Below are 71,148 nucleotides of genomic sequence, written 5' to 3'. Positions count from 1 at the left end.
TGATTCGTCCCATAGATTTAAAAAGTATGAGTTGGAAACGGATAGAAGGAACGCACAAAGAAAACAGAGGTAATGTATAAAACACTCAAAACCAATATGCGATTTTTGTAAAATCAACGGTCCATGTGTGCAAGCATTCAATTTGTCATACTTCTTGAAATAGCGTGGTGTATTATTTATTGCATGGTGTATTATTTATTGCAGGTGAGGCAGATGACTTTACTATTCAAATGCACCATGGTGGCAAGTTTGTAGAGCTTGGCAGTCGTGTTTATGTTGGTGGGCAAATTGACTTTCTCGTCTAACAAAATGAAAAGAAGGTCGAAATTCAAACACCCATAAATCATAGCTCCAAGAGCTGAATATTACACACAAAGAATGAAACCCACAAAAAATCTTACCTTTGTTAAAAAGCTTTTGCCTTTGAAGAGAAAATGAAGCCCTAATTTTGGAGCTCAATCACGTAATCGTGAGTATAAAGAATCAGCATATTGGGGAGTTGGGTGCAAAATTATGTATATACCCTGAAAAGACAAAAATGCCCTTTTATGTATATAATACTCGTCGTCTTTTTTTACTAGAACTAGAAATTTAGTATGGTGGGATTTTGTTTGATAAGCACGTTTATTCTCCTTCAAGTTTTCGTGTTTTTCTTGTCGAGATGGTGATCCGCATAAAAAGCAAAGTTCATCTACCCTTTATTTTTAGTTGCCATCAATCGAAACCGAAAACCAAAAACCGAAATCGAAAACCGAAACTAATTACATAAACCACACACGAGACAGGATCCTAGCCAGTTGCAAGCAAGACTAGTTAGTTATACCCAAATTAGAAGTGCTGAAACTAACAAGAGTAGCAACATAATAATATATTCAAAATTGATGGCTACCGATATCGATATATGGCAGCCAGTTTCAAGGAGCAGCCCCGATAAAATCGATCCCCTTGAGAATCGGGAGTTGGAAAAGGTTAGTTGCTTTAATTTATTTTTCCTTTGTCAAAAACTTGTACTGGGAGTTATGTGAATTAGATAATTGGCGTAATTTGATTAAAAGTTGTTTTTGGTATTGGTTAGTTTCTTACAAACAAGGGAGTATTTGAAAGTCGAGAAGAATCTTCTAAAAGAGAGGAAGTTCTTGGTAGATTGGATCAGGTTATTATTTGTACTTTCAGAAATATATATATACATTTCTTTTAATTTATTTATTTAAAAGTGGTTGAAACATGAATTACTTATCTACAATTACCTTGCAGATTGTGAAGATGTGGGTGAAGAAACTTTGTCGTGCGAAAGGTTAGAGAGAATCAATAGTTGATGAGGCGAACGCAAAGCTTTTCACCTTTGGCTCTTACCGACTCGGTGTAAGAATTTTGTCCTCTTCTTCCTTTTGAGTGAAATTGTTTTCTTGATTTTTCTTCTGATTGATGAGGATTGACTTTGTATCTCTTCTTGAATGTAAATATATAGGTGCATGGGCCTGGTGCTGATATTGATACATTGTGTGTCGGACCAATATACGCGAGCCGTAGTGTAAGGCTTACTTTCTCAGTTAATATCTGAAGTCTTTTTCAACAGTTGATTCTCGATGGTTGATGATTTTTTTTTAACTTTGTAATAACTGCAGGAAGATTTCTTCGGCGGACTTCAGAAGATACTGTCAGAGATGCCTGAGGTAGAAGAGCTGCATCCTATAACCGAGGGTTATGTTCCGGTGTTGTAATTCAAGTTTAACGGCGTTTCCATCGATCTACTATACGCAAGCGTGTCCCTCTCCTCTATTCCTGAAGTACGAACCCTCTTTTGTTTCCGACTTTCATTATCTTTGTCCGTTTTATTGTACTTCAAATTCGATTTGAAATATTATATAATTGGTAATTATTATTTGGTTTGGGAATTGCTTTTTGCGGTTTGAAAATTGCTATTTGCGGTTTATAACAAAACCCCCAAAAAATACTTTATTTCACTAAAACTCCTAAACTTCCCAAAAAAATCCAAAAACCCCCCAGAAACGCGTAAAACCCCATCTTGGGCGCCCATTCATGCAGTGCACGCCCAAGTTGGGCGTGCAAGCTGCATTTGGGCGCCTGAGTTGGGCGTCCAGTGCAAAATTTTTTTTTTTTTTTTTTTTAAATGTTTGAACGCGGGCGTTCGTACACGCCTTGGGTGCCCATCTTGGGCGTTCGAACATTTTTTTGCGAAAAGAAAAGCCCTACAAATCGATTTGTAGGGCTTTTTAACATGAAATTGGTTTCTTAATCGACCTACCCAATGCATATTATACATAAAAGAGTCGAAATTACATCAAAAAATAGAAGCCCAACCCTTCTTCAAGCTTAATTTCGAATTTTCGAACTTTTTTTTTTTTGCTAATTGCAGTTTTGGGGGGTTTTTTGATATTTTTAAAAGTTTTGGGGGGTTTTGTTATAAACCGCGAATAGCAATTTTGTGACCGCAAATAGCATTTCATTTTGGTTTTTAGGACTTGGATATTTCACAAGATTCTATACTGCAAAACTTGGATCCGAAGACTGTTCGTAGTCTTAATGGTTGTAGAGTCACTGATCTAATATTGCGCCTCGTGCCAAATGTTAAGGTCCGAATACCGCAATTCCAAGCTGAATATAATATAATATTTTTTTCTTAAATGTTTTCTAAATTATTTTGTTTTGTTTTCTTTTTGTGTTTCAGACATTTCGTACTACCCTAAAATGCAGAACGTAGGAAAAAAATTATTGTTATTTTATTTTTAGATAAAAAAATCTTTATGTTATTCTAAACGCTCGTTTCCACTTGCCAGGTGTCCGGATTCCTAGGTGGTATTAATTTAGCATTGCTCGTCGCCCGGGTTTGCCGGATGTATCCAAATGCTATAACTAGCATGTTGGTCACTCGTTTCTTCAGAGTCTACGATCAATGGCGGCGGTGGCCACCTCCTGTTACGTTGTGCCCAATTGAAGAAGGATGTTTATTAGGATTTCAGATTTGGAACTCTCGAACGAATTGCAAGGATAAATTACATCGCATGACGATAATAACTCCCGCATATCCGTGCATGAACTCTAGCTACAACGTTTCAGCTAGTACATTGCAAATCATGGTACAAGAAATCCACATGGGGAATGGAAAATGGAAAATATGTCGGGTACTTATTCTTCGAAAAAAAAAAAATATTACATCCGGGCTGAAAACCGGCTCATGGAAAATAGGGATATTTTGTTTCAAACTTGTTGTGTTTTAGGTACCGATCGTAAGAAATTTATTATTACCTTAAGTGTTAAATAGTATGTTTAATAAATTTAGAAATGACATATCGTTCGTGTTTAAATACTACTCAATCCCCTAAGGCGTATTGATAAATGATTTAATCACAAGGTTGAGAGTGGTTCAATAAATATTTTAGAAATGTTCTAGAAGGCCAATGGCACTATAATGGAAAGATTTCTAGTGAGTTTTTAGAAATATTTGTAATTTTGTGACAACTTTCAAAATATTTCTACATCATTCTAATTTACAAAAGTGGTATACTTTGAGCTTTATCTTTCAGTTTAGTTTTTTGATCTAGTGACTAGTGAATGTTAGGGATTAGGCACGTGTACGCAATAAAAATTAATTATTTTTTTTCATATAAACGGTTTTATACAAACATGCACACGTGCATATTAAATCAATTAATTGCAAATGTACCTTGTTTCTTCAAATAACCAACAAATATGCTCACTTATATTTAATTAAATTTAAATACAATAAACTAGCATCCTCAATGAGACGAAATAATAATTCCTAATCATATATCGACTATACAATCAAGGGCATGCTCCCAACCAGTCTAGTGATCATACAAATTCATCATATGTTAACATCCATTTAATCATATTAACGAATGCAAAAACATATGAAAAACAAGGGTTGTTGCTTCGACAAATGGATCCGGTCAACAATGACGGCGCGTGGCAGAGACGCCCAGAAGCGGTGGAGGCGGGTGTAGTGCATGCGCTGGCAGGGGGCGACGCCTGGGTGGTGACAACGACTGTTCAACTCCACATCCTTTCGGATTTTACCTCTTATACAATAGATCACAACCCACGTAGCACTAGATACGCGGTTGTTAAAATAACATGAAAGAATAACGAGGGAATAGAATCAACCGACGATAAGCGGCGGCTTGCGGTGGGACCGGCAGCACAGTGGTGGTGGCTTGGAAGTTGGTCGGCCGAGACAGAGAGTGGAGATGCTAGGGTTTTTCTTGTATCTTCATAAGCCCATTATGATTATGGTCTTATATGGATTTAAGTTGAATTGGACCCAACAACTTAAGTCTATTAGTCTTTTTTTGTTCGTTTTTCATAAACGAAAGCTCGGAAAAATATAAAAATTACATTTATGTGACGATTATAAAGTCCTCATCAATACGAGTACCACTTTGTAATTTTTCAATTTCCACAATTTGGAAACCCTAATTCAATGGTCTTGCTAAATCAAGAAACTTCCCAATTTGGAAAGTTCACTAAATTTTTACCTAATTATTTTCCTTCATTTATTCTCACTCGTAATCAACAATTACAAATGTTGGATTCAATCATATTGAATTCCAATTACGCAAAGACTAACGACTTAATCTTAGCTCGTTGTCTTTAACGATCTCATATACACGAGAAGTCTTACCCTCGATGGTTCAAGTGTAAGCTAGCCGTAGGTTGACAACTCATTGTGATTCAAACACGTCCCAAAATTATACTCAAGATGAAACATATTTCAACTTAACTGCCCCACGAATCAAGATTGACGCCTAACAACTACGCATCATGATTCCCTAGATACAAATGAAGTGCTTGCAAGAACCGTATGATATATTTAACGTGTAGTACGATCCCTTCGATTCATATGCCCCGATTGTATTAGAGACATTGGTCCACCGAGACCTTTATTAGAGTTCAATATCTGCGTGAATGTTGTTAGTAATATAATCTATTTGTGTGTGAGTTAGAAAAATATATTTATTTGATCACCATACAATCAATTCGAATACCCTACTACAATGCACAAACTTTACACTAGATTTTGGACTGCACGAACATTGGCCGTTGGAGCGGTCTTCGGTGAGACTAAGAGACAAGTCACGCTACTGCTGGTCTTTAGTGAAATGACAGTGATGTCTAGGTCTGAAGGAGTGTAGGAGTAATGGTGTACAACTATACCATAGAAACTCATTCTCGATAATGCAAAGAAGTTAGAGATTTCTAGGATCAGGGAGTTCAGTGAACTTATCTATTTGAGAACCCACTTATGTATGTCGATATCACAATACCGATTACCGATGTGACGCAATACACACACACACACACACACACACACACACACACACACACACACACACACACACACACACACACACACACACACACACACACACACTAAGTGCTAGTCTCAAATGGAAAATGCCAGTATCTTTATTAATGACGTAACCCATTGATCATGAACAGATTTAACAACTATATTACTTTTATGAAATTATCTCATAATTCAATTAGATCAATTTATAGCAATAGAGTAACTGCAAGAACTCTTATCTATATACATATAAGAAACAATAACTATAGAATGCTAAAAAAGTTTTTATCATTAATATGAAATATAATATTTTTAGAAGAATACAGAAAGACCACAAGCACAAATTGGCTTGTTGGTCTAATACTGTAATAATGAAAACATATTTGTCCCAAATATTATAAAATTTGATAAAAAAACTAGGCGAATCATGACACCCATTTCAAATGTAGTTAAGGAAAAAATCTCCTCAAAAAATAATTAGAGAAAACCCCTTTTATTGTTGGTATGGATAATTAATAAAGGAAACCTAGCAATTATTTTCTTACTCCTAACCCTAAATTTTGGCATCCACTGCCAAAAATAATTATAGAAAACTCCTTTTGTTGTTAATTTGGATAATTAATAAAGAAAACTACCAATTACATCCTTAATTCTAACCCTAAATTTTGGAACCTCTTCTTGCGTCGTTATTTCATTCTTTTCCTTTTCTCGATATGCATTCACTATGCTCTCGTCTCTCCTCCGCCGTTCTTTTTTTTTTCTCGATCTGCTTCTTTTCTCACTCTCATCTTCTTCTCTGTCTTCTCTCTCCCTCTTTACAAGATTAGATCGAAGGTTGAGATGTATAATGAGTTGACGGCTAGGGTTACCCACATTTTCTCGATTTTGCAAAAAATTCTTCTTCATCGCCGCAGGTTATGGATTTTTAATTTGATTTTGACGCCTCTTTTTGGATATGGCGGTGGTCATGAAGAAAATTGGGTTTGGGTGGCTTTTTTTTTTGTGGTTTTGATAGTTGTGGTTTTGGTTGGGCTGGTGGTGCGGGTTGTAATTTACTTTATTTGTCACTATAAATCGTCAAAATATGGAAGTGTGGTGGTGATGGTGTGGTGTGGCGGCGGTGTGGTGACGACGATGAGCAGATCTAGGATTTTTTGGTAGATCAGACAGATGATGGTACAACTAGAGAAATTCGCGCAGGAAGGGCACTTAATCGACAATGTGTTTTTTCGGTAGTCGATTAAGTTAATCGAGTGTTTTGTTAGTCGATTAAGGTTACTTGATTTCATTTTTTTTAATTCATTTTTTGATTTTTGTATATTGATTCCGACTTGTATAAATCAAATTACAATTTATTTATATTATTTGTTATGTAAAAATAGTGTCGATTTTCGTTTTTACATAGTAATTTTTTTTAGTAGTCAGTTTCTTAACCGGTTATGTTTATATCTCATAGTCAATTAATAAACCTGATAGAGAAAAAAAAATGTTAAAAAATGAAGAAAAAAAATTAAAAGTAAAAAAATTTAAAATAAAAAAAAATTAAAAAAATAAAAATAATAATAATAAAAGTACAAAAATTAAAAAAATGAAAACATCTCCAATCTGCGATGTTGCTACTCAGGTTCATCTCTCTCTTAGTCTTCGATAGTTTAACTACCGTTAGATTCCTCTCTTCGAGCTCTTTCTTTTAGTGTTGATTTCATACAGTTTCAAGGTCTGAATCTGCTCCTGCAATCTTTTTACAACCAACGCATATTTCCACGACTGAGGATCTTGTCGGGAGGTGTAATTTGTGTTCCGCTAGTCGGAGTTTGATGGGCTACTCACTGTTGATTTCCTCTTGTCGAGATCCATATTTTGATGCCAATTTAGTTCATTTTTTTATTGTCAGATTTATTTCTATGAATCTTTTCGTTGATTTTTGAGTGCTTTGATGTTTCTTCATTTTTTGTTGATTTGCACTAAAATAATTTTTTTTTTGTTTCGATTTTTGCAGCTTAATGGAAGCCATTAATCCTCTCTCTAAAGGTGTCAAAAAATTTGGTTGAAGTTACATCTGCTTCAAGTTACTGTGTTCCACATACTGTATACATTATTGTACATTATCATACATTACTAGTTACATATAGTAATGCAGTAACATATGAATATATTTGTGTATTTTCGTTTTGTATTTGTTGGTTATGATGTGATTTATAATATAAATATTGAAATTGTGAATTTTTGTTGAGGTTTATGAATTTCTTTCGAAAAAAACCAATATCCGTGTGTCCATAATTGGTCAACTAAAGATTTGGGATAAAAAAAACATACCTACGAATGACTTTAGTTTACTACAGTTACATGTCGTTATTTTCAGTACAGTAAACATATCGATTTAAAAATAATAAAAATAAAAATATATTTTTTATAAATATTAATAAAAAAAAAATAAACAAATAGGTTTTTTTTTTAAATAAATAAATCAGCGAAAATGGTAAATGTAGGATCAGAAATACTGAACCAGTTTGGGCAAAATTTCATGTAAGAGCAATATAGTAATTTGCCCTCTTTAGGGGGTATGCCTAAGGATGATTTTCGCTTGGTCCCTAATTTATTAGGCACCTAGGGGTGTATATAAAATAATTCCATATTTAAATTTACAATAAACGATAAACCTATTTTATGTGCTTATTAGGATAACTCAACATTGGTAAATAAAGAATTTCGAAAGTTTACTTCTCATATTTCAAATTCAAATTATATTTTTGATTTTATTTCTAAAAAAATTTAATGGTATTTCTAATTATTAGAATTTTATACAAATATATAGGTTAAATAATACTCATGCCCCTTGAATTTTAAATTTTTTGGACATGATTCCTAATCATTTCAATAGAATTATATGAACCCCTTGCATTGAAAGTACATGGGTTAAGTGCTATTTATCCAAATAATCCAAATATATATATGAAAAATTAGCAAGACCCCCTTCATTTGAAAATTTCATGTGGGAAATGACTCTTTTTTTTTTTTTTTGAGAGAAGCCCTTTTTCTTTGAAACAATTCTCCTCACTAATTTAAATTGTCAATTGTACCCTTCTAAAACCTTAATTTGCAATGATATTCCTTCATTTTTCTCCAATAATACGTAACACACACTTTCTCTCTCCTTCTATCCGATAACTTTCAAAAACCCATGAAAACAAGAAAAAAAAGATTCCCTCTTCTCCACCATCTTTATTTTCACCGTTTTCTCCAAACCCTCAAATTCTTTTTTGACCCCCACTATGCTTTAACATATTTATTCCTTTCTCGGTCGAATTCTGATGGGTTGTGCCACCTCCGAGCTCTACGACTTACCTACTGTCGATCTATCGCTGCTCTTTTCTCGATGAAGTAGTACGACAGGGTTTCACCTTCGCCGAAGCCCATGTTGCTTGTCTTCTCTCTCTCTGACCGTGTTTTTAATCAAGATGTCGACGTTTCTTTGCTCTGTTGGTTATCATTTGGATTCTTTTGTTGAATCGTATTGGGTTTCATTGACGGAACTACGATTGTTTTCTGTTACTTTTTGTAGTAAATTTCATTATTATATCATGATGTTAGTACTCAGTTCGTTAATCGACTTATGCTTTACTTGATTAATATCATAGTCAATTAATATACCTGATAAAGAAAGAAATAATTTTATAAAAATTAAAGAAAAGTTAAAATAAATTATTTAAAAAAAAGGATGAAAGACGAGAATGAAATTGTTGTATTGAGAAGCAGATAATGGTTGGACAATTCTATAAGGGCATATTTTATATACCCCTATCTACCAAATAAACTAGGGATAAATCCAAGCCAAAATCATCATTTGAGATACCCCTGGATAGGCAAATGTACAATACTACTACCCTTATATGCAATTTTCGGTCAAACTATATTCAGCATTTCGGGTCCTTCATTTAGCATTTTCGCTGATTTATTTATTATTATTTTTTTAAATAAACCTGTTTGTTAAATTTATATATTTTAATTTTTTTTAATTTTTAATTTTTTTTTTCTTTTTCAAATCAATATGTTTACTGTACTGAAAAAAAAAACTACATATAACTACATGTAACTGTAGTAATTCGTAGTTATGTTCTTTTTTTTTACCCCACAGTTTTAGTCGATCAATTATATATACACACGAATACTGGCTTATACAAAAGAAATTTATAAATCGCAACAACAAAAAATTACAAATTTCAATATTTATATTATAAATCACCTCAGAACCAATAAAATACAAATCGAAAATACACAATTATATTCAATATGTAACTGTATGTTACTATATGTAACTAGTAATGTGTAGTAATGTACAGTAATGTATACAGTCTGTTGAACAAAGCAAACGTAACTTTAACCAAGAATTTTGACACCTTAAAGGAAATGATCAATGGCCTTCATTAAGCTGCAATTGCAAAATAAAAATAAATATATTATTTTAGTGCAAATCAACAAAAAATAAAGAAACATCAAAACACTCAAAAATTAACAAACACTAGGAGATCGAGAGAGCGAGAGGCCATAACTGCGAATTTTAGATCAAACCGTCAATGACTCCTCACCCCAAGCGCCTTCTACCAAAACCCTAGCCGTCGCTAACCACCCAAGGTTCCGCGCTCATAAAATCCAAAAAATATAAAAATAAACCTGACAATATAAAAATGAATGAAGTTGTCATCAAAATATAGATCCAGGCGATAAGAATCCAACGTGGGTAACCCGTCAAATTCCGACTGACGAAAAACAAATTACACCTCTGGTAAGACCACCGTCTTCGAAATACGCCGACTAAAATAAAATTGCTGAAACAGATCCAACACTCCAAACTAAATGAAATAACCACCAAAAGAAAGAGCTCGACGAGAAGAATCCAACGATAGTTGAACCATTGAATTCCGACCACCGGAGAGAGATGTATGACTCTGGGAAACAATATCGCCAGTTAGAGACCTTGGGGGCGGGATTAGGATCTGAGAATTGAGAGAGAAAGATATAGACCGATATGGGTTGGCTAGGGTTTAAAACTGATTTAAAGGGTATTCTGGGTACTTCAGGGTGGGCTACGGGGTATGTCAAATTATTATCCAAATTGAGGGGGTTTGCACTGAGTGTAAACAACATGGTGGTTAGTTATATATATTTTCGAAATGAGGGGATCTCCAAAATAATCTCATTGTATTATTTAAAAGTGTGAAAGAAACATGGGATTATCAAATATCGGAGTCCTAATATACATAGAAAGTTTTTTCTCAAAGAGTCCCAATATAGCTCGGTCATACCATATGATATATAACAGAGAAGATATACAGCATCACATAAAGAAGAACGAGAGAAAGATTTAGATAGAGAGAAAAGAGAAGAGAGAAAGATTTACATAAGAGAGATGAGAGAAGAGAGAGAAAGATTTACATAAGAGAGAAAAGAGAAGAGAGAGATAGAAGAGAGAAACAGTTACATACGAGAGATGAGAGAAGATAAAAGAGAGAAGAGAGAAAAATTTATATACGAGAGAAGAGATAATAGAGAAGAAAAGAGAGAAAGATTTACATAAGAGAGAAGAGAGAAGAGAAAGGGGATAGAAGAGAGAGGAACGAAAAACAAACGTTTGTACGACAGGTAACTATTGATGGTTTTTTTTTCCGATCTAATTCATCTTCAATTTTAGGGTTTCAATAACTATATTACTGTTAAACACGGTAATATTAACTATACTACAGTTGAACACAGTAGTATTGCTATATCAATCTCTAGCACATCAATATTAACACAACAAAAGTCATTATTATTGTGTGATAGAGTAATATTTATATTTGACCGTTCAACAAAGGTTAACATAGTAAAAAGCCAAAAGAATTAATATTGATGTGGTTAACAATAATATTACTGAAACAATAGTAATATTACCGTCAACCACAATAATATTAGTGTTTACAGTAATATTACAATAGTACACAGTAATATTATTACGTTACTCCATCAACAACTCAAACAAAACGAAAAACCCAAAAAAAAAAGAGTAAAAAGCAGTTTACCCCCTAAACTATAGCCCGTTTTGCACTTCACCCCCCAAACAAAAAAAATTTGTACGTTTTTACCTAAACTACGGTTTTCGTTGCACGGTGCCTTAAAAAGGGAATATTCAGGGCATTTTTGCCTGAATCCCACACACGTGCCTTTCACGTGATTTTTCCAAGGGTAAAACCGTCTCATCACTTACAAATTAAACAAGGGCTGTATTTCGGTTTTCTTTCACCGACTCGATTAACACTTCAATATTTCTCTGAAATTTCCCCCCTTTCGTTTTTCTAGGGTTTTTAGTTCAAAATCTTTCCTCTCAAAATTTCTTCTGATTTGACGCGTTGGTTGCTCGAAATGGTCTGGAAATTAAGGAAAGGCAATGAAGAAATTCCTCCAGCACGATTTGCTCCAGAATATGGTAAGTTACTAAAATAATTATCGATCTCTGTTGTGCTTATTTGTTTTATGAAATCGATGACAAAGTTCATTTTTTATTCATAATGTTTCTGTTTTTTATTCAAAATGCTTCAGAATATGTGTTTAAAATATGAAAAAAGTATGGATCCCAAAAACATTGTTCCCTTTATTGAAGTATACTTGTTTATTTTCCCCACTATCATTTCTGGTATTTTTTTATTCTTGACTGTAATTTTCTATTCATATTAATGCAGGTCCTAATAGTGATTATTTTACTATTAGAATGTACCATTCTGGTAAAATTGTTGAGTTAAATGGCAGATATTATGTGGATGGCAAAGTTGATTATTTTGATTGGTGTCATGAAGATGAAATGTCTGTGTTAGAATTAAATGAAATGGCTAAAGAGTTAGGATTGAATGATGTGGTTCATTTTCTGCACAATAGGGGTATGCCACATGACTGCAATTATGTTTCAAAGTTAGAGCATGATATTGATACTCTGTGTTTAGTGAATTTTGCTGATGATGAAAGAGTCACTGAAATTTATGTTCAGCATGAATCTTCTGTACAATTGAGTGCAAATGAATCTGATATAGATACTGGGAATGAACCTGTTGGGGGTACTGAGAATGAGCATGTTGGGGGTACTGGGAATGAACCATTAGATTTGAGTGATGGTTTAATTGATATGAATGATAGTGATGGTAGTGATGGCCAATCAGTTGGGGAGGATTCTGATCACTCTGATTTTCTAGCTGATAGTGATTTTTATGATTCTGATGATGATATCCAGTATGATGACAATGTAGACTTTGATGTAGAATGGGGAGGGTTAAGGGAAAAATAAAAAACAGAGCCTACCAATAGAAGATCTAGGAGATTAAATAAAACAGTTGATGAAGAGGGGTGAAGCAAGAAAAAACTGAATGAATGCACCCACAGTAACTTCCCTGTTTTCAATGAAAAACTTGATATGTCAGACCCTAAATTTCAACTGGGGCTTTGTTTTAATGATGCTGAATCATTTAGAAGTGCAGTAAGACAGCATTCTATTGTCCATGGTAGAGACATCAAATTCAAAAAAAATCAAAAAAAATAAAGTCCAAGTAATTTGCAAACATAAAACTTGTGACTGGACAATTTATGCTTCCCAACTTAGAAATGAAGCTACATTCCAGATCAAGAGTCTTAATGCAGTTCATGAGTGCAATAGGAAAGAGAGGGTCACTTGTGCAACATCTAGGTGGGTAGCCAACAAATATAAGGATAAGTTAGCCTCAGATCCTAAATGGCCTGTTGATTCCGTGATGTCTATTGTGCAGAAATACTGTAAGCTTTTGTTCAGTAGGCATCAAATGTACAGGGCAAAGAAAAAAGCCACTGAGTTGAACACTGGCTCAAGTGTTGAACAATATGGCTTAATGTGGAGGTATGCTGCAGAAGTGGTTAAAACTAATCCTGGCACCACAATTAGGATTAAAACTAAACCTGTTGGGGATGGGAATGAAATGAGATTTAAAAGAGTTTATCTGTGTTGGGGGGCTTTAAAGGAAGGGTTTCTGTCATGGTGTAGGCCTATTATCTTTTTGGAGGGATGCCACTTGAAAACATCATATGGTGGTGTCCTATTGTGTGCTGCAGGGATATATGCTAACAATGGTATTTATCCATTAGCATATGCAGTAGTTGAAAAGGAGAAAAAAGATAGTTGGTTGTGGTTTATTGAATTGTTGAAAACAGACTTGAACATTGAGAATAGTGGTTTGTGGACTGTGATGAGTGATAAACAGAAGGGGCTCATTGATGCTGTAGAGTTGTTGCTGCCTTTTTCAGAGCACATATTTTGTGTGATGCACTTATACAGTAACTTTAAGTTGTCACATAGAGGCTTAGCTCTAAAAAATATTTTGTGGAAAGCTGCCAGAGCTTCTAGGATTGTGGATTTTGAAAGGGTGATGAGGGAACTGGGTGAGAAGGACAAATCAGCCTTCAAATGGCTTGCTAAGAGGCCTGCAGCACATTGGTCTAGGTCTTATTTCAACACAAACTCCAAGTGTGATGTGTTACTGAACAACATGTGTGAAAGTTTTAATGCAATGATTGGAAGGGCTAGGAGTTTACCTATCATTGACATGCTGGAAGCTATCAGAATGATCTTAATGAAGAGGATTCATCTGAAAAGAGACACGATGGCCAAATACAGTGGTGATATTTGTCCTAACATTCAGAGGCAGTTAGATGATTTGAAGAAGAAGTCTATGGACTACATAGCTCATTGGAATGGCAAGGATCAGTTTGAGGTGGAGAGCTGTTATAGGGAGAAGTTCAAAGTCCACCTTGGGGATAATAGCTGCAGCTGTAGAAGATGGCAACTAACTGGAATCCCATGTGCACATGCTATTTCAAGCATGTATTGCATGGGATACACACCTGAGGATTATGTTGAAGGCTGGTACAAGAAAGACAAATACATGGCAATCTACAGTCACTTGATGAATGCTATGGAGGGTAATGAGTCTTGGCTTAATTCTGGCAAAAGTAAACTACTTCCTCCAGACATTGAGAGCATGCCAGGTAGACCACAGATGCACAATAGAAGAAAACAGCCAGGTGAAGGGTCCAGGGATATACCAGCTCTTGTTTGCAAGAACATAACAACAATTGGAAAGTTGGGGAGGCAAGGAGTGATAATGACTTGCAGTTTGTGTCACCAGAAGAAACATAATGCAAGAGGTTGTTCATTAAGGCAACCAAGTGAGCAAGGCACCACTAGTGGTGCTGCAAATAACAAAAGAAAGGTACATGTCTAGGGTTTTTGTTTATAATCTTATTTCTATTATAAGGTTCTTATGTTCTTTTCTTTTGTCAATTTGCAGAGGAAGCAATCAAAGAAGGGCAAGGAAAAAATACCCAATCAAGTGTCTGAAACACCAGTGGTTAGTATAATAACATTAATCATTTTTTTGTATCTCTGATTATGAACTATATTTTCATTAGTGTATGTGAAATAATAGCTTTGATGAATTTTTGATAAATGTGAGTATGAATTATATTCTATATTTTGATAATTGAAGATGGATGATGATACCTTGAGCCAGGAAATTGAGGCTGTATATCAGAGCTTGATTAATGAAGCTGAAGAAACTTCAAAACAAACTGATGAGACTGTGAGTAAAAGACAGAAATTACCAGTTAGGAAAGGGAAGAAAAAAAGCATTCCAGAAGAGGTAAAAGATTTGATTTTTAAATCCTTGGTTAAAACAAAGCTTCTGAACATATTGTTGTTTTTATTTTATTTTTTGTACTTTAGGTGGTTCCAAAATCAAAAAAGAGCAAAGAACCTATGGTGGTTGAGCAACTGAAGGTTCCAAGAACATGGAAGGGCAAAGAACCTATGGTGGCCAGTCAAACTTCAAGAGTGCCAAGAACACCTAGTAGCCAGCTATCACAAACAACTGTAAACAGCACCCTTTCAGCAAGTCTACAAAGTGAACTGCACCACCACATTTCAAGAAAATTTTTGTTAAAAAAATTGTAATTCAAGACAGTTGTAATGCTGGCAACTCTTTTTTGTTTTGGTATTTGCTATTTTGGTATTGTTAGTCTGTCTTTTCGAAAATTGTATTTCAGAAGTTTTTTTGGAAGTTTTTTTGGAATATTTTTGGAAGTCTTTTTCAGAACTGGATTGAAGACAAATTTTTCGTTTTGATATTAATGAAGAAGTTGATTATCTAATAGTTTGTTGTGAATATGTTTATGCTTGTTGTGAATAACATCACAGTACATTGGTACATTTATTTATGTGTGTTCTTACATTGACAAACCAAATCACAATAGCCATTGACTTCATTACATAAAGAGTACATTAAGATGAATAAACCACATCACAATAGCCATTGATTTCATTACATAAAGAGTACATTAAGATGAAATTACATTACACAATCTGTTTTTGAAAAACAGAGACACAAGAACAATAGAACACAACTCACTACATAAAAAATCAAAAACTCCAAAATATCTTAATTTCAAGAACACAGATTTTCAGGATACACAAATAAATATTTTAATTTCAAGAACACAGACATATTATATAAGGAGATACACAAACAACCATGAGATTATCACTGCAATCGAACAAGCACTTTTCTCTTGAACTCTTCTTCATCAACTCCTCTTCACGCATGTTAATTTTCCGAAGCAGCCCAAGAATAATTTGACGAGATCTGTCACACATCGGGGGATCAATCCACACAAAGTAGTTACAGCCTCGAATTTTCTGGAAAAAAGAATTCAACATAATAATTAGTAGTTAATTATCTATAATTATAAACAACGTAAGAAGATCAAAACAACTATACCTTGTAGTTATCACATGTCGAGTATCTCCTTCCTGGATTTAAATCAGTCCAGGAAGTTCTTGTGACTACCCTTCTCGAACAATAACACGTTGTTTCCATTCTCTCACAAATTGCTTTCGTCTGTGAGAGACGACAGGAAAAAAAAAAAGACAATAATTTCTAAGGGATTTTCGTCTTTGAGAGAGAAGATAAAAAAACGGATGGGAAGAAAAAATAAGATTTGGAGCACAACAGATATAAAGAAGAAGAAGAAGAAGCAGATTAATTTTGGAGGGAAAATTGGACAAACGGGAGAGGAAAAGGGGGGAAATACATCCCTAGGTTAGTTTTTAAGTGATGAGACGGTTTTACCCTTAGAAAAATCACGTGAAATGCACATGTGTGGGATTCCGGCAAAAATGCCCGGAATATTCCCTTTTTAAGGCACCGTGCAACGAAAACCATAGTTTAGGTAAAAACGTGCAAAAATTTTTTGTTTGGGGGGTAAAGTGCAAAACGGGCTATAGTTTAGGGGGTAAACTGCTTTTTACTCAAAAAAAAAAAATACTACTATGATAAAGGGTTTGTGGTAATTTTGTCATATATATTAATTTTTCTTTGTTTCATAGTACATATTAAAGGAATGAACTTATTGACAAAAGATATATAGCCCATATATCTAAAATAATAAAAATAGTTGCAGGACTTATGCACACAAACCCCTGTCTATATATTTTGAAACACACTGAATATTGATGCAACCTATTTTGGGTTTTATGTGAATCTTCAATGATAGGAGTAATTTATTTGATAAATAAATAAGTACACAAATAAAAGAAGATAGAATATGCAACATCACTCTTTTATCATTTTTTTTTGAAATAAAATAATTAATTACATCTTTGTGATTAATTTAAATTTACAATAAACGATAGACCTATTTTATGTGTTTATTTGGAGAACTCGACTTTTGTAAAAAGGAATTTCGAAAGTTTACTTCTCGTATTCCAGAAAAAATATATTTTTGATTTTATTTTCGAAAAAAATTAATGGCATTTTTAATTATTAGAATTTTATACAAATATATAGGTTAAATAATACTCAAGCCCCTTGAATTTTAAACTTTTCGGACATGACTCCTAATTCTTTCAATATAAGCAGCATATGACCCTCTTGCATTGAAAGTACATGGAGTCATGTGCAAAATAATTTTCAACATCAAAGCCACATGGGATTGAAGTGCTATTTACCCAATAACCTAAATATACATGAAAAATTAGCAAGATCCCTCTGATTTGTAAAATTTATGTGGGAAATGATCCCTTTTTATTATTATTTTTTTTTATTTGAGAGAACTCCTTTCCTTTAAAACAACTCTACTCACAAATTTAAATTGTCCATTGTACCCTTCCAAAACCCTAATTTGAAATGATATTCCTTCATTTTTCTCCAACAATACGTAACACTCTCTCTCTCTCTCTATATCTTTCTCTCCTGATTTGGTAAAAATTAACTATTTTGGCCCATTAAAAGAAGGCCCAATGAAGGCCCAATAATGGGAAGCTTGCGAGAGTCCACTCCATGGCGAGAGAAGGGGAAGTTCGCGGTCGCCGAAATGAAAGGATGGGAAGGAATATTGTCTGAAAAGGGAAGCAGCATCGCCGACTTATATTTAATGCGTGTCTACTCAAATGTCAGGAACCACAGAGAATATACAGACTAGATGATTTGATAAATCAATGTTCTGGGCCTAGCTAGGAAGCCTAATCGAGAGCCGACCGTGGGTGCGAGGGGTCCCTCTCAGTAGCGAGAGGACAGAGGCGAGAGCTGCAAGATATGATTTAGGCAATATCTGACATAATCATCCTGCATTTAATATCCCTCTCCTCAAATGTCAAAGGAGTTCAGAGAATATGCAGTCTAGGGAATAAGCAGCTCACAACACTGTTCATAACACTGTTCACTGAGAAGACAGGTAATTTTAATTTAATAAGTCATTTGGAAGTCTGGAATATTTTGAGGTGACAACTAAAATAGAAGTGGAATCCGTATTTGGAGTCCGTTCTCAGAAGCCTCTCCTATAAATAGTAAGAAATTAATTCAACTAAGCATGATCTCTTTAAGAAAAAGTCAGAAAACATATAATTTATTCTTCAAAATCTCTTAAGTTAAAGATATACTGACTTGGCCGTCGGAGTGCTAACTCCGGCATCAGCCCGGTTCTCTTCTTCTGTGTTCTTATTTGCAGAATCTAGAAGATCCATAAACATATTCGGATCTAGAAGGTCCACCAACATATTCGGACGAATCATCTCCCTCTCCAATAACTTGCAAAAACCCATAAAAACAAGAAAAAAAAGAAAGAAAAAAATTTCCTCTTCTCCACCATCTTTCTTTACACCGTTTTCTCCATACCCTCAAATTCTTTTTTAATCTCAACCATGCGTTAACATATATATTCCTCACTTAGTCGAACTCCGATGGATTGCGCCATCTCCAAGCTCGTCCGTTACCGTCAGTCTCCGGCATTGACTTTTTTTTTTCTTCATGATTTCTCCGCCACCGGTTTCCGGCGTTGACTTTTTCGAAAATTTTAACATCTTTTTTCCCCGTTTAAACATCAATATTGTTGTGATTGACAGTAATATTAACTATATTACTGTTAAACACAGTAGAATTAACTATACTACAGTTTAACACATGCAAAAAACCGAATTCTCAAACCCATACACTAAAATCGTAAAGGTTTTGGACCTCCTCCGCCTCGGCCGATTTTAGAACACTGCATATTACTGCCAACCACAGTAATATTACAATAATAGACAGTAATATTATTACGTTACTCCGTGAATAACTCAAACAAAACAGCCTCGGCCGATTTTAGAACACTGCATATTACTGCCAACCACAGTAATATTACAATAATAGACAGTAATATTATTACGTTACTCCGTGAATAACTCAAACAAAACAAAAAAAGCCAAAAAAAATAATAATATTGATGTGGTTGACAGTAATATTACTATAACAACAGTAATATTACTATAACAACAGTAATATTACCGTCAACGATAATAATATTATGGGTAAATAGCACTTAACCCCCTGTGGTTTGGACATTTTGCACATGACCCCCTTATTGGATAAAATTATGCACATAACCCCTTGTGGTTTGGAAATTTTGCACATGACTCCATTATGGTAGGAAATTAGGCACATAACCCCCTTTTAGTTTTTAAATTTTGCACATGACCCCCTTATGGTATGAAATTAGGCACATAACCGCTTAAATATAAAACTGGAAAAAACTTAATTAGCCTTAAAGAATAAAGACTTCGTTTGAAAATAGTAGAATGATAATTTTATAATTAAAAAATGTCAAAAGAACAATTATAAATATGGAGTCCTAATATATATGAGTTTTCTCAAAGAGTCCCAAGAGTCCACGAACGATATACATATACTGCAGACAGAAAAAAGAAAGATTTATATCAGAGAGAAAGATTTACGAGAGAGAAGAGAGAAGAACGAAGAAAGAAGATTTATATCATAGAGAAAGATTTTAGAAGAAAGAAAAAAGAAGATTTATATCATAGAGAAAGATTTTACGAGAGAGAAGAGGGAAGAAAGAAGTAAGAAGAACGAAGAAAGAAGAACGACAGGTAACGTAACTGGTCGATGGTTCTCTGTTTTTTCCCGATCTATTTCATCTTCAATTTTAGGGTTTCATTATATTTCTGATTTTCTTGTATTCTCGTTATTACACTCGTCGTCTTTTCTGTTTCGTCGTCTTTTCTGATGCCGGGATCATGGGCGGAACGAGGAAATTTGATTAGGAGGGTCAGGTTTTTAAATTAATCCAACGAAGGGAGATTAAAATTTTGAGGGTTCACCCCCGATTTTTTTTAGAGTAATTCATTTAAAAAAAAAAGAAGCAAAGAGGGTCAAAACTCATATTTCGGTTTCGGTTTCGGTTTCGATTTCGGTTTCGGTTATCAAGTAAAAAGTATTTAAGTTTACTTGAAAGAATAGAGAAAAATTAAAAAATTAAAGGGTCAAAACTCATATTTTCAAAAGATTGGGAGGCCAAAACCTATATTTTAAAAATATTATTCAAAATTACTTGGATGTTTTTTTTTTTTTTTTTTTTTTTTTTAATCTTGGGTGTCCACTTATGTATAAGCACGTTTATTCTCGTTCATGTTTTCGTGAATTAGGTAAATTGCACAATTTTTTTTGTTTCCTGTCGAGATGGTGATCCGCATAAAAGGCAAAGTTGCAAAGTTCATTTACCCTTAATTTTTTACTGCCATCAACCGAAATCAAAACCGGAAACCGAAAACCGAAATTGAAAACCAAAACTAATTACATAAATCACAGACAATACAGGATCCTAGCCAGTTGCAAATTAGAAATGCTCAAAGTAACAAGATTAGCAACATAATAATATATTCGAACTTCGAAATAGTTTGTTGGCAATGATGACAACCTTAACCACACGTACACAGTGATACTGTTACAGTCCACTTGTATATCATCTCAGCTGTATCTCTACCAAAATATTCTTTGATTTGCTATACCTGAAAGAGTTATTTCAACGACAACGATTAAATTTTATCGTTAACTCAAATTAAATTTTCTTAGAATTATCACATTTTCTCGATTCATGTGGTCTTTACACAGTTTATGTGATTTATCACATCAATTTGTAATATATCTGCATTTCCCTGATTTATATGCCTTTTTTTTTTCTTTTCTTAGTGTTCAAAATTGATGGCTACCAATATCGATATATGGCAGCCAGTTTCAAGAAGCAGCCCCGATAAATTCGATTTCCTTGAGAATCAGGAGTTGGAAAAGGTTAGTTGTTTTAATTTATTTCTCCTTTTTCAAAAAATTATACTCGGAATTATGTGAATTAGATAATTGTGTAATTTGATTAAATTTTTTTTTTTTTGTTTTGGTTAGTTTCTTGCAAAGTCGGGAGTATTTGAAAGTCGAGAAGAATCTTCTAAAAGAGAGGAAGTTCTTGGTAGATTGGATCAGGTCATTATTTGTACTTTCAGAAATATATATATACATTTCTTTTAATTTATTTATTTAAAAGTGATTGAAACGTGAATTACTTATCTACAATCTACAATTACCGTGCAGATTGTGAAGACGTGGGTCAAGAACCTCAGTCGTGCGAAAGGTTATAGTGAATCAATAGTTGATGAGGCGAACGCAAAGCTTTTCACCTTTGGCTCTTACCGACTCGGTGTATGAATTTCGTCTTCTTCTTCCTTTGAGTGAAATTGTTTTCTTGATTTTTCTTCTGATTTATGAGGATTGACTTTGTATCTCTTCTTGAATCTAAATATATAGGTGCATGGGCCTGGTGCTGATATTGATACATTGTGCGTCGGACCACAATACGCGAGCCGTAGTGTAAGGCTTACTTTCTTAATTAATATCTGAAATCTTTTTCAACAGTTGATTCTCGATGGTTGATGAATTTGTATATAACTTTGTAATAAATGCAGGAAGATTTCTTCGGCGGACTTCAGAAGATGCTGTCAGAGATGCCTGAAGTAGAAGAGCTGCATCCTATAACCGAGGCTTATGTTCCGGTGATGAAATTCAAGTTTAACGGTGTTTCCATCGATCTACTATACGCAAATGTGTCCCTCTCCTGTATTCCTGAAGTACGAACCCTCTTTTGTTTCCAACTTTCATTATCTTTGTCCGTTTTATTGTACTTCAAATTCGATTTGAAATATTATATAATTGATACTTATTATTTGGTTCTTAGGACTTGGATATTTCACAAGATTCTATACTGCAAAACGTGGATCCAAAGACTGTTCGTAGTCTCAATGGCTGTAGAGTCACTGACCTAATATTGCGCCTCGTGCCAAATGTTAAGGTCCGAATACCGCAATTCCAAGCTGAAGATAATATAATATATTTTTTCTTAAATGTTTTCTAAATTATATTTTTATCGTATTTTTTAGACATTTTGTACTACCCTAAAATGCATGAGGTTGTGGGCGAAGCAACGTGGCATCTATTCAAATGTGAGCAAAATACCTAAACTTTTTTTTAATTTTTTTAATTTCTGGATAGAAGTCTTTCTGTTATTCTAAACGCTCGATTTCACTTGCCAGGTGTCTGGATTCCTAGGTGGTATTAATTTGGCATTGCTCGTCGCCCGGGTTTGCCAGATGTATCCAAATGCTATGCCTAGCATGTTGGTCACTCGTTTCTTTAGAGTGTACGATCAATGGCGGTGGCCACTTCCTGTTATGTTGTGCCCAGTTGAAGAAAAATCTTTAGGATTTCGGATTTGGGACCCTCGGACGAATTGCATGGATAAATTACATCGCATGCCAATAATAACTCCGGCATATCCGTCCATGAACTCTAGCTACAACGTTTCAGCTAGTACATTGCAATTCATGGTACAAGAGTTTCACAGGGGGAATGAAATATGTAAGGTAATTATAAAATAAAATAAAAACAAGTAATTTTGGTTGATATTTTTGTTTGCGTCTTTGCTGCGATTCGTTGTTTATCTCAGGATGGATGTATAGTTTTGTGGTGGTTGAATTAAAATGAGTCGAATTGCAATTGTAGGCCATAGAAGTAAGCAAGGGTAGCTGCTGGGATTCTTTGTTTGAGCCGTTTGCGTTTTTCGAGGCATACAGAAATTATCTTCAGATCAACATAGCGGCAAAGGATGGGGTTGACTTGTTGAATTGGAAAGGATGGGTCGAGTCTAGGATCCGCTTGCTTACCTTGAAGGTTAGTTGAACTGCTCTTTACATTTTATTTTTGTTGCACGTATATAGCCAAATTCTGATGGTTTATTCTCCGAAATTGAGTGTTCTGTTTGCACATTGCCCCTTTAAAATATTTTTTTTTTGTTTGGGGTTTAATTTGATTGATTAATTCCAGATTGAAAGGGACACGAACGGGATGGTACAATGTCATCCACACCCCGGTGAATTTTCGGAGAAATCGAAGCCATTTCAGCACAGCTATTTCATGGGCTTACAACGGAAACAACAAGGGAGTGCTAATCCAAAGGAAAGCCAATTACAAGTCGATTTAAGAACAACGGTTGATGAATATATAAATTACGACGTATACAAATACGCATCTTGGAAGGAAAACATGTCGATTCAAGTGTTCCATATAAAGCGAAAAGAGATACCTACTTTCGTCTTCCCTGGTGGGGTCCGCCCCTCTAAACCAATCGGAGAGAGACACCTGTCGGTTAAAAGGTCAAGGTCATGCACGACAGATGCTGCTATCGATACCATCAGCAAGAAGACGAAAAGAAATGAAAATACCGTACATTTAGATATTATCAGTGAGATTCTTGGCAACTTTGATTCCTCGCAACTGCTTCTTCTAGAAGGCCTGCGTTCGAATAGTAGTAGTTCTAAGCCGTTGATGGTCTTTACTGCAGAGCAAGATTCGGGAGCTTCGAAAACGGGAAACAGCGGATGCAACGTTCACATGCAGCAGGAGCTTGAGGTCTCGTCGATTTTTTACGCCTTCTGTTTTCGTCTGTACATAATCATTTTTTTCTTCCTACTTTATTCGATCATTCGACTTTATTGTAATGTTTTATTTTTCTCCACACATACTCTATTTTATTGTAATGAATATTCCTCTTTTGCACCTACAAAAGTGAGTGGCAACAGATGAAAGGGTATTTTGTGTAGAAAAAATGAAAAGGGCAAATTACGGCCACCCCTTGAGGTAAGGTTAAATTACGAAAATACCCTTCTTGTTTGGGTAGTTCAAATTAGAATATCCCCAAATATGTATTGTCTTACACCTCTACCCTTACAGTGTCGAATTTACCAATTGATGGAGGGATTTGTTCGTAAGAAAATACATAGTTGTAATTACTCAAATATTAAAGGGTATTTTGTAATTTGACCTTACCTCATGGGGTTAGACATAATTTACCCAAAAATGAAATAAGAGTAGATTTTCTATTACTTTTCATACAAAGGTTAATCTAGACCTTTAAAAATTAAAACATCTCTCAGAATCAAGTATAATTATACATCTCTTATTTTATATATATATATATATATATATATAACGAATTAGGCGGGAAAGGATATTTTGTGAAATACAGGAAAATTTACATGATAAAATGAACATAAATGGATTTGGTGCACATTTCCTTTAACATGTGGGATTTTCTTTTTGTATTTTATCCTTTGATTAAAGTAACTCCAACTTTTTTATTTTTCATGTTCAAAAAAAAAATTATGTTATCAGATTGCTAGTTGCTACGTCGCTTCCTGCTCTGTGTATTGAATTACTGCAAAATTATATGTAACATAGAATCTGAGATTATTCTTTTTTTCTTGTGCAGCCTCTTGAACTTATTGAACCATCGATCGCTTCTGTGCATACGCCAACGCAAAAACCACTTATCAGGTATTTGAGTTTACCAATCCATTTTTTAACTTATTTGCAACACAAAATTAGCCAAACAATTTTGTGTTGTATAATTCGTTTGGATCGAATATGGTTGTATAATTATCGTAGGAGTTTTTCTATTATTGTAAACAATTAGCGGCACTCTTTCCTTGTTATGCCAAACAAAATTTTAATGAGGCATATACTCCATTAACAAAATTTTATTTTTGGCAAAAAAAAAAAAATAATAATAATAATATAATAATCCCATTTGCTAAAAAATTTGATTTTCTTGCTCCATCTTTGTTTTATAGGTTCAACTTCACGTCTTTAGAAAGAACAAGGACGACAACGAACATTGCATCATGCAAGGGATATCCGTTACTCACCACAAACGGATCGGAGATGCGCACGATACCGACGGAGTAGATTAGCATTGAAGGCCCAATCTTTGTTTCATGATTGGTGTAGTTATTGAAGACCCACAAAAGCTTCTTATGGGTGAATTGAAGGCCCAAACTTCCTTAGTTGGGTAGGATCGAAGGCCCGAACCGCTTATCGAAGGGTTTGGGTAGTTAGTCATTCTTAGTTTACGACACGCCTTCTTTTCAATTAGGTGTATGTATTTGAAGGCCTAACATTTTGTATATAATTGTTAGGTAATAATAAGCCTCTTTTGAGAGTTATTCTATCTGCATTAGCACATGTGCAATGTAAAAATGTTAGCTTACTTACTTTCAAGTTTTGTTGAACTTGATCGGGTATGCCCGTAGTACTTGTATATATTTTGAGACGTGCTATTTCCACCCTCAAAATATCAAATTTCACCATCAAATTAAATATATTTCCATTTTACCCATTTTTTTCTTCTTTCACCTATATTTTTTATAAATTTATAAATCGTCCACCACTAAACTAATTAATAAAAAAGGCCCCACCATTTTCTTTGGACTCTTTATCGGAAAATCTCACCCTCTCCACCTTAAGTGAATAATACTTTCGACAGAGAAAAACATTTCCGAAAGTCAAAAGAACATGATTCACGTTCTTGGAGAAATAAATTAAGAGTGCTTTGTATGGAAGATCATGAACTTTCTCTAGAATTGGCTAGTTTAGCTTAATATAGTTTTGTTTCCTAAAAATAATTACATAATCCGTAGGTCAATTGATATGGAACTTTCAATATTTTGTAATAAATATTTTATGCAAAAAAAAAAATAATAGAAAAATAGAAAAAATAAAAAATTGGAAAAATTAAATAAAATATAAATAACTTAGAACACATGAAAGGATTAAACGAATATAAGGAAATGCATGCGGTGAATTATAAATTTGAGGGGTATTTAAGACATTTTATTTTTCTTTGGTGGTGAATTGAGATACTTTGGAGGTGGAAATAGCAGCACTCTATATATTTCTTTTTATATATTTACATTTTCATTTATCAAGAATAGAAATATTAATGATTTTTTATTTGGTGTAAAATTTAATAGAATTGGTAGGAGACCAAATATACTATTTTGTTAAAATAAATTGTTAAACGGTAGAACGACGTACTACATATGGAGATAACCCCATTTTGTCACCATAAGAAATAGGATTTAATGAAAAAAATGGTGTTAAGAATGGAATATTCTCTAAGATAAGTTGTTTGTACACGAAAATCTTCGAATAGAAAATACGTGACAGGAGATAAGTACGTACCTAGAAGTTTACTGTTTAGAGCAGCTCCAATGGAGAGATATCAAAATGGAGCATTAAATATTTATTTGATGCTTGATATAATACTTTGATACTTCTTGAAAAAATATTCACTCCAACCACAAGTATCAAATAGATTATCAAATTTTAAGTATACGAATAATTATATTTTGAAATGCCACGTGTCAAATACTGATAGGTTAATTAGGTGGTTATGTTTTTGATACCTCATTTTCCGGGAGTATTTTTGCACCTCGGGGTGGTTGAGTATCAAAATAATTCTCCATTTAATGCCTCCATTGGAGAAGGATTTTTTTAATTTTAGAGCATCAAAGTGGTAGTTTTTTAGTTTGATACCTCATTTAGTGCCTCCATTGGAGTTGCTCTTAGTGGTATCTATCAAATAAACAAATAAAAATTAAAAAGTCTTTATTAATCTCTTTAATCCACTTGCGAATTAATGGCCAATAATACTCTATAATTTGCAATTATGCTTAATCTAATGTTGCAATTTGTGGAGAAGATATTGGCAAATCTTTTTAGTTTCAAACCTTCTACCTGATCACCGCCCAAACACGTCCTTCAACTCTTCGATTGTTTATTTATTTGAAATTTCTTGCAAGTATTATATACATACGAATATTTTCCTACTAGTTGTAATTGAAATATGCAACTTGAATTAATTAATATAAACTTACAATTATTGAAACCAAACAATTGGTTATAATTTGAATGCCAAGATTAAGTAATGAAAAAGATGAGGGATATTCCATTCCTTTATCTATATTTTGTGAGTGCATTATTGCCAATTTAAACATTTACTGTGGTTGTTTGTTATTGTTTGGATTCTTCTGTTGAATCGTGTTCGGTTTCACTGATGGCGATGCACTTATTTTCGTTTATTGTCAGTTCAATCATTCATATCGATTTTAGTAGTATATTATTTAATCAACTACATTATAGTTGATTAATATCGTAGTCGGTTAGGAAAAACAATAAAAAAAAAAAGTAAAGAAAATGAAAAAAAAAATAAAACAATATTTGAGGGGTTTTATCTAACATCCCTATTATAAAATGAAACATTTTTTCAACCAGCAACAATATTCCTAACAATAAACAATCATTAGAAAAAAGAAAAAGAAAAATTGAGAATTTAATGAAGAAACAGAATCGTATAGGCAAAACTTGGGGATAATTACAGTTTTGGTCCCCCAAGTTTGCACGTTTTTCACTTTTGGTCTTCCATTTACTGCCGTCAACAAAATACACACTAATGTTGTCACATTTTAACACATTTAGTCCATCCGTCTGTTTGACCGTCAAGAAGTAACGGTCAACTGTAGAATTAGAGCTGAATTTGGGATTTTTCATAGATAAAAATTGCACTCAGACCCCTGCATTCTTTTAAAATATTCTAAAAACCCCTAAAATTTTATTCAACCCTAATTTAACCTCAATTTCATCATTTAATCAATTTTGACAAACGACCCCAATTTTTAACACCATTACGTTGACCGTTCACCGCCGTTGATTTTTTTTTTTTACTTTTTTTTCGGCATTGACTTTTTTATTTAATATTGATTTTGACGCCGTTCACCGACATTGTATTCTCGGCTAACAATGTTGACTTTTTTATTTTTCTTGATTTTTTATGAACTTTTTCCTGTGACGTTTTTTTCAGATCAACACAGTTACTATATAACACAATAATAATACTATATTAATATCTAGTATCGTAATATTAAAATTACAAACTTCCAACAAAGTTTTTATCTAAAATTCAAGGGCCAAAATACAATTTAAAAAAATTCTAAAATCCATGATTTTTTCCCCTCAATTTTTTCTTCGTGGAACAGCCCTTGCATCCCAAATTTCTTCCCAAAAAATATTAAGAAGATGAATTAGGCATGTGCGGAGAAAATTTGGAATGAGATAACCTAGTACAACGGTTTTTTGGGCTAACACCTGCCGTTAATTTTTATCTTTTTTTTTTGTCTTAAATTTTTTCCGTTATTGAGATGCGGCGACTTTTTCCTTTTTTCTTTATTTTGACTTTTTTTTATGATATTATTTTCTTGTTGATTATCAGCTTTGAATTTTTTTAAAATTATATTTTCCATTACCCAACAACTTAAATAAAAATAAAATAAAAATCAAGAAAAAAAATGTCAACGCTGTTAACCCGACATTCAAACATCGGTTAACAGCGGAAAAAAAAAAGATCAATCGAAAAAAAAGTCAACCGAGTTAAAACAAAAGTCAACGTCGAATTATCCAATTTTGAAAAATCGGATTCATTGGTTAAAATTGGTTAATTGATGAAATTGGGATTAAATTATAGTTGGATAAATTTTTAGAGGTTTTTAGAGTATTTTGAAAGAATACAGGGGTCTTATTGCAATTTTCTCAAAGAAAAACCCCAAATTCAACCATTGACCGTTACTACTTAACGGTCAAACAGACGGAGGGACTAAATGTGTTAAAATGTGACAACTCTAATGTGTATTTTGTTGACGGCGGTAAATGGAGGATCAAAAGTGAAAAACGTGCAAACTTGGGGGACCAAAACTGTAATTATCCCGCAAAACTTGAGAAACAAAAAAATCTTCTCATCATAATAATATCAGACATTTAATTTGTACCACACGTTTAAAGCATATCTCCATATCTCCATATTTCCATATTCATATATATAATAGATGATGACAGAAGAAGAACTCGTTCGATCTTTTATCTGATCGAAGAAAAATATTAGTTATATCTAAAATATAATGGTGATTAAATAAATCATTTTAATGACATCATCGGAAATTATTAATAAGGTGTATGGAATTCCACGTTGTTGTTCAAACAAAATACGGTTTCCCTTTTAAATTGAGTTTGGATCTCTACATAATTAACATTAGCATAATAATTAGCATATCTAGATTATATTAGCATTAGCATCAAAATTAGTATTAGCATTAACATTAACAATATTAACATATTAGTATTAGTAATAGTATTAATAATAGTATTAGTATAATATTAGTATTAGTAATAGTATTACTATTGGTATTAGTATTAGTATTAGTGTTAGTATTAGTATTCGTATTAATATTAGTATTAGTATCAATATTAGTATTAGTATCAGTATTAGTATTAGTACAAATATATATTAGTATTAACATAAGTATAATTATCCGTATCAATATTATTATCGGTATCAGTATAAGTATCAGTATCAGTACCACAATATGTATCCGTACCAATATAGCTACCAGTATCTGTATCATTATTAGTATCGGTATCAATATCGGTATCGATATCAGAATAAGTATCAGTATCGGTATCGGTATCGGTATCGGTATCGGTATCGGTATCAGTATATATATATGTAACATTAGCATTAGATCATTAGCATTAAAATTAGTTTTAGCATTTATATTAGTATTAGTAATAGTATTAGTATCAATATTAGTATTAATATTACTATTAGTAATAGTATTAGTATTTTTACTAATATTAGTATTAATATCAGTATAGGTATCCGTATCAGTATTAATATCGATATCAGTACCATGATCGGTATCAGTATCAATATCAGTATATGTATCAGTATCGGTATCAATTTTAGTATCAAAATCAGTATGAGTATCAATATTAGTATGAATTTCAGTATCAGTATCAATATCAATATTAATATTTGTATCAGTATTATGTGTATAATATTTTTATTAGTATTTTTATCAGCATCAATATCAGTGTGAATAACAATATTAGTATCACTATTAGTAATAGTATTATTATTAATATTAATATTACTATGAATGTCAATATGAGTATCAACATCAGTATTACTATCAACATCAGTATCAGTATTAACATCAATATCAGTATCAATGTCAGTATCAGTATCACTATCCGTATCCGTATCAGTATCAGTATCAGTATCAATATCAATATCAGTATTTGTATCAATATCAGTAAGTATTAGTGTTAGTATTAGTATTAGTATTTGTATTAGTATTAGTATTAGTATTAGTATTAGTATTAGTATTAGTATTAGTATTAGTATTAGTATTAGTATTAGAATTAGTATTAGTATTAGTATTAGTATTAGTATTAGTATTAGTATTAGTATTAGTATTAATATTAGTATAAGTATTAGTATTAGTATTAGTATTAGTATTAATATTAGTTTTTAGTATTAGTATTAGTATTAGTATTAGTATTAGTATTAGTATTAGTATTAGTATTAGTATTAAGGTTAGTATTAGGATTATAATTAATATTAGTATGAGTACCCGTATTAGTACGAGTATCAGTATTAGTATTGGTATCAATATTAATATCAGCATTACTATTATTATTACTATCAATATTAGTATTATTATTAGTATTAGTATTAGTACTAATATTGATATTAGTATTAGCATTAGTATTAGTATTAGTATTAGTATTAGTATTAGTATTAGTATTAGTATTAGTATCAATATTAGTTTCAAAATATTGAAATCAACATTGGTATTATTATTGGTATTGGCGTATACATCTTTTCTAGCTTTTTTGTAATATTTATAAGTTGTGTTGTTGTTTGAGTAATGTGCATCACTAATTGAATGTTGTTAGTGATAAACTTGCAGGTTATTTGAATATCTATTGTGTTACCTCTATGCTACTGTGTTTGTTGTTAAGTTAGTTATTTTGGAGAGGATTCACATGGTATAGTAAATTGCATTTCATGAAATAGAATTATACCATATGTTTTAAATTATTTCACTTAATCTTCATATCGTGCTTTGCGCCATTCGCATATTTTTCTTACTAATATTTAATTGAATTTCATATGTTACAACTCTGAATTAAGAGATAATTTTTTTTTTATTTCATTCCATTTTGTTTTACTTGAATTGGTGTTATTATAAAGAGATAATCGTTTAAATATTATTATTTTTATCATTTTAAAACTGATATCCGTGCAACGCACGGGTGAAGTACTAGTTTCTTTTTGTAAAGGTATTGACATAGTTTTCATTACATATTTTTTTAAAGTTTTTATTTGTTGAAAATATTAATTCTTAATCCGTCCATTCAATTTTCACCCCAAAACAAACATCATATGAATCCATTTGAATAAACTATAGTAATATATTCCCAATAAAAAAAATAAAAAATTATTCCTTCTAAAAAAGATAATAATAATAATAATAATAAATAAAATAAACAAAAATATTCCAAAGGTGGACCCTTCCACACATGGGCCTTCACTAAGAGTTAAAATCTCTCCAACTCTTTGGGTTCCTAATATTACCCTTTAATACCCCGCCGGGGAATACGATGCTACACCCGGTAAAAATCACCGGGTAACTCTCTTATTGATATGTGTCATTTTTAATTTATTTTATAATTATTTTTCTAAAACTCAATGGGCCATAACTGAACCTGTAGTGGAAATCTTAGCAATTAAGGTGTCTGGTTAAAATCACCGGGTGTAGCATCGATATTGCCTACCCCACCCCACCCCACCCCACCCAAAACAATTACACCATAAACTCCCGCATTACAATATATATATATATATATATATATATATATATATATATATATATATATATATATATATATATATATATATATAGACACACGCACAAGGGAGAGAGAGATATCTCAATCTGGTTGGCTAATAGAGAAAATGGGGTTACAAAACCAGCTCTCGGATTTGTCATCTGAATCAATCATCGTACTCATGGCAGTACTAATCGGCAAGAGCGTACGTTATCTACGCTCCGTTCTCTTCACTATTATGCACGCACTCGGCCTATTCTCCTCCGGCCACGCCTTCGAACCGGCCGATTGCCACCATTCCGGCATCTCCATGTGCGATTTCGTCGGGTCTGGTTTGGCGGGGGTTGTCCTTCTATGCGAGCAGCTCAATCTCAATCCGGTCTGCTCGTACCCGTACAAATCGGACGAAGACGGTGGCGTTGACCACCGGTTCGGGTCGGCCGATTGCGTGGTCTGCCTGAACCGGATGGGGGATGGGGACCGCCTGCGCAAGCTGGCCTGCCGCCACGTTTTCCACAAGGATTGCATCGACGGTTGGCTCGGACACCTCAACTTCGGATGTCCCCTCTGCCGCGCGCCGCTGGTCTCCGACGAGCGTGTTGAATACACGAGGAGGCGCGTGGCTGGTGATCTTCTGGCTTGGTTCCCTTTACAATGACTCGTCTCTCCACGGCGCGTGGCGATAAAACGAGCTTTAATCTAAGAGATGATGACGTGGATCTATTTCTTTTTTTTTTTTTTTTTTTTTTTCTTTTTCAATTTCGTGTTAAAGGCATTTTAGCAGTTTTGACCTTTGACTTTTTCCCCCCAGTTATTGGTATTTGGTAGTAATTTTTGGGAGTTCTTATCGATCTCCTGATTTTTTTGAAGAGTTGTAGACTCTTTTAAAATGTTTTTGTGTAAATTTTTCATCCTGTTTTGAATAAATAAATATAAACGGTGATTTGTATGTATACCACTATACCCCTGCATATCTAATTTTTTTATTTAGTGTCTTCTTTTTTCTTTTTTTGGAGTATAAAAATGGTGGTTAAATGTTCTTATAGCTCATTTAATAATCCCACTCGAAGTGCTCTTGCCGTAAATAGTTTATATTAATAATTCCCCTAATGTTTGTTTACGTCTTACATCGACCCCCTTATGGTATGATTTTTCAAGGAATTTTTTTATTACGTGGAATATTCCAATAATGCTTATTGTACCCTGCACACACGACATTTCTTTATGGTATTTTTTAAAGACAAAAATTACTCTCAGGTGAACTTTACACGAAATCTTTATTCTTCTTAAATAACACTTTCACAAATTTTTCTTATTACCATGACCACCCCGAGGGTAATTTTTTAGTTTAAAAAGTACGATAATAGAAATGTCACATTTGCAAGGGTAGACTCCATACTTTTTGGGACATTACATGGAATAAAAAAGATTCCGTAAAAAAAACATACCATAAGGGGGTCGTGTAAGACAGAAACAAACATCAGGGCGAATTTTGGTATAATCACCGATAAGTGGGGGTGTTTTCTGTAATTTAGCCTAAGTTCAGGAGGATTTTCATAATTTATCTTATTAACAAAGATTATTGTTCTTTTACGTCTTAACGTTTGCTTATACCCTTATAATATTTTAATTAATCTTAATGCCAGTTTGATAATATAATTAAATATTAATTTCTGATATATTTAATATGTGTTTTTTTATGCTTCAGCTACCACACATAAAAAAATTGATATAAATGTTTGAGATTGAATATAATTGTTTTTTTTATATTAAATAATAGATCATTGCAAAAAAAAATTTATTGCAAAATCAGAATTTGTGATTAATATTAGTATTAGAATTAGAAATATAATTAAGATTCTTTGAATTAGTATTAGTATTAATACTAGAAATAGGATTCAGATTGTAATTAGGATTAATATATATACTATTAGGATTATGATTAATATTAGTATTAGAATTATAATTAAGATTATGATTATGCTTAGTACGATAATTAGTGACATGCATTAGTATTAATTAGGATTATGATTAGCATTAGGATTGGGATTAGAATTAGAATTAACATTAGCATTAGCATTTGCATTATTAGTATTAAAATTATTAAGCTTATGATTAGTGTTAGGAATAGGATTATGATTAGGATTACTATTAGAACTATTATTAGTGTTATGAATATAATTAGGAATACGATAAGGATTTGGATAATATTAGAATTACAATCATAATTAACATTAGCATAATAATTAGCATATCTAGATTATATTAGCATTAGCATCAAAATTAGTATTAGCATTAACATTAACAATATTAACATATTAGTATTAGTAATAGTATTAATAATAGTATTAGTATAATATTAGTATTAGTAATAGTATTACTATTGGTATTAGTATTAGTATTAGTGTTAGTATTAGTATTCGTATTAATATTAGTATTAGTATCAATATTAGTATTAGTATCAGTATTAGTATTAGTACAAATATATATTAGTATTAACATAAGTATAATTATCCGTATCAATATTATTATCGGTATCAGTATAAGTATCAGTATCAGTACCACAATATGTATCCGTACCAATATAGCTACCAGTATCTGTATCATTATTAGTATCGGTATCAATATCGGTATCGATATCAGAATAAGTATCAGTATCGGTATCGGTATCGGTATCGGTATCGGTATCGGTATCAGTATATATATATGTAACATTAGCATTAGATCATTAGCATTAAAATTAGTTTTAGCATTTATATTAGTATTAGTAATAGTATTAGTATCAATATTAGTATTAATATTACTATTAGTAATAGTATTAGTATTTTTACTAATATTAGTATTAATATCAGTATAGGTATCCGTATCAGTATTAATATCGATATCAGTACCATGATCGGTATCAGTATCAATATCAGTATATGTATCAGTATCGGTATCAATTTTAGTATCAAAATCAGTATGAGTATCAATATTAGTATGAATTTCAGTATCAGTATCAATATCAATATTAATATTTGTATCAGTATTATGTGTATAATATTTTTATTAGTATTTTTATCAGCATCAATATCAGTGTGAATAACAATATTAGTATCACTATTAGTAATAGTATTATTATTAATATTAATATTACTATGAATGTCAATATGAGTATCAACATCAGTATTACTATCAACATCAGTATCAGTATTAACATCAATATCAGTATCAATGTCAGTATCAGTATCACTATCCGTATCCGTATCAGTATCAGTATCAGTATCAATATCAATATCAGTATTTGTATCAATATCAGTAAGTATTAGTGTTAGTATTAGTATTAGTATTTGTATTAGTATTAGTATTAGTATTAGTATTAGTATTAGTATTAGTATTAGTATTAGTATTAGTATTAGTATTAGAATTAGTATTAGTATTAGTATTAGTATTAGTATTAGTATTAGTATTAGTATTAGTATTAATATTAGTATAAGTATTAGTATTAGTATTAGTATTAGTATTAATATTAGTTTTTAGTATTAGTATTAGTATTAGTATTAGTATTAGTATTAGTATTAGTATTAGTATTAGTATTAAGGTTAGTATTAGGATTATAATTAATATTAGTATGAGTACCCGTATTAGTACGAGTATCAGTATTAGTATTGGTATCAATATTAATATCAGCATTACTATTATTATTACTATCAATATTAGTATTATTATTAGTATTAGTATTAGTACTAATATTGATATTAGTATTAGCATTAGTATTAGTATTAGTATTAGTATTAGTATTAGTATTAGTATTAGTATTAGTATCAATATTAGTTTCAAAATATTGAAATCAACATTGGTATTATTATTGGTATTGGCGTATACATCTTTTCTAGCTTTTTTGTAATATTTATAAGTTGTGTTGTTGTTTGAGTAATGTGCATCACTAATTGAATGTTGTTAGTGATAAACTTGCAGGTTATTTGAATATCTATTGTGTTACCTCTATGCTACTGTGTTTGTTGTTAAGTTAGTTATTTTGGAGAGGATTCACATGGTATAGTAGATTGCATTTCATGAAATAGAATTATACCATATGTTTTAAATTATTTCACTTAATCTTCATATCGTGCTTTGCGCCATTCGCATATTTTTCTTACTAATATTTAATTGAATTTCATATGTTACAACTCTGAATTAAGAGATAATTTTTTTTTTATTTCATTCCATTTTGTTTTACTTGAATTGGTGTTATTATAAAGAGATAATCGTTTAAATATTATTATTTTTATCATTTTAAAACTGATATCCGTGCAACGCACGGGTGAAGTACTAGTTTCTTTTTGTAAAGGTATTGACATAGTTTTCATTACATATTTTTTTAAAGTTTTTATTTGTTGAAAATATTAATTCTTAATCCGTCCATTCAATTTTCACCCCAAAACAAACATCATATGAATCCATTTGAATAAACTATAGTAATATATTCCCAATAAAAAAAATAAAAAATTATTCCTTCTAAAAAAGATAATAATAATAATAATAATAAATAAAATAAACAAAAATATTCCAAAGGTGGACCCTTCCACACATGGGCCTTCACTAAGAGTTAAAATCTCTCCAACTCTTTGGGTTCCTAATATTACCCTTTAATACCCCGCCGGGGAATACGATGCTACACCCGGTAAAAATCACCGGGTAACTCTCTTATTGATATGTGTCATTTTTAATTTATTTTATAATTATTTTTCTAAAACTCAATGGGCCATAACTGAACCTGTAGTGGAAATCTTAGCAATTAAGGTGTCTGGTTAAAATCACCGGGTGTAGCATCGATATTGCCTACCCCACCCCACCCCACCCCACCCAAAACAATTACACCATAAACTCCCGCATTACAATATATATATATATATATATATATATATATATATATATATATATATATATATATATATATATATATATATATATAGACACACGCACAAGGGAGAGAGAGATATCTCAATCTGGTTGGCTAATAGAGAAAATGGGGTTACAAAACCAGCTCTCGGATTTGTCATCTGAATCAATCATCGTACTCATGGCAGTACTAATCGGCAAGAGCGTACGTTATCTACGCTCCGTTCTCTTCACTATTATGCACGCACTCGGCCTATTCTCCTCCGGCCACGCCTTCGAACCGGCCGATTGCCACCATTCCGGCATCTCCATGTGCGATTTCGTCGGGTCTGGTTTGGCGGGGGTTGTCCTTCTATGCGAGCAGCTCAATCTCAATCCGGTCTGCTCGTACCCGTACAAATCGGACGAAGACGGTGGCGTTGACCACCGGTTCGGGTCGGCCGATTGCGTGGTCTGCCTGAACCGGATGGGGGATGGGGACCGCCTGCGCAAGCTGGCCTGCCGCCACGTTTTCCACAAGGATTGCATCGACGGTTGGCTCGGACACCTCAACTTCGGATGTCCCCTCTGCCGCGCGCCGCTGGTCTCCGACGAGCGTGTTGAATACACGAGGAGGCGCGTGGCTGGTGATCTTCTGGCTTGGTTCCCTTTACAATGACTCGTCTCTCCACGGCGCGTGGCGATAAAACGAGCTTTAATCTAAGAGATGATGACGTGGATCTATTTCTTTTTTTTTTTTTTTTTTTTTTTCTTTTTCAATTTCGTGTTAAAGGCATTTTAGCAGTTTTGACCTTTGACTTTTTCCCCCCAGTTATTGGTATTTGGTAGTAATTTTTGGGAGTTCTTATCGATCTCCTGATTTTTTTGAAGAGTTGTAGACTCTTTTAAAATGTTTTTGTGTAAATTTTTCATCCTGTTTTGAATAAATAAATATAAACGGTGATTTGTATGTATACCACTATACCCCTGCATATCTAATTTTTTTATTTAGTGTCTTCTTTTTTCTTTTTTTGGAGTATAAAAATGGTGGTTAAATGTTCTTATAGCTCATTTAATAATCCCACTCGAAGTGCTCTTGCCGTAAATAGTTTATATTAATAATTCCCCTAATGTTTGTTTACGTCTTACATCGACCCCCTTATGGTATGATTTTTCAAGGAATTTTTTTATTACGTGGAATATTCCAATAATGCTTATTGTACCCTGCACACACGACATTTCTTTATGGTATTTTTTAAAGACAAAAATTACTCTCAGGTGAACTTTACACGAAATCTTTATTCTTCTTAAATAACACTTTCACAAATTTTTCTTATTACCATGACCACCCCGAGGGTAATTTTTTAGTTTAAAAAGTACGATAATAGAAATGTCACATTTGCAAGGGTAGACTCCATACTTTTTGGGACATTACATGGAATAAAAAAGATTCCGTAAAAAAAACATACCATAAGGGGGTCGTGTAAGACAGAAACAAACATCAGGGCGAATTTTGGTATAATCACCGATAAGTGGGGGTGTTTTCTGTAATTTAGCCTAAGTTCAGGAGGATTTTCATAATTTATCTTATTAACAAAGATTATTGTTCTTTTACGTCTTAACGTTTGCTTATACCCTTATAATATTTTAATTAATCTTAATGCCAGTTTGATAATATAATTAAATATTAATTTCTGATATATTTAATATGTGTTTTTTTATGCTTCAGCTACCACACATAAAAAAATTGATATAAATGTTTGAGATTGAATATAATTGTTTTTTTTATATTAAATAATAGATCATTGCAAAAAAAAATTTATTGCAAAATCAGAATTTGTGATTAATATTAGTATTAGAATTAGAAATATAATTAAGATTCTTTGAATTAGTATTAGTATTAATACTAGAAATAGGATTCAGATTGTAATTAGGATTAATATATATACTATTAGGATTATGATTAATATTAGTATTAGAATTATAATTAAGATTATGATTATGCTTAGTACGATAATTAGTGACATGCATTAGTATTAATTAGGATTATGATTAGCATTAGGATTGGGATTAGAATTAGAATTAACATTAGCATTAGCATTTGCATTATTAGTATTAAAATTATTAAGCTTATGATTAGTGTTAGGAATAGGATTATGATTAGGATTACTATTAGAACTATTATTAGTGTTATGAATATAATTAGGAATACGATAAGGATTTGGATAATATTAGAATTACAATCATAATTAACATTAGCATAATAATTAGCATATCTAGATTATATTAGCATTAGCATCAAAATTAGTATTAGCATTAACATTAACAATATTAACATATTAGTATTAGTAATAGTATTAATAATAGTATTAGTATAATATTAGTATTAGTAATAGTATTACTATTGGTATTAGTATTAGTATTAGTGTTAGTATTAGTATTCGTATTAATATTAGTATTAGTATCAATATTAGTATTAGTATCAGTATTAGTATTAGTACAAATATATATTAGTATTAACATAAGTATAATTATCCGTATCAATATTATTATCGGTATCAGTATAAGTATCAGTATCAGTACCACAATATGTATCCGTACCAATATAGCTACCAGTATCTGTATCATTATTAGTATCGGTATCAATATCGGTATCGATATCAGAATAAGTATCAGTATCGGTATCGGTATCGGTATCGGTATCGGTATCGGTATCAGTATATATATATGTAACATTAGCATTAGATCATTAGCATTAAAATTAGTTTTAGCATTTATATTAGTATTAGTAATAGTATTAGTATCAATATTAGTATTAATATTACTATTAGTAATAGTATTAGTATTTTTACTAATATTAGTATTAATATCAGTATAGGTATCCGTATCAGTATTAATATCGATATCAGTACCATGATCGGTATCAGTATCAATATCAGTATATGTATCAGTATCGGTATCAATTTTAGTATCAAAATCAGTATGAGTATCAATATTAGTATGAATTTCAGTATCAGTATCAATATCAATATTAATATTTGTATCAGTATTATGTGTATAATATTTTTATTAGTATTTTTATCAGCATCAATATCAGTGTGAATAACAATATTAGTATCACTATTAGTAATAGTATTATTATTAATATTAATATTACTATGAATGTCAATATGAGTATCAACATCAGTATTACTATCAACATCAGTATCAGTATTAACATCAATATCAGTATCAATGTCAGTATCAGTATCACTATCCGTATCCGTATCAGTATCAGTATCAGTATCAATATCAATATCAGTATTTGTATCAATATCAGTAAGTATTAGTGTTAGTATTAGTATTAGTATTTGTATTAGTATTAGTATTAGTATTAGTATTAGTATTAGTATTAGTATTAGTATTAGTATTAGTATTAGTATTAGAATTAGTATTAGTATTAGTATTAGTATTAGTATTAGTATTAGTATTAGTATTAGTATTAATATTAGTATAAGTATTAGTATTAGTATTAGTATTAGTATTAATATTAGTTTTTAGTATTAGTATTAGTATTAGTATTAGTATTAGTATTAGTATTAGTATTAGTATTAGTATTAAGGTTAGTATTAGGATTATAATTAATATTAGTATGAGTACCCGTATTAGTACGAGTATCAGTATTAGTATTGGTATCAATATTAATATCAGCATTACTATTATTATTACTATCAATATTAGTATTATTATTAGTATTAGTATTAGTACTAATATTGATATTAGTATTAGCATTAGTATTAGTATTAGTATTAGTATTAGTATTAGTATTAGTATTAGTATTAGTATCAATATTAGTTTCAAAATATTGAAATCAACATTGGTATTATTATTGGTATTGGCGTATACATCTTTTCTAGCTTTTTTGTAATATTTATAAGTTGTGTTGTTGTTTGAGTAATGTGCATCACTAATTGAATGTTGTTAGTGATAAACTTGCAGGTTATTTGAATATCTATTGTGTTACCTCTATGCTACTGTGTTTGTTGTTAAGTTAGTTATTTTGGAGAGGATTCACATGGTATAGTAGATTGCATTTCATGAAATAGAATTATACCATATGTTTTAAATTATTTCACTTAATCTTCATATCGTGCTTTGCGCCATTCGCATATTTTTCTTACTAATATTTAATTGAATTTCATATGTTACAACTCTGAATTAAGAGATAATTTTTTTTTTATTTCATTCCATTTTGTTTTACTTGAATTGGTGTTATTATAAAGAGATAATCGTTTAAATATTATTATTTTTATCATTTTAAAACTGATATCCGTGCAACGCACGGGTGAAGTACTAGTTTCTTTTTGTAAAGGTATTGACATAGTTTTCATTACATATTTTTTTAAAGTTTTTATTTGTTGAAAATATTAATTCTTAATCCGTCCATTCAATTTTCACCCCAAAACAAACATCATATGAATCCATTTGAATAAACTATAGTAATATATTCCCAATAAAAAAAATAAAAAATTATTCCTTCTAAAAAAGATAATAATAATAATAATAATAAATAAAATAAACAAAAATATTCCAAAGGTGGACCCTTCCACACATGGGCCTTCACTAAGAGTTAAAATCTCTCCAACTCTTTGGGTTCCTAATATTACCCTTTAATACCCCGCCGGGGAATACGATGCTACACCCGGTAAAAATCACCGGGTAACTCTCTTATTGATATGTGTCATTTTTAATTTATTTTATAATTATTTTTCTAAAACTCAATGGGCCATAACTGAACCTGTAGTGGAAATCTTAGCAATTAAGGTGTCTGGTTAAAATCACCGGGTGTAGCATCGATATTGCCTACCCCACCCCACCCCACCCCACCCAAAACAATTACACCATAAACTCCCGCATTACAATATATATATATATATATATATATATATATATATATATATATATATATATATATATATATATATATATAGACACACGCACAAGGGAGAGAGAGATATCTCAATCTGGTTGGCTAATAGAGAAAATGGGGTTACAAAACCAGCTCTCGGATTTGTCATCTGAATCAATCATCGTACTCATGGCAGTACTAATCGGCAAGAGCGTACGTTATCTACGCTCCGTTCTCTTCACTATTATGCACGCACTCGGCCTATTCTCCTCCGGCCACGCCTTCGAACCGGCCGATTGCCACCATTCCGGCATCTCCATGTGCGATTTCGTCGGGTCTGGTTTGGCGGGGGTTGTCCTTCTATGCGAGCAGCTCAATCTCAATCCGGTCTGCTCGTACCCGTACAAATCGGACGAAGACGGTGGCGTTGACCACCGGTTCGGGTCGGCCGATTGCGTGGTCTGCCTGAACCGGATGGGGGATGGGGACCGCCTGCGCAAGCTGGCCTGCCGCCACGTTTTCCACAAGGATTGCATCGACGGTTGGCTCGGACACCTCAACTTCGGATGTCCCCTCTGCCGCGCGCCGCTGGTCTCCGACGAGCGTGTTGAATACACGAGGAGGCGCGTGGCTGGTGATCTTCTGGCTTGGTTCCCTTTACAATGACTCGTCTCTCCACGGCGCGTGGCGATAAAACGAGCTTTAATCTAAGAGATGATGACGTGGATCTATTTCTTTTTTTTTTTTTTTTTTTTTTTCTTTTTCAATTTCGTGTTAAAGGCATTTTAGCAGTTTTGACCTTTGACTTTTTCCCCCCAGTTATTGGTATTTGGTAGTAATTTTTGGGAGTTCTTATCGATCTCCTGATTTTTTTGAAGAGTTGTAGACTCTTTTAAAATGTTTTTGTGTAAATTTTTCATCCTGTTTTGAATAAATAAATATAAACGGTGATTTGTATGTATACCACTATACCCCTGCATATCTAATTTTTTTATTTAGTGTCTTCTTTTTTCTTGTGTAACTAGTTTTATTTTTCCGTTAGTAAAGTATGTGTTGCTAACTTGCTATGCACCCCTTCTATAATTTTAGTAAGAATCGGATGCAGATTGCAAGTGTCACTACATAGCTCAAGTTTTACGTGGCTACACCTAATGAAATACACCATATAGTATAGTTTTAATTTTTACATTACTAATCTACATATAATAATACATACGTTCATATGTATATGTATTTAGTGGATAATTATTTAGGTAGATGTATGGTTTAAAATGACATGGTGTTTCAGGGCTGGTTCTGAGGGAAGGCGAAATAGGCAGTCGTCTAGGGCCCCGAATTTTTACAAAAATTTAGGGCCCCCGTATTATTTTATATACGCTTTATATATTATTTTTTTTAAATTTATTATATATAATATTTTAGAACATCAGTTTTAAAATAAATTTAAGATAAATGATCAATAAATTAACCTTGGGCCCCTAAATATTAAATTTATAATGTCTTAATTATTTATTTTTATACCTAAAATAAAATTCAATATCCACTAGTGTATTTAAGTTTTATAAATATTTATGAAGTCTATTTGCTATAAAGATTACTAGCAGATCATCCAATTAATTTTGAACTTTTTTTCATATTTTAATTTATTTCATATTCATAAATTTTAAAAAATATTTCGGGGCATTACCCCGAAACCGCGTAATCTTTAATTTCATTATTTTTAGAAAATATTATTTATATGTTTTTAGTATATCTAATTTCGAACACTTTTTAATAAAAATTATCTGTCAAATCGGGGTCCCATTTTAAGTTGTTCTTTAAGTCTCGCCTAGGACCCGAATTCTCAAAAATTGGTCTGGGTGTATTTCATCAGGTGTAAAATCCCATATAGGGGTGGGAACAAGCCGAGCTCGGCTCTTTTGGCCAGCTCGAGCTCGAGCTCGAGCTCATCGAGCCAGTTTTTTTTGGCTCGAGCTCAGGCTTAAATTAATTTATTTTTTTTATAATTATTATTTAATTTTTTTATTAAAATCATTTTATTCTTTTAAAAATTATTCATAGAAAAATTAAAAAAATTATAAAATAAATAATGAACTCTAGTTATATATATTTTTTATTTTTTCTATTATTATTATTATATTATTTTATATTATTATGAATTATTTAAGTAATATAGATTTGTTTCTATTTAAATACTAGATATATTTATTATTATAGACTATTTACTATTTAGTTAATAATAATAATAAGAATAAGAATAAGAATAATATATATATATATATATATATATATATATATAAATAGAAGGCAGCTCGCGAGCCGGCTCGCGAGCTGACGAACAACTAATTTTGAGCTCGAGCTCGTGAGCTCGAGCTCGTGAGCTCGAGCTCGAGTTCGAAAAACCCGAGCTCGAGTTCGAGCTTTTTTCGAGCCGGCTCGTCGAGTTCGCTAGCCGGCTCGACTCGTTTACCACCCCTAATCCCATATGCTATTTGCTGTGTTTGAGGGCAAAATCGACTAGACAGGTATAAAATCATGATTAATTGAAGAGCTAATTTCACATAACGCCTGTGTAATCTTGAATAGCAAAAAAAGTCCTCATATTATAAAAATTAGCAAATACCCCCTTATGTTTTGTTTGATAAAGAACATCACCCCTTTTTCTGAAATTGGCTGCTAAGTTATATGAAATTACTAAACTAACCCTGATGTTTTTAATAATATTTTAATTTTAAATAAATAAAATGCATAAAATAAAATAATTAAAAAAAATGAAAAAAAAAAGAAAGAAAAATTTATCACGCACAGGGCCGTCAACTCATGGCAACATCTTCCTTTTCTTCCATCCAGCCCTCCACCGTCGCACCACCACTGCCAACACACCCGCCGCCCCACCTCAAACAATTACTTCAAATATTTTTAATTCAGATCCACCATTAGAGAAACGGAGAAGGGACGGGCAATTCTTCCAATTCTCATCTGCCAAATCTTCAATGTGAAGTGCCTTCGTCTTCCGCCGGGTTTCAGGGAGAAAGCAATTTTTTTTATTTTTGCTTCTTTTGCAAATGGGCTGGAATTCTGGTGGGGGGGGGGGGGGGGGGGGGGGGGCTAGAATTTTTGTCCCCTTTCTTTTTTAGCAAAGGAGCGGATCTGAGGAAGGAGAGGGAGGAGGGAGATGATTAGGTTTTAAGAAATTATGAAAATTGCAATTTGGTCCTATGCAATTTGGAGAGAGGGCTTTTCTGAAATTGTTAGGGACTGAATCGAAAATTCTAAAAACTTCATTTTAGCCATGTGAAAAATCCTGGATAAATTTGTAATTTTCGAAAATGTTGAATTAGGGGTATTTGGGTCTTTTTAGGTCAAAAATCAGACTCCCAGTCGCACAAACCGCGAGTGCATCGCACATCGAGCTCGCAGGGTCCTTTTTGGCTTTGACTAATTTTCACAGGGGGTTATGTGCTAATTTTTTTAACACGGGTGCTTTTTCGGCAATTCGAGATTATACAGGGATGGTTTTTGCAAAAAAACCCTTAATTGAAAGGTGTCTCTTGCAAAATAAATAACCATTTGGTTTTTGCAAAAAAACCCTTAATTGAAAGGTGTCTCTTGCAAAATAAATAACCATTTGACACTCAGGTGTTCTGACCAATTTAATTTTGAAATCCATCACAACTTCATTTATAGCTATCATATAACCCCTACACAACTTGTTACTTGCATGAAGAATATATGATGGGAGAAGAAAGAGTACTTTTCTAACTTCACTGCTAAAACTATGTCAACTATTTCGATTTCACTTACAGGCTGTTTCTTATATTAGGTATATATGGGTAGGAATTTTTTCGATCCGAAAAGTTCCGATTTCGGAACAATTTTTTTTATTGCGACTTCCGAAATTCCAATTTTTTATTTTTTATTTTTTTTGGATTGGAATTATATAAAAAAATGGAATTTCCGATTTCGATCCGATTTAATTTTCGAAATTAATTCTAAAAGATTCCGATTTTTTTCCAAAAAATGCACCTATAAATAATATATATTATATAATATTTATTTTAAGTTTTTTTTTTTCTACAACAGTAATTTGTAATTTGATTTAAGTTTGTTTTAGGATTTTGATATATTGATTGCATTGTTGTATGTTAGAAGTTTTATTATATATTATGATGTGGTTTATTTTCTTAACTGAAATTTAGTAGTTATTAATTTTATTTTTATCGACGTGGATATTCTTATTTTTGGAATATTTTGCAATTTTCATAAATCTCAAAAAAAATTCACTAGTTTTGAATTTTTAAATTCTGATTTAAAAAAAATCCGAAAAGGCTAATTAATTACGTTCTGATCCATCCAACTTGCACTCTAGTTACAGGCTGCTTTCTGATATGATAATAGATACAAAAGGTGAGACTTATTTTCATCCACAAATCAATTGCCTTTTTATTAGGGGTCACTAATAAATATATATTAGATTTGTGTGGTAATTAATTTTTTTTAAATGGTTTGATTTTCTCATGTTAGAGCACTAGACAATAGCAAAATGATTTTCTCAATTTACACATTTATAGGCCCACTAAAATGATTTTTCTATCTGCCTTTTGTATAATTGTACGTCAAATTTCATTTAAGCCCACAATCCTAATACGGATTTTGTAAAGGCTGATTGTGTTATTTTCATAAATATGATCTTCATTTTTTTTTAAAGTATAATCGAAACAAAATGAAATTTATTTTTTATATAATTAAGTAAATTAACTTCCATTTAATTTCAAAATATTATAATTTTGACACGAAAAGTTTGCAAATTGACCGGCAACTGCCAAATAAGTTTTGTGCAGTTTTTTTTTAGAAGAAAACGTAGAACTTTTATTTAAGCAGAAGCCAGACCATGCGGAAGGGAAAAACCTTCTCTGCAAACCAAACTAAGTTTAGTGGCAATGTCATGTGCCAATTGGTTCCCACTTCACTTGATAAATTGAAAATTACAATGAACAAAACTTTTAGCAATCGATAAGACTTCTTCTAGGGAAGCACCAAACGACGACAAAAGAGGATCGCCCGAGTTTAACGCTTGAATAACCTGTAGACAATCGCCCTCCAATGATCGAGGTCCACCCTTGAGTTTTGGCAGTGTTGATGGCTTCAAGGGCCGCATGCGCCTCACAATCAACCGCTCTAGGATGTCCTGGATATCGACGAACCGCCCACAAATATAATAACACTCCCTTTCTCTATCGCGCGCAACCATTAAAACTGAGTAAAAGCTCTCTCCTTTAGGAACCGCAGCATCAAAGTTTATCTTAATAAAACCGTCCGGATATAAATACAATTATTTGTAGCATCTCATAAACCCTTGATCAAAAGACTTCAAGGACAATATTGTGAATTTAAATAGATACTCCCTCCGTTCTAAAATAATTGTCGTTTTAGATTGTTGTGCACATATTAAGAAAATTAATAAATATGCATGGATTTTAGGAAAATACATATAATATGACTAAAATACTCATGTAATTAATTATATTTCAACTAATTAAGAGTACTAATAAGGGCATAATTGAGAAAACAATAATTAATGCATCATTGGCATTTTAAAGTGACAAATAATATGAAGAAAAAAAAATCCTCAAAGCGACAGTTAATTTGAAACGTAGGGAGTAATTAAATATTCTCAAAAGACTTCTAAAAAAATCCCTATAACACATTAAAATTTTATATAAATAACTAGCAACGACAAATTTGTCCGAATAATTTGCATTGGAAGAAAAATGTATGGAATAGTCAGTTTGAGGGGTAAATTGTTAATTATATGTAATTAGGGGGTGCTTGCTTTATATCAAGAAATTTTAAGGGGGGTAAAGTGCATTTATCTCTTAATTTTAAGTGGTTCATTAATGGTGTTTTAATAGCTGCATGTACAACTCTTAATTAGTTGCAGCGCAAGTCCCATCATATCATATCACTTCCCACTTCTCCAAGTGTAAAACTTGTGCCTTTATTTTAATTTTCCTTGGGAAAAATGATTCAAATAAGAAAAATTAAAATAAAACAAATTAAATAGTTAATTATTTTGAAATAAAATTTTGAACTTTAATTTATGTGAACTTATTCAACAAAAATAGATTAAGGTAAATTTGTAAAATTGAGACCTGTCCGTGTACATACACATCTACATAAAACGTCACTTGAAAAGAAACGAAATGAGAATTAATAAACATGTATGGAATAAAAGCAAAAGGAGAAAGGAAAATACTTTTAATTTTCTGATATTATAATTCAAGAGAGAGCAAATTACATAATTATATAGGTGTAAGAGATGCATGCCCAGCAGCACAACAACAATATAATATTCTACGAAACCCCACAACTTTTAACAATATTGCAAAACAACCACCAATTAAACTAAACTCTTACTCCCACCACCGGCCAACAAACTTTTTACTACACATGAAGCTTTAGCTACCTTGTATGCATCTCTTACATCCCATGCTTTATCTCATAATAATAATAATAAAATTAAAAAAAAAAAAAAGATAAAAGATAAAAATACGAAGTTAAAAATGGAATTACATGACCTAATTAAGTTGATCATAATATTCGGACCGCTACCCTCAATTCCCCGCGATGCAATAATAGCGATCTCCCGATTATGCCCCTATAGGCTAAGAAATCGGGAGATCGAAATATTGCAAAGCTGTTTTTTTCTTTTTTGTATATGGCTTCCACATTCTACATTTCCACCACCAACCGCCGCCACCGTCTCCTCCTTACTCCTCCGCCGTAGCCACCGTGTGAGCCACCAACCATATCCTTATAAATTAAAAAAGTGTCAAGAATTTGGCCAAGTTAATTAGAAATAAAAGTTAACTATAGAAAAAGGGGGAGTAGCTAGATTGTATATGCATAAGAGGAAGAAACATTGTTAGCCATTTATAGTGGCATCAAGACTGCAAATCTTTATTACATCTTTCACACACACACACACATACTTATCTCTCCTCCTTTCTCTCTCTCTCTTCAATCTGTATGTATACGTATATGTTTGTGTAAGTATAGATAAAGACATGCGTGGAATATAGAAATAATATAGTTGGTGTTGAAATTGTAGTCTTCCGAGTAGGGTTAAGGGCATGTTTGTGGAATTAATTAGGGCAAATTACGGCAACCCCTTACGATACGACTATATTACGATTTTTTATCCCTCTTGTTTGTGTAATTACATTCACCCCCTCCTTTTAAATATTTGTACGTCATTTTTTTTGTAATCCGGTTATTTAACAAACCAAATCGTATATTCAGTTCAGTTAACAGTATAAAATGTTGTCGTACCGAAATTTCGCTTCGAGTTTACTAAATTAACCTCCCTAAATTTTTCTATGAAGGAATATTTCCGTAAGATAATACATAGTTGAGGGATGACTATAATTACCCAAATAAGATGGGGGTTTTCGTAATTAATTGATATATAGCTCCACTATCTAGCTCGAATTCCAATGGGGTTGGAGTATTGCAAATGGGAGAGTGTGAACGTGGCTGGCTAAACTTCACTTTTTGTGCACAAATATTTGTGATTTCCAACCCATCGCTCTCACATCAAGACAAAGGTGTGTTCATCAACTACTTTTCAGTTTTATTACCTCATTATTGATTTTTCATTACAAGCGTGTGTGTGTGTGTGTGTGGAATATTATTGACTTATTGTATGTGTATCAAGACTCTGTGATATACATTCTTGATTTGAATGTTTACATGACAAAATATTTCACGAATTGAAATATGGATTAAATTAAAACTATACTCTTTTAACACGCCTACTTCCCTTTTCTTTTCTTTTTTGTTTTTTTTTTTTTTTTTTTTTTTATTATTTAGTTATCATATTTTCCTGGCCAAAATTTTAACACTACAAACTACTATATTCGTGCCACAAAAGTATTTGTTGCTTTCGACAACATTTCCTGTTTCAAATCTTAGAATTATAAATTAATTTTTTACTTTTTTTCCAATTTTGCCCCTTATTATTGGCCGAAAAAAAATTATATGAGTAGCGATTGATGAGAAATGTTTTAAGCACTTTTCTACATTTTTTGTATGACTTACACGGTTTTGTAGAACCTACATACACTCGATGAAATACGCCATGTAGTTTTATACCACTCATTTAAACATATACACACACCAATATGTATATGTACTTAGGGAATAATTATTATGTAAATTTATGGTTTAAAACCACATGTTATATTTCAGCAGGTATATGATCTCATAAGTTTGATCCATGATTAATTGAAAAAAATTAATATTTGTGTAGCAATCCAAAACGACCAATATTTTAACATAGAGGTAATAGTACTGCGATATCGAATATTTGATATTCCATATTTTTTTACAACTAAAATTGTATTTTTTTTTAAATAGGATAAATGTTGGCAGGAATAAATTAAAAAAATAAATAAAAAAAAGAAAAAAAAAACATTATTTTATTTTTATTGTATGAGGAGAGAAAAGGGGGAAATTATTAATATTAATAAATGGCACACCAAAATGAATGGGTTGTTAAATCACTTTATGGCGGATTTGTCAGTCACATTGATAAAGAAGATACTCTTAAATATCGATAAGTCAGCTATTAGATTTTCATGTCTCTCTTTTTTCTCTTCTAATTACTTTTTTTTTTTTTCCATTTCAAATGGCACTTTCGTAATTACGACCAACAAATAAAGTTGTGTCCATTAATTCAACCACTTAAACAGCATCCTAAGTTTATTTCTGCTTTACATGGGAGTACATCATTATTTTTTCTAACCAAAAATAATATTAAATTTCTGTTTAATTTTTCTTTTATTTTTTCAAAATTAAATAGTTTTAGAAATGCCCAATAATTTAAACTCGAGAAAGAGGTTATGCCTAATTACTCCACAATATAAGTTTAATTTATTCATTAATCAGCTTACACAATCATAATACGATAATGACTAATCACGATGATAAGTCCCAAGTGTGTATCAATATCATATTATCATTATTAGTACATCACGAATTGTCCTGTATTTTTTAAATGATGTCATCATTACACAATCGATCGTGCTATCAAAATATATTGACCGAGTACTTGAAGCAAGTGAATTTGTGTTAATTGACTTAAGTTTTAATTTTTTTGCCAACGGTCTCTTGTATGATTTGCAAAAAAATATAAGATAACGTATGTTTAATCAGTGCATATATATGGTTGGTTGCGGGTTCCTTCATTACTAAATAAAAAATAAAAAAACATGTCCGTAAAATTTGCTTCAATAATTAAAAAAAATGGAAAAGGAAAATCAAAGAAAAGAAAATGAATGAGATTGTTTAAAAAAGGAAATAGGTGGTTTTAAAAATTAATTAATTGAATATATTTTAAAATCGAGCAGCATTTTAGTAAACCAAATTTACGAGGTATCAAAATTGTTGAGTAATTAAAAGGAAAATATAGTTATATTTTTAACTCTTGCTATAAAAAGGAATTGCACATCATACAGTAAAATCTCGATAGTCTAATACTAAGTTAATTAATAACCTATTGTAAATTATATAGTTTATTGATTCCCACCGGAGGACAACATGTTAAATTAATACTTTGCCCAAATTAATAAGATAATAAATATTCAAAATTTATATAAACCACTTTATAACTTCATAATGCATAAGGGTAACCATTTAGTATATACTATATGTCAATTTATGGTTCTTCTATCAAGAGTTGATAAATATATTCTATCTTCTTTCACTTTTTATTGAATTCGACACTCCTTGAATAATCCCCGGATTTTTTTGACATGGTAAAACCTTGCGGTGTAATTTTGTTGTAACTCAACGAAAGAAATAGTCGCGGCTTTATGTATCGACTATTAAAAATGATACAATAAAATGTTAAAGTATAATTAAATGCTAGTTTGTTAATAAAATTAGTATAATATTATTTTACTACTAATTCAAAATCTATAAATTGAACTAATAAAACTAGTCAAAAATTCAAAACTCGTAAACTCAAGATACAAAGTTTATTAGTAATGGATTAGTAGCCAATTATTTATTTTATGCCATTAATCCACGAACCCCATCAACTTATATTCTTATTAGTGTTTCGTTGTTGGCTTAACGTGTACGAATGATCTGTGTAAGATACATTCGTAATAGGGAATATTGTTTACTTCCCTTGTGTATTCTTGTGATACTGTTTATATTAGAAGTATTTCGCCTTTGAAGGCAGTTCACAGGTATTTACTTGTGGATAGTAAGTTTTGTGTTGTTTTATTTATTTTGCTGCATGTTATGGTAAATGCTATCACACTTCACATAACATCTTATGTGTTACTTATTTATTATGAATTCGGGGATATTGATTCTTTCAATATATAGACATTTGGGTACTAATCTTGTTTTCTAGTTTCTAATTTCTATTCTCTTATATATCTACTTCAAATGTAGAAGTTTAGTAGAATACGCTTAATTTAAAGGTTATGGATTTTGCAAAATAAGTTTCAGTAAAATATGCTTCATAATATTTTGAAATATTTTTAAATAAATTGATAAAATATCATCTTCTTGCTTTAAATAATTTTAAATAATTAACCGAAAGATAATAATACCATTTAAACGACTCATTTTGCAACCCATAAACCGGTTACTAATTTCATCCATCACAAATTAATAAAAATATTAATATATGAAACTAACAAAATGAATAAAAAAATAAGAGAGAAAATCAATGATTAGATAATCGAAAGAGGTAATCTAGAGATATGTGAGGTTGGGGCAAAATCCAATTAAAGATATTTGAAATGTCTAGTCAATGTAGGGTTATGGGCGGACACAGGGCGGCGCGTGAGCATCGAGACGCCGCTGCTGCGATTCCAATTCCCATGTTTAGCCGTTTAAAGCCACTCCCACTCCCACTCGATTCGACATTTTTTGAGTGGAAATTAGTGATATCTTGCCGCTTGTGGCAATTGCTTTGGTTTGAGGGTCATTTTTTTTTTTTTATTATTATTGTTTTTTTTTTTTAATTATATGTGTGCAAAATATTTCATTATATTTATGGGGTAATGGCAAATAGGTCCATGACAAGGGCACTTAATTAAAAGAGGGACATCTAACTTTTTTGTCTTTCAAATAAATTCAGCCCATTCAAACTTATTTGCAAATAAGGAAAATCCTTTTATATATACCAAAATTACCCCCAATTCATTGAAACTCAACGCCGGAAAAAAAAAAAAAGAAGTCAACGCCGGAATCTGGCCGGAAAAAAAAAACGTTTCTGAAAAAAAAAACTATTTTGTGAAAAAACAAAATTGGGGGTTAATGTGATACATTTGTTTAAATTCGAGGTCAATGTGTAATAGTAAGGAAGTTAAAGCATAATGGGTGGAATTAATAAGAATTATATTACTGGGGGTATTTTAGACTAAAGAATGGGGATGGGTTTAATTGAGAGACTGTTTTTTTTTTTGTGGACCAAAATGCATTTAAGTCCTATGTGATGGGCCTTTTTGCCATTCGCCCTATATTTATTTGCCACCAATAATATATACTCACCTAGTTTGATGTGAGAAGCAATATTACATTTCTATAAAAAAAGGAAATACAATATTATATTAAAGTAAATAATAAATAAATAATTGTTTTGTCCATATAATCAATTTATTTATCATATATTTTTCTCTTTTTAAGACAATTTTTGGCATGACATTTATTTCGATTCATTATTCGGCCGATTAGCATATGATTTTCGCGGGTGTTATGATCATGAACAGTTAAACTCGACATCTACATCATTTCACAATGTCGGATTTGTTTATCAATATAGACAATCGAACGCACAATTTATTATTTTTGTTTCCGACAAGTTTTGCATAAATTGCAGAACAAGGAAAAGACGGAATATAAAATAAATTTATAAAACTATAGATTACAATTTCTTGAAAAAAAAATCATTCATTCTTCTCTTCTAATAAAATCCGGGGGCTTAAAATAAGCTTGTTCTATAAAGCAAATTGATATCAAATGGATATAAAGCTAATTATAAAATTAGGCAAACACACATTTAATATCTTTTGAAAAATACACATTTACTTGATCGAGCTTGTCACACACGGTTAACCTAGTGTAGGTTACGTCTTTGTATGATTTGCAAGTTATTTTACGAGAATGTAAACTTAGCCAGTGCACCTAATGTTGTTTCATTAAAAATAAATAACACATTTCCTAACATTAATCATGCTTTTTCCCTTTTCAGTTTGTTTTTTTTTTATTTTTTTTTATTTCTTTTTCTTAGTCTTTGAGCAATTGTCTTCTTCAATGTGGCTAAATATTTTTAGGGTACATATTCCATGATGGGATATGCAGGTTTCCCGCAAATGCAATTCAATAATATTTTATATATTGTGGATTTCAAGGATATATTTGTGGCATTGTTGAACTTGTGCCATACACTCGGTTAAATAATTTAGCATTGGGGCTATTTATTTTTCTTTCCAGTGAAATATTAAATCTCGTTTCAATTTTATTAATTCTGTTATTACATTTGAATTTGATTTTGATTATTTTATAGTTTGATTTTGTCAAAATGAAAAATAGAAAAACAATAGTCCTTCGAAATGTAATTCTAATCCAGTTAGATCAAATATCGGGTGATTATAAAGTTATGTATGAATGAGTCATATTCTGAATTTTAGACATTTCAGAATATCAAATTATGGGCATTATGATAACTTAATACATATATTTCTCATCTATAGATTAATACATATCTTTCTTACCCGACATGGGATCTTAGTGATGAAAGTTGTATTAAAAAGTTGACTTAGAGAACTAAAAAATGGTCAAACTCATGCTTAAAGTTGAAATAGTATATATTTAAAGCTAAAACGACATTTATCATATTCCTTATTTCAATCATAGACGCATAGGCCATTTCATATATATCCTTTTCTTTGTATCATACATTTTATATATATCCTTTGAAATTTGAGATAGGGGTATCTTTTTTGTGCTATAGCATTTGGTTGGACTTCCACATCCTGGCAAATGGCAATAAGAAAGAAAGGATAACAAAATTTATATTTTGGACTGATTTTTGGGAAATGTAATTTTTTTATTTTGGGAGAAAAGCGTTTTGATACAAGAATCTAAGAAAAAAAAATTGTGACATAGTAGGTTTTGAATTATATAATGAGTTCAACATAAGGGTGAAAGTGAGAACACAATTCTTCTTATAAAAAAAAAAAGCGAGAACACAAATTTCGATTTCGATCCACATCTTTTCGAATTATTTAGAAAAAAAAAATTACCTTTTCGATATTCTATAGTTTTCGTAAGTTGTTGGATTGAAATAAAATAAATGTATGAAAAATATTGGAGTTTTTTATTTTCGATTCAATTTTAATCGTAAAAATGATACCAAAACTTTTTCTTTTGTTTCTAAAATACATTAATAAATAGTAAATTATATTCCATATGTATGTCTTTTACTTATTAAAAAATAATAAATTTTTAATAAGTTTTGCCAACTTCAACCTTAAATCATCCAAAATCCGAAGATGTTGATTTTGATCGTTCCGACTTATTCTCACCCCTAGTCGAGGACGAGTCTACTCCGTAAATACGGTCTACACTAGTTGAAAAAATGATATTGACCTTAATGCTAAAGCATTTAGTTTGACCATAGACAAAACTAATCACACTTTGGGCCAAAATCCACCTACTTGAGTGTCCATTAAGATCATTTGCCTTGCCAGGCATCATAATAAAATTCACAAAGGTGAACTATCAGCATCAAAACTTGCTTAACCACTAAGCAAAAAACCTTTACATAATTGCAAAATGGAGTTTCAACATTAACCAACCACACAAATAACCATTAAAGAAGGTAATGCTTTATTATATATCACGGCATTTTTCAACGTAAAGCATGTCGAAAAATGATGAAGGTACACATTGTCTGTTCACCGCAAGATTTCCTCTGTCCCGTGTAATGAATGACTAATGACCCGTTTACCGTCATGCAGACCCCCGTTATCATATATTTACGACACTTTCACTTATTTACTTCAAATAAAAAAAAATAGAAAAAATTAAAATCCTATTTAGATACAGATGCCAACTTCTCTATATTTGGTGGGAATTCAGGAAACTCTTGAGTACAATAAGCAGCTCTTGATGCACATAAAAGTTCAGATTTTCTTGAAACAATGGGACTATTATAAGATAGGCTAGAATAAGATGTTACCGATAGTTCATCGGATCGAGAGAGTTGGAATTCATTGCCCTGGTGAGTTGCTCCTCTTCAGTGAGAGAATGTCGAAAGTGGCAACGGTGGCCGTAAGGGCAAGGAACGCCGTTTAGGACCATGCGGCAGACCTCAGTCTTGTAACGAGGGTGGCGTACGACTGGACGGAGCTCTTGAATGCCGTGTGCAAATTGGCAGTTATCTCCATAAGGGCAAGCTCCAGTCTGTTGCCATTTGTTGCACAGCTCAGTCTTGATCATGCCCTGATTGTACACTTCGAGTTCAAGTGGCTGCTCCTTCCCTCCTTTCACGTATACCTTTTGCTGCATTGGTAACAACAAATAACATAAGCCCACATACAATAAATATCTTACAAGCATATAGAGATGGAGTTCTCCAATATTTGGCAAAAACAAATGTTTAATGCAGCAAATCTTGTCGACAGAAAACATTAGATTTCACATCCAAATGAAGCTGGCAAAATGAAGTTACTTGAGAAAAGCAAGAGGAGATGAGAAAATCTATGTAACTCCATACTAATTACGATTACGTGACTATTATGCTGGGAAAATTTTCTTACAAACCAAAAGTTACAATAAGGATCCAAAATGTAGATTAACCTCTGCTGAAAATCTTTATCATCGTTTTCGCAAACTATTGAATCCATTATGAGGGGAAATTTCTCAAATCTGCCACAAGTTCATGCAAAACATGTTGACGTAAAACTTGTAGAAAACTTACGATAAAGTTTTCATTTTGATGACACCGAAAAAACAGTAACCCCACACTCGACAAAAGTATAAACACGAGGTAATACGAAGAAAAATATACCGTTTCGTTGTCAGTTTTGTTTTGGTTTGGTGCTTTAACACAGTCTTCTCCTTTTCTGGCAGCTCGAATTGCTTTCAAATAGCCACTGGAACGAACCGAAATACTCTTGGGCAAATTGACCCGCTCCAGTTCCCCCTGCCCGCCCAGACCCGAGTCCATCACACTAGTCGGACTCTTAGTCACAGCCTCATTCTCACTCGTCCCCTCTTCTTCCACACTCATACTCATCTTCCGCAACCCGTCCTCCACAGAATCGAAACTCGGACCGAGATCCACTCCATGAAACTGCCTCCCGTTGAGCAACAAATTCAATCGATTTTTCAATTCGAAATTGGCCATTTTGAGATTGACATTCTCCTGGCGGAGGGACTGAGCCTGCTTCGCCGCCTCGCTTAGGTGGAACAGCACCTTCTGGTGACGGCCCATCAAATCCTGATGCAATTGCTGCTGCTGAAGCTGGATTTGGGGAAAATACGACCCTAGCGCATCTTCACTTTCCATGGAAGGGGAACTGAATGAGCCGTCGTTTGAGTAATCGAGAAGAGGCGAATGCTCCGGCGGGAAAATTGAGGGGTGGAATAACGCCGCGAAATCGTAGTCGCCTGTGAAAGGCGCCGGCGCCGGCGTTGAGGAGAAATCCGGCCACTCGTGGCCCGAAATTGAGATTTCTCTCTGCATTTCTTCTATCTCCTGTTCATATCAAATCGTAATCAGGCGATTGAAAAAGAAAAAAGAAAAACACAAAACAGATGAGAATTTCATCACTTCTTCCATAAATTGAGAATCGTAATCATCAAAAAGTTTAACTTAAATTTTCTTCATCGATCAAGCCTGTACAAAACCGTATGCAGGTTGAGGAAGAAATCGCCGTGAATGGAGAAAAAAATGCAGTGATTTAGGGCTAACTGACCTTTCGCTCTGATTACGTTTTGGAGAGAGAAACAAAATACAGAGAAATGGCGAGGAAGAAGAAGAGAGGGATAATTTATATATGCAGTTGGCAGCGAAGCAGGTAGGGGCAATCTGGGAATATGAAATTTCATCTCAGTTGTTGAGCGATGGCAATTTGGGGATGGACGTTCACTCGAGTAGTGATAGCTTTTGGACTGCTTTTAAGGGCATTCTCGTCATTTAATTTTGTCAAAAAATATTTAGGCGGGAAGATTATGAACAATGGAACTAGTATATATGTTTTTTTTTTTATTTACTTCCATACTATCTACGAGTAACATTTTCATAGATCAAATCATCAAATATTGTATAATAAATATCAAAAAGTGGAAGAAATTAGACCAGATTATTTATAATTTATATTGTTGGACAATTGTAAATAATCAGGTGTAGCATCTAACTCCCAAAAGGATAGTGACTCTTATGGATGTCGTGAATTACCCTTTTATGGAGGGATCCGAAACTTCAAGTCTCTAATTATATCCAAGCAATATATCTAAACAAAAATCTTGAAAATTAGGGAAAACAAAAAAAACGAGAAAGCAAAGGAAAAATAAATGTTTGGTTACGTTTTCGTCTCAGTTTAATTGTTTACCCGAAACGAATTGGTGTCTGTCTTCACTAAAAAACAAACATACACCACTTTATTTATTAATTTTTTTTTCTTCTACAGTATATTTTTTATGACACGTTTAAACATGATTTGACCACTACCGTGTATTTTGTCTCATTTCGGCTGAAACAAATATTACTTTCATTCTCCAGTTATTATGTCAAAACATATTTCTGCAAAATGAAATGAAAAGAATTCCCCGAAACGTATCCGAACATTGCCTAAGTATCTTGTTATCATGTGTGCTATTCATAATGTCGACAGTTTGTTAGAAGAACAAATGAAATTTTCCTATCAACTCATTTCATATATCTTACTCAATAAACTGCAGTTAGTTGGGAAGAACAAAGTGGTGCCCAGATTAACACACAGCTTGCAGTTAGTAAAGAGCCATTTTAATTGCCTTTTTAGTTGCTTATGTTGGAAGTTTATGGAACAAGAAGCATTATATTTGTTTGGTGGACTTAATTGCAAAAATATATATTTGGTAGATAGCTGTTCAATGAAAAGTATAGATTCAATTACATAAGAGTTGTTTGAGCACATAAAAATCATCATTAATTTCTTCGCTTCTTTAACACAACTTTTAACTAATTCTTAGCTATCTAACATCTACTAATAGTATGTGTATCGATCGATCTCGTTTGGTGCTACACGAAATTTCTTAATTACCCAAAATCGGAGCTTGTTATTATTATTTTTTTTGTGTGTGGAACGACCCGAAATGTTATTGCACTAGCTAAATATGTAATAATAATTTTTTTTTTAATTAATCATGGATTCATGGTTCATCTTACCAACCAAACGAGACTGTATTTAACTAGAGGAGGTGCAATATGCAATCCTCGATTAGCCAAGACAAGAGCTCATTTTTCTACAATTGTGAGAATATTCCTGAAGTTAATGCAATGAACAAACATCAAATAAGATCTAATTGTTTAATTAATTATGTCTTATACTACTAGCCAAATGAGGTCTACGTAAAAAAAAAAAAAAAAAAATTAGCCAATTCTCAAATCCATGAATATGCTAAATGCTAATATAACTACAAATAATAACTAAATCTATTAATTATCTGCAATTCTATGTTGTCTGAAATAATTGTTCACATTTTTACTACCATTTATTGTCTTTTCTAAATCTAGCTTCGGGTTTCGGTAACTAGGATCGCTCATTTCTAGCTTCATCATTCGAAATAGTTGAACCCAAATAGAAAAGGTATTAAATGAGCATCTAGGCGTATAATCAAGAATCGAAATAAAATAAATTCCAACATTATAAAATCAACGACTGCACATACGAAATTGTTTCCGTTGAGAATTATTAATTTCATGGAGGCAGGAATTACATGAATTTACATGCATTCTAGGTAAGTAGCTCCGAAGGTAGAATCTTGATGAGAATCGGATTTTCATCCTGAATTTATGTAATAAAATCCCCGAGAGATGTGCATCTATTTTCCCTAACAGGAAATGGTATAAATTTGCAAATTCTACAACATTAATTGAAACAACGAAAATTGTCCCGTTGCAGTATCGTCACACAAAACTGACTGGATTTTATGCTTTCATAGTATATATGCATGCTGGTGCTGCAGATTTATGAACATATAGAAAGATACTCATTTAAAGATATTGTTTTCCACTCTATTATATATACCACTCTCTATCTCTCTTTCTCTCTCTATCTTCTCTCTCTAAAAATGAGTGACGAAAAGACTAGTGCCGTTCCGACACCGTTTCGTGGGGTTCGGGTTCTGCTCGTTGATAACGATACCCTATCCTTGTTAAACATGGCGTCCGAGTTAGAGGATTATTCCTATAGAGGTACGTTTTTATTTATTTATTGACCTTGTTGTGTAGCCTTTTTCATCTATCGATCTCGATTCTAACTTGACTTCCATCTATCGAGTCACTCGGCAGTTTTTGTATCATCAGATACAAAACCGACGAATATAAAATGAATAACATATATACATATGTACATGTATATATATATATACACAATACATTTATGATTCTTGATTTTTGTTACAGTTACCACTACTGAACTAGCTACGGTTGCACTGTCCATTCTGCGAGAACGAACGAATCACTTTGACCTTGTCATGGCCGATACCAACATGCGTGAAATCGACTTCTTCAAGTTTATCGAGAATGTTCATCTAATCAAGAATCTTCCCATCATATGTATGTGACTTGTATTATTCATCCTTAATTTTTTTTTCTTTCTGATTTTTTTTTTCTGATACAACGCTTTACATTCTTTAGTGATGGCCAAAGAATCGAACAAGGATACGGTTAAGGAAGCCATGGAAAAGGGAGCTTGCTTCTTTCTGGAAAAGCCCATCTCATCGAAAACTCTCAAGAACGTGTGGCAGCATGTTTACAGAAAAAGAACGAACGAAAAAGAACCGAGAGGCGTTGTTAAGAGTATAATTAATGCCGATCAAGAAGTTGAATCTCGAGGAGCTAATGTGGGAGGAGGAGAAGAGGGGGACAAAATCCTTGAAATTGTCAAAGAAAGTACGTTGCAAGAGCACGTAATTGAAGAGGTTGGTGACAGCGATCAAGTTGAGAATGATCTTGAAAATCTTGTGGATCGAAAGAGGCTAACGGAAGTGACGGAAATCTGCACGAAAAGGTGTGTGCCGACGGAAAGTGATGGATTGGGAAAATTTATTATGAGGAAAAGAATTAAACAAAGCAGCTGCGAAAGTTCCTCGCCTGTTCAAAGTAAGTTTTCAACCAAGAAGAAGGAGTTGGTGACGGAATTGGCTTCTTCGTCGAATTCTATTAATTAAGTGAGGAGCTCAATGTGTGGATGATCGAAAGGGGCACTTGCAGTATTCTTGAAAGCAGAAAATCTTCTCGAACGGTGAGTTATATGTACTTGCATCAGAAAAAAGAAGTAAAAGAGGGTAGAAATAGATGATATTTTCGGTTTCAATAGACTAAAATTCGAGTTCCTTAGATCGTTTTTTTTTTTAATTGCTGCCAAAAAAAAACGAACCCAAAAAAATGGTCCAATGGCATGCTCGAGTTTACTACCATCTAAAGACAGATAAAAAAATGTCGAAAATCTGTTTAATAGGAATAGAAACGATCGCTCTTTTTGTCAAAAAAACGAAAATATAGAAATCATCACAATCTATAAATTTTTTTCGCAAATTCAACAAGGTGCGAATAGTAGATAAAGGGACAAAAGGAACAGAATAACCGTATTCTGTACATCGTTTTTCTACTACCTATGTGCGCCAATTGGCCATCTCCCACATTTCACGTGTTTTTTAGGATTGAGTACTGAGTTGTGAGCGATGTGAAAATACCTCGAAAGAGACTCAAACACTCCCAAGCTCCGATTCCCTTACGTTTCTGTTGTTCGTCGATGATACGTTGTCATTCTGCGACTCTGCCATCATATTGAAATACGCATGTGGTGCCCAACCTGCATCATCCCGTATACCGATTACTAACCTTTCCAAATATATATATATATATATACAGGGGCGGACCCAGGGGTGTTTTCTTGGGGGGGCGGAAATATAGGGGTAAATTAAGAGAGAATTTTTTTTTTTGTTTTTAGGGACTAAAATGTACAAAATTAAAAGTTTGGGGGGGCGAAAGTGTATAAACTAATACATAAATACCCAAAAAAAAAAAAAAAAAAAAAAAAAACAGCTTAAAAAAAAATTCTTGGGGGGGCGGGGGCCACCCCAGCCTTAGGCGTGGGTACGCCCCTGTATATATATATATATATATATATATATACAGGACAAACAAGACAGATACGTTCATACAGGAACGAGCATTTTTTACTTCTACTGATAGAAAATTGAAACATTGACCACATTCTTATCTAAAGAATAAATTCAAAATCAAACTGAAAAACAAATTGTTGCATACTACCAAATATTTGTTGAACTGGTATACTAAAAACGAAGCTCGGTGCAGCTAACAATGCCTTTGTGATTATTAACAGAAAAGGCTCGGAGAAGAAAAATACCGTCTAAGTCGTACGGTGGTGGAAAGAACTGCAAGTAACAAAAAGAGGCCACTGTCAACCCTGCACATAGAGCAGTAACAGAAAGATTAAGAATCTTTTTATTTTTTATTCTTAAGTATATCATATAATAAACTAAATAAACTTGGTGATAGTCTTAATTTCGTATTTTAAAGTACCTAATAAACCTCCAGCAAAGACATCTTGCCAATGGTGCCAATAATCATCGACTCTTGAAACTCCAACTAATGCTGCAATGAGTAAGGGTGCAAAGACAATACAGAGCTTTGCCACATGGCCTCTACGATCAAATACTTTGATTTTGCCGGACAAATACCACGCCAGAAAGCCGAGACCGGCAAAAGACCCTATCGAGTACAATAACCAAACGCCGTTAAGTTTCTTTACATAAAAAATGCACTAAATAGTTATATTTGCTCGACTTTTTCACTATTTTGAAACTACACAAATAATCCAAAAAAAATTCGACATTTCCAATTTTTTTGGACTTTGAATAAAATGCTATTCATTCATGAAATCTCGAGACTTAGTAACCAAGATCATTCTTGCTATTTTTTCTCTATTTGTGGTAGGTGGGCAACTTGGCATAGCATTTTCTTGATCTAATTTGAATTGGAAGCACATAATATAGAACGGTAGCGAAGTAAATATTTTCATAAGAAAGGTTAGACCGATGAATGCCTAACAATTTGTAAGCATAGTGTTAAAAACAAAATGTAATATCGGTGAGAGAGGAAAAAGTATAAATAATTGTCAAAACAAAGACAATTTTACCAATAGAAGTATTATATATCGAGCAACGGTATCTACAACATCATAAAATTCTGTGGGGACAGCATTAATCGTTATGCACAAACGATGAATCAAACCAATACTATTAGTTAATACACCAAAATTGATGTTGGAGCACCAAAGAAGGGAGGCTTTAAAAATTCACTGGTTATCTACGGAGATGGACAACAAAATATGGTGCAACATATGCAACAAGATTACGAGAGGAAATTTTCTTTAAAAAAATAAAAAGAAAAAAGAAAATTTTAAAAATGTATCCAACATATGCACAGGTTATACTCACATGAGGTATGTCCGCTCGGAAAACTTTTATGACCTTCTTTTATGATACTACTCACTCCAGTACACATGACATCCCCTGTCACATTATGAAACACCTATCCACCAAAATGCACAAGTACCGTCACGAAACATTGGTTGTGATAAACGGAAAATTTGATTAGCAAAACAAATCTTACGAGGCATGCATATCAACAGACACTCACCCCTTTACCATCTGGGAAGCAACGCCAAAAGAAGTCCGGTCGAGGTCGACCGACAGCATCTTTAATTGCATCAGTGAGAACACCAGATATAAGCACGGAAAAGAGCAGGCCTGACAATTATACACAATACAATCAATATTACACAATTATATACATAGTTAAAAAGGTAAAGGAAAGGAACAACGAGAAAGAGTGAGTCATACCTAACGCAGCTTGGTGTAAATCATAGACATCTCGTCGTATGAAGTAGAAGACGACGATGACAATGAACGGCAATATGATTGCAATTATCTGTCATGTCATACATTATACACAGGCAATTAGTAGTTATCATGTCAACAGTTCAACAGTATTAATTATCACACATAACATACCGGAACAGCCCAAAACGGAATAGTGTTGTCTTGCAAAGGGTATTTCAGGTCTGTCATCATATCTTCGCCGACAAATCGGTGAAACGGTTCAATCACATTAAGAACGACCTCTATCACCACAAGCAGCAAAAGGATAAGCCAATCATGCATGTGAAACCTGGCTACTTGGTATCCATGAGACCTTATGGTGTGGGAACCTAACTGAATCTCGGACGGCATTTTTGTACACCTAGAAAAAAAAATTACGTGTTTATTGAATCGTAATTGGTAATCAGTTGGAAGCTATAGTAATGTATTACAACAGACGAGTACATCTCCGATTTTATCCATCTGAGGAAGAAAAAAAAAAACTATCACAATGCCCAAATAAAAAATTAATTGTTCATGCATACGAAAATAAAGTTGGCAAATAGTGTGCATTTTGGCAACTATGTTAACTGAAAATCCGTGCAGCACAAAGCGTATGAATGTACGCACGCTATATCAAACAGCAACGAACTCCTCAGATTACTAACTTGTGATTTACCATATAGATTACAGCAGATACAATTCATATGTTAAATAACAGAACACCTATGTTTTATATATATATATAGATATATATATATATATATATATATATATATATATATATATATTTCGATTAATTGAGTCCGATCGGATTTCAGAGTCGAAACCTAATAGAACAAACTGAAACGAAACAAGTTTACATATTCAAATTCCCTGCAACCACAATGAACTACACTGAAAACAAGCTTTTAGAGCAAACACGAAAAACGACAGCAGCACAATTATCATGGCCAATGAAGAAATCGTTTCTAAAACGCGGGAAAAGCTGAGTAATCAGAAATGTAAAAACGAATGCAACCAACAAATCAATTCCGCAAACAGGAAATTAAACTATAATTATTTCAAACAGAAGAATACATTACGGGGCAAAACTAAAAGATCAACAAAAATTGGAGCCGCGGTGTGAAAATCACCTGGAGATAACGGAATGTCTGCAACTGCGCGTTAGAGAGAGAGAGAGAGAGAGAGAGAGAGAGAGAGAGAGAGAGAGAGAGAGAAATTCTCCAAAAAATCAAATAATCGAAAGAAAAAAAAAAGGCGTAAGGAAAAAACAGAGAGGAGTGGTTTCTTCACCAAATTCACTAAGCCATTTGCAGTACTTTAATTGTTTATCCAAATTAATTTCAGGGGCCGATTTTTCGAATTTAAAACTCCAAAGGCGTTAGAGAGAGAAACAAGAGAGAGAAAGAAGAGAGAGAAGGTGGCGGATTCTTCTTTTTTGTGAAAAAAAGAGAAAGTGAAGCAACTACAGTCAAAGATGTACTGACCTTTGGATAAAGAACCGATTAACTTTTTTTTTTATTAAATTCATTCTCTTGAGATATGTACAAATAATTGTTATTTAGTATTATCATAAATAATCTTTGATTTATGTAGAGTATCGCAAAAATAACATCTCAATTTCTCAATTGATTTATTTTTCAGTAGTATACTTTAATTTGTAAAGCATTTGCAGTTAAAAAAAACAAAAAGAAGTTATTTTCAAAATTTTGAATAAAATATTTTTCCGGAGAAATAAAAAAGCATTGGCATGTTGGAATGTTGGTGATGAAATAAGATTTTAATTAGTTTTTATTTATAAAATAATGCTTGAAAAAGGTGTTTAACCAATACCAGTCTATTCGATATCAAATTTTGGTCTTAAGGTTGTGGTTTTTTTTTTTTTGTTTTTTTTTTTGCATGTTTTGAAATAATAATTTAGATACGGTTTGGATTATAACTCATTTTTTTATTAATTTTGTTTTGTATTTTCTTCATTATTCCTTATTTTTTTCTCTTAGAGTGGAATTCTTGATTATTTGTTGCACTCCTTAGTTTTTATGCCTCAGTTAGACAGTATATAATATTGGGTATCCGTTTGATTTACATTCGAAAATTGATATGAACAAAAACATGAAACGAAGATTGATATTATCAGATTGATTCCAATACATAGAACCGTTGGTTCAGTTCCCTTCGTCCAAGTCCACGCCTAGTAATCTACATCGACGGTAGCTCCAATAGGTGTCAAGGTAACTGAGCCAGAGCGAGTTTTTTAACTAATACTTATTTAAATATAATACATCATTTCATTTATACTGGGCAAAAAAAAAAATTTGAACCGGACGACCGGTCCAGAACCGACGTCTGGACCGAACGCCCGAACTAATTTTCCACGCCCAAAATGGGCGTGTGAAAGCAGTTTGCACGCCTGCGCGATTTTCTGGGATTTTCACATGATAAACCACAAATTCAATTTATATAACTACTTTAGATGATTAATTACCTTTCAAATTAACGAGAGGTTGAGGGTTTTTGTGAATTTTGGGGTTTTTTGGGGGTTTTGGAGTTTGGGTGGATTTTGGGGTTTTTAGAGAGTGAAAGGGAAAACTATTGTAAACGACATTCATAATTTTGTTGCCGCCGTAAATCATTTCAGTAAGATAAATCATCCAGATTAAGTAATACATTTCATTGTCCATGGGGGTTGGTAATTTGCTCATTTTATATCACGTCACGCGTTAAGAAATCTTTAGCATGTGAGAAAAAAAGAATGGGTAAAAGTGAAATTTACTTCATTCTCATATGTTTCTACTTCTTTTAAGTATGTCACAAGTACGATTTGATTTTGCAGCAACTTTTTCTCCTCAAAATTGCCCTTCCCATCATCTATGTGGCAATAACATGTATAATTTACTTTTTTTTTTCTTTGTTCTAATTTCTATATTTGTGACTTTTAATGATAATGACAAATTAAAGTGGTTGAGCATCTTCATATATCAACAACCATATGATATCCAACTCTACACGCATATTATTTTAAGGATAAAATTGTTTTGGTCACCCCTATAAAATTAATCGCAGTGTGATGTGTGTTACTAATTTAATGATATAGTAACGAATAGCTGGTTTCAACTTTAATAGCGGGTTTGAATAATACGAATCTTGTCAACCGAATGTCTTACTAGCCCCTACTATTTAATAGGCATAACATAATTTGCTAACCAAACGAGTCCTTGGTAAACAAACCGCAAAATAGATTTTATACAAGCTAGAAAGTGCGAATTCACTCCGATTACAAATCAAAAGGGGTTCCAAATCATCAAACAACTCTTCACAATGAGAAATAAGAGAAACTAAACAAATTGAGCAGCCAAACATATTAACAAGAGATTTTGGTTACGGAGGAAATACGATGTTAATAATTTCCAGTTCTACCTTATTCCCGACTCCATTGCATCAAAAGTTGAGTCGACATTGTTTCCTCTATACTGTTGTTGTTGGTTGTTAATATCTTCGACAATCGAAGGCTGAGCACTCGTACGAGATTCCTCTACCGCTCGAAAATACGCGTACGGGCCCCACCCTGCAGTAAAACAAGAGTAACAGAATTGTGACTCACTTATCTTCATTTTTATACAATATTTCCTTTTTTTTTGTTTTTAAATTAACTATTGGGATGAAAGAATTACATTTAATTATTTAAACAAATAATTAGATAGAGAAAATATTTGACAAAATTACCTTCTGTGTCGTATGGAGCTGGGAAAAACTGCAGGTAGCAAAAAATAGCCACCACAAGCCCTGCAAATTATAACAAAAAAGAAAATAAATTAAGAAGCGATATTAACCAATTTTAATTATTTTTTTAAGGTCGAAAAACGAGAAACGAACCTAACAGACCCCCAGCAAAGACATCTTGCCAGTGATGCCAGTAATCATCCACACGAGAAACACCAACAAGACATGCAGCAAGAATCGGAAGAAAAAGAACGCATAATTTCGCCACGTGTCCCCTCCGATCGAAGCATTTGATTTTTCCCGACAAGTATAGTGCTAGAAAACCAAGACCCGCAAACGACCCTGATAAAAAAAAAAACATCGTAACAGATTATAATTATGTTTGTTTTTGTTTTTTTTCGAGAAGTTACTTAAATGTGAAGAAAGTATTACATGAAGTATGGCCACTTGGGAAACTCTTGTGCCCTTCTCTTATATCACTATCTTTACCATGACAAACAACATTGCCCCAAGTATCGTACTCCTGTTTACGGGAAAAAATAAATTATCAGTCGATAAAATAAAACACGAAAGAGTTAAGAAAAAACCGAGCATTAGAATTACATAGCAAATCATTTTCTGAACAATTGGTTTAATATATGATTTCATATACTTATCAAAAAAAGATATAATTAATATATTGATTTCATATTTAGAAAAAAAGGTGGCATACTTCACGGCCATCGGGAAAGCAACGCCAGAAGAAATCGGGCCTGGGTCGACCAACTCCATCTTTTATGGAGTCTGTAAGAACTGCGGTTATCAGCACAGCAAATAACAGTCCTGCATTTTATTATAATCCAATATCACGACTTCAGCAAAAGGGAAGGGCATATCGTATTTGAAATTCGGTACAGAAAAAGGAGAAAATCGAAATAATATTTACCTAGTATACTATTATGCAGATCATATATATCTTTCCTCCGAAGATAGTATAACACAAAGATGGCAATTGGCAGCAGAACTGCATACAACTATAATCACCAAAAAACGAACAAATAACTAAATAAATAAGTATCATTTGAAATATATGTTAACGATAATAATTCTTGAAAAAAAATTATAGGATTGTAAAAGAAACTCACGGGAACCGACCAAATGGGGACTGTGTTTTCTTTCATAGGATATTTGAGATCGATCATCATATCTTTTCCCACGAATCGATAAAACGGGTGAATGATGTTCAATATAACCTCGATGATTACAAGAAGTATAAGTATCAGCCAATCATGCTTGTGGTTCTTCATTAGTTGTCCCCCGTGAGACTTAATCGTATGACGGCATTCGAGCATGTGTTCGTTTGGTCTTAACTGCTCGATTATTACAACATAAAAAAATAAAAAAAAAATGCATCAAGAATCATATCAAAAAATTGGAAATAAATAAAGGAGCTATTTAACATTTCGATTTTCGAGACGACAAACAATTACAACATTCTACTGTATACCTAATGCATATTATATCCAAACCAACAGCAACTTATGGAAGTCAATCTCTTAATAAAATACAAAAGAAACTCGGCTTAATTTAAATAATTTCTTGAAGGGGGGAAAATAAATTAATTAATTAATTAAAAAAAAAAAAAAAAAAAAAAAACAGGAAACAAACCTGGAACATGTTCCGGAAATTGGGAGCAGGACAAAAGGAGATGACATTCTTCCAACCCATTTGCGTATGTTGAAACCAAACCACTTACTTCAATCTCAGATTTACACTGAAATTAATTAAAAAAAAAAAAAAAGAAAAAAAAAAAGGGTCAGTGGTAAAACTACCGTTAACAGTGAATTGCAAAATGGTAAATAATTTTTTAATTAAATGCAGAGATTCAGAACCCAAATTACAAGGAAAAAGATTAACTAATGACGAGTGGTGAAAAAATGAATGATGATACAGTGAAGATAATTAGAAATTGGGGCCCTAAAAGTTGCAAATTTGTTTTTACCTAATTTTTCACTCAATTCATGAAGAGAATGTTTGGTTGAGGAGAGAGAAAGAGAGAGAGAGAGAGAGAGAGAGAGAGGGGAAAATGGGAATTTGAAATGAAGCGCTGCTGGGCGGAGGAACGGTTGTAAAAATTCCTAAAATGCCGTTATTTATTCCTTCAAATATTAAATGTGTTCTTGTGTGTGTATAGTGTGTACACAGTTGGAATGGATGTGCAATGCATAACGATTTTCCGAATCAATAAATAAAGAAATTAATCAACTCTTGACATCAGCCGTTGGATCATCGATTCATGCGGCTGATGTATGGAATTATGATTAATGATTAAATGATTAAATGATTAATGATGTGTTGTGTTGTGTATATTTGGATGATAGATGTTAGATAAGTTTAAAAATCTGATCATAGACAATTTAAAATGAGGTGTGATAAATGTCAGTTTCACTTTTAAGTAATATCGTTTCAACTTCAAACGTGAATTTGTTTAATTTTAGGCTGAATTCGGTAAAACTCAAAAAAAGGAATCAGTAGTTTTTTGTGTTAGATTGTTAATTTAACCTCAGTCGACAGGATTGGATGTTAGATGATAAAGATATGAATGAATCAACGAACATAGCTCACAATTTTGATGTTTTGACGAGTCGTCTAAAATTCAAACCGTAATTCGTTCATGCATAACTTTATCGTACGACATCTAATCTAGCTGATTCAAACTATATTAAAAAGCTAACTTAAAAGTCTTCAGTTTTTGTGTTTTGAATTCTGCCAAATTCTAACTAGAAACGAGGCAAATTCACGTTTGATATCAAAACGGTAGTAGTAAATCTGAGACGACTTTTAACATTTCAGATTTAAAACGTATTAAACCAAATGTAAAGGGTGGAGGTGGGTCTCAGTCTTTTTATAAGCCATGTAGTCCAACTAGGACCAAGTGTTTGCATGATTGTTGGGTTGGGTTTGAGGTTTGTGGTGGGGTCCATTAGATTTCCTTGTGAGGTAGGTGGTATTTATTTTTGTCGAATCGAATTATTTAACTGTTTATTATATGAATTATTTTATTTTATTCAAGTGGTGAAGCATAGTTCATATGGCAAATAGAATAAGAAGAAAAATAATTATATATTGGAAATAGAAGAATGTACTCTTCTCTTATTCTATAAGGACGTGTTATCAACTATGCAACATGTAACACAATTATGACATCAATTAATTGAAGCAGCCAAGTAAGTCTAGCTGTTGATTTTATGCAATGCTACCATTTTCTCAACTCGTTAGTTCCCAATAAATAGGAAGTACTCAAAGACGCCACCCTACGTTTATCCATTGTCCGGTTTGAGAACACTTAGGTCTCGTTTGGTTTTCTAAGATAAGATTAGTCGCGATAAGATTAAACAATGTAATGAAAACATAATTGTACTCAAAGACGCCACCCTACGTTTATCCATTGTCCGGTTTGAGAACACTTAGGTCTCGTTTGGTTTTCTAAGATAAGATTAGTCGCGATAAGATTAAACAATGTAATGAAAACATAATTTTTTTATCTGACCTGTCACGTCCAACAAAACAACCCTTAAAATAGACATGGCCCCAGGTCGGGTCGGACCCGCCGGGTCCGCTCGGGTCGGTTCCGGGCCGGCTTCGGGTCCAGACCGGTTTTTTAAATTTTGTCCAAAATTGTTATCAATGGGATCGAACCCAGGTCA

The 71,148-nt window shown here is 32.5% G+C and overlaps 8 protein-coding genes and 3 pseudogenes across 14 annotated transcripts; 8 read left to right on the top strand and 3 right to left on the bottom strand.

The window, feature by feature from the left end:
• The first annotated feature begins 881 nt into the window (after positions 1–881).
• Positions 882–3,272, top strand: LOC105954172 (nuclear poly(A) polymerase 1-like; annotated as a pseudogene). The gene is made up of 8 exons (XR_016035134.1): positions 882–968; positions 1,076–1,153; positions 1,255–1,362; positions 1,469–1,531; positions 1,626–1,787; positions 2,481–2,714; positions 2,776–3,143; positions 3,240–3,272. The product of XR_016035134.1 is annotated as a nuclear poly(A) polymerase 1-like (transcript).
• Positions 3,273–11,650: 8,378 nt separating this feature from the next.
• On the top strand, positions 11,651–12,937 carry LOC148766559 (uncharacterized). Its single transcript, XM_088826586.1, has 2 exons — positions 11,651–11,789; positions 12,043–12,937. Exons 1-2 carry the CDS (start codon positions 11,726–11,728, stop codon positions 12,636–12,638), a joined length of 660 nt encoding a protein of 219 aa, XP_088682712.1. The 5' UTR covers positions 11,651–11,725; the 3' UTR covers positions 12,639–12,937.
• Positions 12,938–13,098: 161 nt separating this feature from the next.
• LOC148766558 (uncharacterized) lies at positions 13,099–15,376 on the top strand. The gene is made up of 3 exons (XM_088827341.1): positions 13,099–14,727; positions 14,866–15,018; positions 15,102–15,376. Exon 1 carries the CDS (start codon positions 13,099–13,101, stop codon positions 14,599–14,601), a length of 1,503 nt encoding a protein of 500 aa, XP_088683467.1. The 3' UTR covers positions 14,602–14,727; positions 14,866–15,018; positions 15,102–15,376.
• A 4,105-nt stretch (positions 15,377–19,481) lies between these two features.
• Positions 19,482–23,844, top strand: LOC105954173 (nuclear poly(A) polymerase 1). The gene is made up of 11 exons (XM_088826481.1): positions 19,482–19,793; positions 20,893–20,991; positions 21,100–21,177; positions 21,286–21,393; positions 21,499–21,561; positions 21,657–21,818; positions 21,926–22,039; positions 22,128–22,190; positions 22,281–22,610; positions 22,750–22,917; positions 23,071–23,844. Exons 2-11 carry the CDS (start codon positions 20,905–20,907, stop codon positions 23,827–23,829), a joined length of 1,932 nt encoding a protein of 643 aa, XP_088682607.1. The 5' UTR covers positions 19,482–19,793; positions 20,893–20,904; the 3' UTR covers positions 23,830–23,844.
• An 8,047-nt stretch (positions 23,845–31,891) lies between these two features.
• LOC148766557 (E3 ubiquitin-protein ligase RHA2A pseudogene) lies at positions 31,892–32,762 on the top strand (annotated as a pseudogene). Its single transcript, XR_016035054.1, has one exon. The product of XR_016035054.1 is annotated as an E3 ubiquitin-protein ligase RHA2A pseudogene (transcript).
• Positions 32,763–36,772: 4,010 nt separating this feature from the next.
• On the top strand, positions 36,773–37,643 carry LOC148766556 (E3 ubiquitin-protein ligase RHA2A pseudogene; annotated as a pseudogene). The gene has a single exon (XR_016035053.1). The product of XR_016035053.1 is annotated as an E3 ubiquitin-protein ligase RHA2A pseudogene (transcript).
• Positions 37,644–41,645: 4,002 nt separating this feature from the next.
• LOC105954174 (E3 ubiquitin-protein ligase RHA2A) lies at positions 41,646–42,518 on the top strand. The gene has a single exon (XM_012977851.2). The coding sequence runs from the start codon at positions 41,693–41,695 to the stop codon at positions 42,221–42,223; it is 531 nt and encodes a 176-aa protein (XP_012833305.2). The 5' UTR covers positions 41,646–41,692; the 3' UTR covers positions 42,224–42,518.
• A 12,936-nt stretch (positions 42,519–55,454) lies between these two features.
• LOC105954230 (zinc finger CCCH domain-containing protein 15) lies at positions 55,455–57,728 on the bottom strand. Its single transcript, XM_088827005.1, has 3 exons — positions 57,565–57,728; positions 56,655–57,344; positions 55,455–56,146 (listed from the first exon to the last, which is right to left on the bottom strand). Exons 2-3 carry the CDS (start codon positions 57,330–57,332, stop codon positions 55,820–55,822), a joined length of 1,005 nt encoding a protein of 334 aa, XP_088683131.1. The 5' UTR covers positions 57,333–57,344; positions 57,565–57,728; the 3' UTR covers positions 55,455–55,819.
• A 1,744-nt stretch (positions 57,729–59,472) lies between these two features.
• On the top strand, positions 59,473–61,094 carry LOC105954175 (two-component response regulator-like APRR5). The gene is made up of 3 exons (XM_012977852.2): positions 59,473–60,044; positions 60,255–60,407; positions 60,489–61,094. The coding sequence occupies exons 1-3, from the start codon at positions 59,801–59,803 to the stop codon at positions 61,019–61,021; spliced, it is 930 nt and encodes a 309-aa protein (XP_012833306.2). The 5' UTR covers positions 59,473–59,800; the 3' UTR covers positions 61,022–61,094.
• A 196-nt stretch (positions 61,095–61,290) lies between these two features.
• On the bottom strand, positions 61,291–65,279 carry LOC105954193 (lipid phosphate phosphatase 2). The gene is made up of 8 exons (XM_012977865.2): positions 64,876–65,279; positions 63,893–64,121; positions 63,722–63,809; positions 63,519–63,628; positions 63,317–63,410; positions 62,400–62,588; positions 62,224–62,283; positions 61,291–61,665 (listed from the first exon to the last, which is right to left on the bottom strand). The coding sequence occupies exons 2-8, from the start codon at positions 64,109–64,111 to the stop codon at positions 61,559–61,561; spliced, it is 867 nt and encodes a 288-aa protein (XP_012833319.1). The 5' UTR covers positions 64,112–64,121; positions 64,876–65,279; the 3' UTR covers positions 61,291–61,558.
• Positions 65,280–66,961: 1,682 nt separating this feature from the next.
• Positions 66,962–69,638, bottom strand: LOC105954194 (lipid phosphate phosphatase 2). 4 transcript variants are annotated; one of them, XM_012977867.2, is made up of 9 exons: positions 69,444–69,638; positions 69,110–69,215; positions 68,587–68,811; positions 68,388–68,475; positions 68,175–68,284; positions 67,895–67,985; positions 67,616–67,804; positions 67,466–67,525; positions 66,962–67,307 (listed from the first exon to the last, which is right to left on the bottom strand). In XM_012977867.2, exons 2-9 carry the CDS (start codon positions 69,167–69,169, stop codon positions 67,156–67,158), a joined length of 975 nt encoding a protein of 324 aa, XP_012833321.1. In that variant the 5' UTR covers positions 69,170–69,215; positions 69,444–69,638; the 3' UTR covers positions 66,962–67,155. The 4 variants fall into 4 exon arrangements, with proteins under 4 accessions (XP_012833321.1, XP_088682871.1, XP_088682869.1 ...); XM_088826745.1 differs by lacking the exon at positions 69,444–69,638 and adding an exon at positions 69,393–69,430; XM_088826743.1 differs by lacking the exon at positions 69,444–69,638 and adding an exon at positions 69,334–69,424.
• Positions 69,639–71,148: the final 1,510 nt, after the last annotated feature.

The sequence above is a fragment of the Erythranthe guttata genome, chromosome 12 (genome assembly GCF_056151865.1).
Source record: "Erythranthe guttata isolate IM_541 chromosome 12, IM_541, whole genome shotgun sequence".
Taxonomy (NCBI): domain Eukaryota; kingdom Viridiplantae; phylum Streptophyta; class Magnoliopsida; order Lamiales; family Phrymaceae; genus Erythranthe; species Erythranthe guttata.
This window is presented reverse-complemented; position numbering and strand designations above follow the sequence as displayed.

Excerpts from the sequence above, each read along its gene's own strand:
- LOC105954174 (XM_012977851.2), top strand. The coding sequence starts at position 41,693 with ATGGGGTTACAAAACCAGCTCTCGGATTTGTCATCTGAATCAATCATC.
- LOC105954173 (XM_088826481.1), top strand. The coding sequence starts at position 20,905 with ATGGCTACCAATATCGATATATGGCAGCCAGTTTCAAGAAGCAGCCCC. Across the intron at positions 21,562-21,656 it reads CACAATACGCGAGCCGTAGT|GAAGATTTCTTCGGCGGACT; the intron begins GTAAGGCTTACT and ends TAATAAATGCAG. Across the intron at positions 22,191-22,280 it reads AACGTGGCATCTATTCAAAT|GTGTCTGGATTCCTAGGTGG; the intron begins GTGAGCAAAATA and ends TTCACTTGCCAG.
- LOC105954230 (XM_088827005.1), bottom strand. The coding sequence starts at position 57,332 with ATGCAGAGAGAAATCTCAATTTCGGGCCACGAGTGGCCGGATTTCTCC. Across the intron at positions 56,147-56,654 it reads ACAAAACTGACAACGAAACG|CAAAAGGTATACGTGAAAGG; the intron begins GTATATTTTTCT and ends TTACCAATGCAG.
- LOC105954194 (XM_012977867.2), bottom strand. The coding sequence starts at position 69,169 with ATGGGTTGGAAGAATGTCATCTCCTTTTGTCCTGCTCCCAATTTCCGG. Across the intron at positions 68,812-69,109 it reads ATTTCCGGAACATGTTCCAG|TTAAGACCAAACGAACACAT; the intron begins GTTTGTTTCCTG and ends ATAATCGAGCAG. Across the intron at positions 67,986-68,174 it reads GCTTTCCCGATGGCCGTGAA|GAGTACGATACTTGGGGCAA; the intron begins GTATGCCACCTT and ends TCCCGTAAACAG.
- LOC105954175 (XM_012977852.2), top strand. The coding sequence starts at position 59,801 with ATGCTGGTGCTGCAGATTTATGAACATATAGAAAGATACTCATTTAAA. Across the intron at positions 60,045-60,254 it reads AGAGGATTATTCCTATAGAG|TTACCACTACTGAACTAGCT; the intron begins GTACGTTTTTAT and ends TTTTTGTTACAG. Across the intron at positions 60,408-60,488 it reads CAAGAATCTTCCCATCATAT|TGATGGCCAAAGAATCGAAC; the intron begins GTATGTGACTTG and ends TACATTCTTTAG.
- LOC148766558 (XM_088827341.1), top strand. The coding sequence starts at position 13,099 with ATGTCTATTGTGCAGAAATACTGTAAGCTTTTGTTCAGTAGGCATCAA.
- LOC105954193 (XM_012977865.2), bottom strand. The coding sequence starts at position 64,111 with ATGCCGTCCGAGATTCAGTTAGGTTCCCACACCATAAGGTCTCATGGA. Across the intron at positions 63,810-63,892 it reads TTCCGTTTTGGGCTGTTCCG|ATAATTGCAATCATATTGCC; the intron begins GTATGTTATGTG and ends ATGACATGACAG. Across the intron at positions 63,411-63,518 it reads GCTTCCCAGATGGTAAAGGG|GTGTTTCATAATGTGACAGG; the intron begins GTGAGTGTCTGT and ends TTTGGTGGATAG.
- LOC148766559 (XM_088826586.1), top strand. The coding sequence starts at position 11,726 with ATGGTCTGGAAATTAAGGAAAGGCAATGAAGAAATTCCTCCAGCACGA. Across the intron at positions 11,790-12,042 it reads ACGATTTGCTCCAGAATATG|GTCCTAATAGTGATTATTTT; the intron begins GTAAGTTACTAA and ends ATATTAATGCAG.